Raw genomic sequence first — 72,089 nt, 5'->3', positions numbered from 1 at the left:
TATTTTGACATTCTCCCCAATTCAAAATAATAATTTGTTTATTTTAAAATTCTAGCCATTAAAGTTTAATTGCATTTTAAAACCAATGGTTGAGATTCTCCGAATCGAAAAATAATAATTTGGTTACTTTGAAATTTAATTGAGGTTATTTTCAAATAAATTAATAGTTGAGATTCTCCCAATTTCAAAACAATAATTTGGTTATCTTGATATTCAAACAATTAATATTATTTTGAGATAAAATAGCAAAGAAGTTGAGATTCTTCAATATTGAAAAATAATGATTTTTTATTTTGAAATTCAATTAAGGTTATTTTAATACAAAATCTATCGTTGAGATTCTCCAATTTTGAAAAATAATAATTTTGTTATTTTGAAATTTAATTAAGGTTATTTTGATATAAAATCTATTGTTTCTTTACATCTAGTGAACGAACTTGCATTGGGCTTTATCGATATAAAATCTTTTCAAAATTTTTTTTGTATAAGTTGATTGATGAACAAATATCTCATATACTAAATGCTCAATTTGTAAACCAAGACAACATTTTTTTTTTTTTGAGATCTTTCATCTCAAATTATTTCTTAAGATACTTTAATGCTTTGAAACCTCTTCATAAGTTTCAATTGTATTTAAATCAATCGCATGAATATATTGGATTATTTTGATATCCTTCTCTTAACAAATATTCACTCGGGTGATTGTACCACATCATCTTAATTGTTTCAATCCATATAATTGTCTCCGTAATTTGATTGAATATAGTTCTCAATATCTTATTTATATGTTTCATATATCTAAAATAATTCTTCTCGGACTTTCATATAAATATCATTATCAAGAGATCCATATAAATATGTTGTGACTACATCCATAAAATGCATGCTCAAATTTTCATAGACCAATTAAATTTTTAATGTGATTGCATTCACCATCGACAAATATATTTACTCATAATCAATACCAAGTACTTTTGAAAAAAACATTGGGCAATAAATCTTTGCTTTATATATTGTGATTTCTTTTTCTCACAAATACTCGTTTATATCCCACAGGTTTGACATCTTCTGATGTGGAGACTATTGGTCCAAAAACTTGACGTTTTGAAAGTAAATTTAATTCTACCTCAATTGCTTCTTTTCACAAAGACCAATATTTTCTATGTCGACATTTTTCAAATGATTTTGGTTCAAGATCTTCATTTTCAGATATAATATCAAGAACAATATTATATGCAGAAGATTATAACACCCCAAAACTCTATGGTATTTAATCTTAACAAAATGATGTTATTTATCAAATTTTATTTATAAATTTGGGGGTGTTAATGTAATTTGGTGTTATGTTAAAGATAAGTGGTTTGGTTAGAAAAGAAAAAATAAGTGAGGATTTAATAAAAAATAAAAAGTGATAATAATTATTATTTTAATTTCATTATTATTATTTATTATTATTATTATAAAAAAATAGAAAACACTCCATCTTCTTCTTTGTTTCCTCTTCTCGTACCGCCAGCCCCCCACCTATGGAGGAGAAAGTGAAATTGTAATTACATGATTAAATAGCCTATTTTAGTTTTTGCATGTTTTTCTTTTTTATCTAAAAAAGGTTAATCCAAATCAATTCATAAATAGTCACATTATGATTTTTTTTTTTTTTTTTACATAATTACAATTAAGATGGAGTTTATTTTATTACTTTTTATTTGAAAATATATAACTAAGATGTTCAAATTTGGATTTTTGATATAAAGTGTATATACAAAGCCAGAACTGAAGACAAACATTGAGAAGGGCGTTGCTTTTACACAGAAGCAAGTTGTAGCTGCTTAAAAACTCGCATTTCCATAACATGCTTGGAGAGTATATTGAATCCCAATAATCGATTTGTGGCTTTTCTTTTTGTTTAGTAGTTTGTATGTTTTCATTTTACCTCGTAATTATCAAAATAATGTAATCGTTTCATTAGGAGTTCTTAGTAATTTAAAATTTTGTAATAACACGGTTAGCTTAACCAATCAACTTTTCTCTTCGTTTATAATTTGAGTTGCTTGATTAGCTTTTACAGAAGCTTGTGAGCTCTATTTCTGCACTTACTAGTCAGCTCTCTTTTTCCGCTCAACCATTATACTTACAAAAAATGTAAAATTATAGTAAGAAATAAGCAAAAAAAAAAAAGAGAGAGAGACTTGATTTAAAAATCGAATGGATTGTTTGGTATAAGGAGTGTGTAGACTATTATATAACCATTCCTAGCTACTGTAATGCTATTTAAAATTAAAAATCTTCTCGTAAACACAGTTTGAAAACATTTATAATTTACTATCGTTTCAAACTCAAATTTGCATTATTTATTAATTTGACTAAATATCAATAATTTTTTAGTCATTTTCTGTTTCGGATAACATGTTTTCAATTATTTGGCACATTATTTATGTCTTTAAAAAATAATATCTCTGTCAAATATCATAAGATCGATAATGTTTTTTAAAGGAAAGAAAAATATATAATGTGCGACATACAAAATTTTCTTCGAAGAAAAAAGAGAAAATTAAATTTGTTTCATGCTTTCTTTTTGTAGTTTGTGATCCTAACTAAACTCAGGTTAAAGAGTTCAGTTTATATTTGTATATTTTAATGGAGTTAATTGCAAATACAACGATTAGATACAAAATATTTTTGTAGTTTTGCTATAATTATATTTGTTTAAACATATGAATATATTTGTGATAGATTTATATCGTTAATAAACTCTTATGCCTTATAAGCGAATGACGTATGTGATTTAAAATAACTGCAACAATTAGTTTAAAATGTTGTTATATATCATTATATATCTACGGATTTCTTAATTGTTATATTCATTTGTCATTCGATGTATTTAAAAGGGATGACCAGAAAAACATTAAAACAAGAGGTTTACTTTTGATAAAAGAAAATTTTAAATTTAAATTGCTAAAATAGCAAAATGTCCATGTCTAAGTGAAAAAACTTGCATCCCAAATAAAGTTATTCAACAAATCACGGTCGAACTCAAACTCCCAAAAACAATGATTACATTTATTCCCTAATTTGCTAATTCATTTTGGATTAGGTTTATTTTTGACAACAATAAAAGAATTGAGGTGTGGAACAATGATATTATAAATGCGAGAGAGTAGTTAAGATGCAAAATACAAATTTATATTTGCAATATTAGGTCAAAATTAATGATAATTTAGTTAGATTTTTGTCAAATGAATAAAAATGTGAACCATACCAAAAGCAAATATAGATGCTTTTTTATTATTGAATTTTCATAGAATAAATAATAAAAAAAGTAGAAAATATTTGCCTTTTAACTTTTTCTTTTTTAATTTTCATAGAAAATATTTAATCCAAAAATTAAATGAACTGTTTACAGGCTTCTACTCAACGGTCAATTTTCTTTCCCCTCTTCTTCAATCTCAACATCTCTTTTATTTCAAATTTCTTAGTATTAAATCAAACATTAAATTGATTAAGATTCTCAATAGTTAAGGGCATGCCTTCGTGGCTTCTAACATATACGGAGTGATTTTAACTCTAAAAAATCATTCTCAAACATATCCTATGTTTTTCACCTTCGCGGCTCGTCCATTATGGCTGTTTTTTACTTGGCCATACAACATCCAGTCCACCAAGAAATTTTTATTTTTCGTGATTACGTGAAACTAACACCAATTTGGTTGAATAACTTGGTTAGGTTTATGATGTAATATAGAATGTCATGGCTAAACAACTGTAGTTAGTTAGTAAAACAGCTTTAAACAATTAAACTGTTCAGCTGTTAAGACTGTTTCATAAAAACAGTTATTTCATCTACTTGTAACTACTTACAATCCTCAATAAATACTCCATCTCTTAGCCATTATTGGCAGAGAATTCATTGTGAAAAACTAAGTCCAACTTGAATTAAATCAAGTGGTATCAGAGCAGCCCCGATCCTCAGACGGATGGCTGGCCGGAGAAGAATCCTCGCCGCAGGGGACAACCACGAGCAAGAAGAGGTGGAAGAGACCGCCACCCTCTCTCCAAGGACCACCACTGTACGCTTGCTGGCCGTCGAAGACTCCTTGGGAGATTTACATGACAAAATGAACAAAGTAATGGACAACTTAGACTCACTCACTCGAAGAATGGATGAACTACCGGCACCGGCAAGGAACGAGGATTATGACTGGAAGGCAGGAAACAGAGGTGGCTGACGGGCTCAAAGGAACCTTAGAAACTGGCCCAACCAAAGAAATGATCAAAGAAGGAGACCGGGAGGAATCCCACTACGACACGCCGACGATGATGAGCAAGATGACGACGAGGAGTGGCAAAACGTGCAAGATTATGATTCTTCCAGTGGCGACGACCAAGGAAATATTTGGAACGACAACGGAGAATATCGAATGGCTTATGGCTATAGAGGACATAAAGCATGACGAGAGATTCATCACGACTACAAAATGAAAATTGACCTCCCAGCCTATAATGGTAAACGGGATATCAAATCTTTCTTGGATTGGATAAAAAACACCGAGAACTTATGGCTCTGAAATTGAGAGGAGGATCCTCGGCATGGTGGGACCAATTGAAGATAAATAGACATAGATTCGACAAACCACTCATACAATCATGGCTCACGGCTATAGAGGACATAAAGCATGACGAGAGATTCATCACCACTACAAAATGAAAATTAACCTCCCAACCTATAATGGTAAACGGGATATCGAATCTTTCTTGGATTGAATAAAAAACACCGAGAACTTGTGGCTCTAAAATTGAGAAGAGGAGCCTCGGCATGGTGGGACCAAGTGGAGATGAATAGACAGAGATAGGGCAAACCACCCATACAATCATGGCTCACGGCTATAGAGGACATAAAGCATGACGAGAGATTCATCACGACTACAAAATGAAAATTGACCTCCCAACCTATAATGGTAAACGGGATATAGAATCTTTCTTGGATTGGATAAAAAACACCGAGAACTTGTGGCTCTAAAATTGAGAGGAGGAGCCTTAACATGGTGGGACCAATTGGAGATAAATAGACAGAGATTCGGCAAACCACCCATACAATCATGGCTCATGGCTATAGAGGACATTATAAGTGATAGTGGAAGCAGTGAGAACTTTTTAGCAATAAAGATTGTGACCATTCTCTGCCTAAAAACAGACCCTCACCCTGATCCTTACAAAATAGGATGGGTGAAGAAAGGAGGAGAGACCACAATCAATGAAATTTGCACCGTGCCCCTATCCATCGAAAGTAGCTACAAAGACCAGATTGTGTGCGACGTTTTAGACATGGACGTGTGCCATCTACTCCTAGGCCGACCGTGGCAACATGACACCTGAACCAAACACAGAGGGAGGGAAAACACCTATGAGTTCCAGTGGATGGGAAGGAAAGTAATTCAACTCCCATTAACAAAGAAAAACTCTGAAGGCCTGAAGCAGAAGAAAAAAGGACAACTCTTCATCACAGTGAGCGGGAAGAAGATCTTGAGAGAAAGGGAGCAAGACCTTTTGGGACTTGTAGTGGCTGACAAACCCCTGGAGAAAGAAGGTGAGACTAGATTAGAGAACTTGTTTGCAGATTTCCTCACCTAAAGAAGGACTTGCAAGGATTGCCACCAATTCGTGACATCCAACACCAAATTGATCTTACCCCAGGAGCCTCGCTACCTAATTTACATGACCACATTGAAGACTTGTTGAAAAAGGGTCACATGAAGCCTAGCCTAAGCCCTTGTGTTGTGCCAACACTGCTCACACCTAAGGCCGGAAGTTGAAGTATGTGTGTAGACAGCAGGGCTATCAACCGAATCACTGTAAAATACCGATTTCCTATTACTCGAATTGGAGACTTACTAGATCAACTAGGTAAAGCTACCATCTTCTCAAAAGTTGACTTAAGAAGCGGTTATCACCAAATAAGAATCAGGCCCGGAGACGAGTGGAAGACAACCTTCAAAACTAATGAAGGGTTATTTGAATGGTTGGTGATGGCCTTTGGCTTATCCAATGCACCGAGCACCTTCATGAGGTTGATGAACCAGGTGCTCGTTTCTAAACCAGTTCATAGTGGTTTACTTTGATGACATCCTCTTGTACAACAATAGTACTGAAGACCACATTCAGCACTTAAGAAAATTGTTCCAAGTCCTGGCCGAAACTGAACTGTACATTAATCCAAAGAAACGTACATTCCTCACCAAGGAAATTGTCTTTCTCGGCTTCGTAATCAAAGAAGGAAAAGTAGGTATGGAACCAAAGAAGACAGAAGCCATAAAGTCTTGGCCAATACCAACCTCCATCAAGGAGGTACAAGCCTTCCTTGGCTTGGCATCCTTTTACAGAAGATTCATCAGAAACTTCAGCTCAATAGCAATAGTGGCCCCCTTAACCGACTGCCTAAAGAAAGGGAACTATAAGTGGAACGAAGAGCAACAGCTGAGCTTTGAAGAGATAAAAAGAAGACTAACTTCCAGCCCTATTCTACAATTGTCGAACTTCGCATCACCCTTTGAAGTAGCTGTTGATGCTTGCGGAACCGGAATTGGAGCCGAGTTATCACAGCAAGGCCACCCTATTGAATACTTCAGTAAGAAGTTGAGCACAACAAGACAGTCCTGGAGCACTTATGAACAAGAGCTTTATGCCCTTGTCCGAGCACTCAAACAGTAGGAACATTACCTCCTATGCAGGGAATTTGTACTCCTAACGAACCGATTCTCTTTGAAAGATCTCTAGTCACAAAAGAATATTACTCGGATGCACGCACGATGGATCTCCTTCCTACAAAGGTTCGACTTTGTCATTAGGCACCAAAATGGTAAGGAGAACAAGGTGGCAGATGCACTATCCAGGAAGAGCTCCTTACTCACTATTCTATCCATGGAGATCGAGGCATTCAAACACTTACCTAACCTATATGGGGAAGACGTTGACTTCGCCATGACATGGACCAAATGCAGCAACTACACCAAGGCGGAAGACTTCCATATAATGGAAGGATATCTATTCAAAAGAGATCAGTTGTGTATCCCACACACATCACTTCTAGAAGCATTACTAAAAGAGGCTCATTCAGGAGGATTGGTTGGACACTTCGGGCAGGATAAAACTTTTGAAATAATCTTTAAGAGATACTACTGGCCTTAATTAAGAAGATACTGTAACAACTTTATTAAAAGGTGCCCTATCTGCCAAAGAGCTAAAGGTTCAAGTATAAACGCAGGCCTGTACTCACCATTACCTACCCCAATTTCCATTTGAGAAGATCTATCAATTGATTTCGGGCTCTGATTACCAAAAAACTCAAAGGCAGTATGACTGAGTCATGGTTGTAGTCGACGGATTCAGTAAAATGGCACACTTTGTGGCTTGTAAGAAGTCAAATGATGCCACCTACATAGCTAATTTATTCTGTCGAGAGATAGTTCGGCTGCACGGAGTACCAAAGACCATTGTTTCTAATCGGGATGTCAAGTTCCTAAGCCATTTCTGGAAGACATTATGGAGCAAATTTGACACAACCTTGAATGAAATATAGCACAACATCACACCCTCAAACAGATGGCCAAACAGAAGTTACAAATAGAACTGTCGACAACTTAGTATGCTGTCTTAGTGGATCCAAACCAAAACAGTGGGTCTTGGCTCTTGCACAGTCAGAATTCGCCTTCAACAATATGAAGAATAGATCAACCGGCAAATGTCCATTTGAGGTCGTATACACAAAACAGCCAAGACTAACCTTTGACCTAGCATCACTCCCCACAACTATTGACACTAGCTCAGAAGCAGAAAAGATGGTAGAAAAGATTCAGAATTTACACGAAGAAGTCCATAACCACCTAAAAAAATCAACTCAGTCCTACAAAAAGGCAGCAGACAAAAAGAGAAGACAAGCTACCTTTACTGAGGGAGACTTAGTAATGATTCACCTCAGAAAAATTCGATTTCCAACTGGAACACAAACTGAAAGACAGACAATTAGGACCATTTCGTGTCCTAGAAAAGATTTGAGATAACGCTAACAGAATTGAACTACCACCAGACTTGCACATTCATCCTATTTTTAACGTGGCAGACCTGAAACAGTACTATGCCCCAGATGATTTCCGCCTTGTCAACTAAGTCACTCGGGTCGAGTTCCATGCTAGGGGGTGGAATGATGTAATATAGAATGCCATGGCTAAACAGCTGTAGTTAGTTAGTAAAACAGTTTAAATAATTAAACTGTTTAGCTGTTAAGACTGCAATTAAAACTGTTTCATAAAAACAGTTATTTCAACTACTTGTAACTACTTATAATCCTCAATATATACTCCATCTCTTAGCCACTATTGGTGGAGAATTCATTGTGAAAAACTAAGTCCAACTTGAATTACGTCAGTTTATTAAGTCTGTTGATTTGTGGATGAACTAAAACATATATATCTTTTCTAAAAAGGATAAAAAATCTTGCATAAGTTTTCATTTTCACAACTATGATTTGTGAGCAATGCAGCAAGGAGCAGCTGGCAAACAAATTTCTTTATGCCATAAATGCGGATGCTGGTTTTGATCTAAGCTAATGGTAAGTCGTACCCTGCTCAATATTCCTTCTATTCTCCGCTTCATCCTTCGCCTTGGACATAATTCCCAATCATACATGGAATTTACTTTGGTTGATTATTTTTTTCTTTCTTTTGGATAAGGATATCCTGGTCTTGCCCTTATCATGGAAGATTATTGTATATCTTTCATCCCATACTTTGGTTGAATTTTGGAACATTAATGTATCGCCTGACATTCATAAATACACTGTCATAATTTTAAATCTGCTGTCTTCCTACATTATGCATGTTTTTCTGTTATTGAAGTTGCTGCCCGGTGTGCTAAAAGTTCTCAGTCACATTCTAAATTTTTCTTTAGTTCTCAAGCAGTCATGCTAAAAGATCTCAATCACATTAAGTGATTTTTGACAGGATGTTGTTGTTTTACCCTTCTTCTTGTTGATATACCTTTCTTAACATCCTTTCATCCCTAATCTCATCCTCGACCACAACCACTGCTTTGACCACGATCGTCTCTCCGAAGATTTGTGAGGTATGTTCTTGGATTGGTTTGACATTCTACTTTTCTCCCATTTTCAATAAATACTAATCACCGCTTCATCTCTAATCTCATCCTCAGCCATGCCCTGATTTTGTCTAATTTTGTTTTCTGTTATTTTGTGAAATTCTTATTTTTCTTGTGATCTTTACATGTAGAGATAGGAAGAAATATCATGCTCCAAATACTAGTCCTTATGTTTCAATTGGCGTTAGATTTATTTATGTGTCCCAAGAAAATTGATCACATTGCACGATACCTTGAGCTCCTTCGGCAAAATCTGAATCAAAAGTGCCTCCACTACTCATTGTAAACATTGATCAGTCGATTAAGGATCCTCTAGAATTTGATCTTAATACCGCTTTCAGACAATGGAGGATTTAATTACTGAGAAACAAGTCTCTTTAATGTGGAACTACTTTGGTTTGAGTATAGAATAACTTGATCTTGGTTTTTCAGCCAATTATCTTTTAGGTTTGTTTTAGTGGATCACATGAGGTTCGACGAATGCTTTTATTATTTTGGCCCTCTAAAGTTCTTATGAAATATTCTGGTTCTAGTCACTCACTCAAGATCGAAGGATGACTTGGGAGGGATACTTTTTTCGACAAAGCTGCATTGTTGTTAGCTCTCCCTTGGTGTTTCCTTCCATCTAGTCTGAAGTTTTTAGTCTGCAATTTTCAGCTGATTTTGGGCTTCTTGTTGAAAGGTTTTAAGTTCGCTTTGTTCTCAGTTTTCTACTGTTTTCTCAGGATTTTGATTGTTTTGTTCAATTTGTCTGTACTTTTGTTTTGGTCATTCTTTTCGCTCTTAGTATAATTCTCCTATAGTTTGAGCATTAGTCTCTTTTACTTACATCTTTAATAAAAAGGGTTGTCTCTGTTTCAAAAAAAATATATGAACAATTATTTTTCAGAAAAAGGCGCCTGATTAATATGTTTGTCAAATTTCTAGAAGAGAGATATAAGGACTAATTTTTTATAGCAAAAGTTAATCATAGATTAACAGTTGGGGAGTAATTTAAAGAAAATAAAATAACCTGTCTGAATTCTATACCTCTACATTGTGAAAATTGAGGCTAAATGACGGGGTTCTGACCAAGTATACATTTATATTAAGTTTCTTCTCTCAAAGCTTATAAAATACATGCCAATTGACATAAAAATGAAGAAAACTTAATGATAAAAAGACTTGGTGGGTTGGGTCCAAAAGTTTTCTTACCCCAACCCATGAACCCTAGATAGTTTTATGTCGCAAGTTGGTAAAGATGGAGTTACTGTACAAAATAATTCCTTTGAGGTAGTTTGGGTTTGATTATCACTCACATTGAGGAATGCAACCGTACATGGCTGATCCAAATTGCCACATCAGCTAAAAGTACTACCTTTAGGAACTAGTTCGAAGTTTCATTCTTTCATAATAAGAATCATAACTTTTCATGAATATGTGAAAAGTTACATTGTAATTCCAACCTTCGAAGGACCAAGTATTTAAACAACAACAACTCTCCCAGCATATTTTTGAAGAAATTTTTGGAATTGGTTTCAGAACAAGCTTATCTTTTATTTTTGATTGAATACAACAAATATATTTATGTTTATATGCTGAGGAAGCAAGGCTATTCAAGGTAGCTTCTCATCTAAGATATATTGATGTCTATCCAATGAGAGGAGTTTGGCATCCTAAGAATCCCGGGAAGACTTTAGTCTTTGCTCATTGGGATTTCTAAATGGAAAAGCTCAAAGTATTTCTTCAATTTATTTTTTGTTACCTGTATACAAGTTAGAAAGGACCATTCCTAGAGTAATAAATTAGAGCTTCTTTAGTAGGAAAGAAAAAGATTAATAAACTCTATAAGTATGAATGCGGATTCATACTAAGAAGCTCGGAATTGATGGAATTGGTCAAAAATAGTAAAAAGTCAAAATGTTGACTTTTGACTTTGAAAAGTCAAACTTTGACCGACCTTATATTCAAATGTGATTTGAATTTTGGAAAAATGAATGCGGATTCATGCTCGGGAGGTTGGAGTTAGTCAAGACGGACAAAATGGTAAAAAGTCAAAATATTGACTTTTGACTAAGAAAAGTCAAAGTTTGACTTTTGACTAGAAATATCTAATGACCATTTTACCCTTAGACTAAGTTAGTGTGAAAATCCAACATTTTGTTGGATAATCCCACTAACTCTTAGTGAGATATGTGGCTATATGAGATATAGACACCTAGCCCACTAAGTTCCACTAATTGTTAGTGGAACATTAGGTGTTGAGATTTGGCAAATGAATTGCATGCATTTTTGCATGTAATTAGGTTATAAATAGAGGTGTTTTCAAATGTTGAAGAACTTTTGCCTCTTTTATCATTTTCATCATCTCACACAAAAAAAAAAAAAAAAAAAAACTTCCAATCCCATTTTATCTCCATTACTTTCTACACCAAAATTGGGTCCCACAACCCGGTTCTTTGTCTAGAGGATAACAGTTGAGTACTAGTGGTTGGTCTCGGTTAGAATTGGTAAGAAGATATCAAACCTTTTGAAAGCTTCAAAGGTAATATTTCTTAAAACCTAATTTGATTAGTTTATGGTTACATGTTAGTTGTGGCAATTAGGGTAGAAATTCGATTCTTTTTCCGTTGTGCATGACTTAGTTCTATCATGTGGTATCAGAGCATGCTACATTTTTACCCAATTGCATGTGGTGGGTTCATATTTATTAGATAATTTTTTGTTTGAACTAAAATGGATATATTATGATTTTGGCTCTAGATTAAGTGCTTTTGTTCTAATTATTGTAATTAGCCTTGTTAATGACTTATTTTTATTGTTGCAAAGTGTTTGTAATTTTTTTTAGAAAATAAAAAAGTCATTAGAGTTGAAGTTAGGCTGTAACTGGTTCAACCGGGTGAGAAAATTGAAAAAAATAAGAATAGAAGGTCACAGACCCGAAAACCCGACCTTGACCCGCTTCGCGACCCGCTTGCGTCCGCACGCGCCCTCCTGCGTCCCCTCGCCTGCCTGCGCCCGACCCGTGTGCGCCTGGGCCTGTTTAGTTAATTGGGCCGGTTCAAGCCAATAAATTTGGTTTTTGGGCCGGTTCAAGCGGTTTCGATCGGTTTTTCAACCGATTCGAAGTTTTTGGGAGTGGTTCTATATTACACCAAATTAATTATGTAATAATTTAGTACTCAACTTAATTTAGGAGCCAAAAATCAGTCCATTTTAGGGTGTTTTTTTATTTATGCATGTGATGTATGATTAAATTACTTTAAATTTGTATGTGCATTTTGAATGTCATATAGATTTAAAATCCCACCATAGGTTAACATGTTCATGTATTAAAATGTATTGATATAAAGGTTATATTGTATTGTATGCATGTTAATTGATTAATATGGAAATTAATTAATATGATTAATTAATTATTTAATTAATGAAGTTATTCTTGATTAAATATGATTTAATCAAATTAATTAATCATTGTTTGATTTAATTTAATTAAATTAAAAATTAAATATGATTTAATTAAAGTTAAATAAAATAAAATCCATATTAATTGATTGTTTTTATAAGGTTATATATTGATGAAATGATTGATTAAGTCTAAAAGTTTTTATAAGTGTTATAAAATAAATTAGACTTTTAAAATCAATAACAAAGATTAAATGCATGCTCACTTAGGTTAAACATATCTTCCATTTTTCATAGAAATAGATCGATATCTTGTAAAATTGGTTACAAAAGGCTCACCTGGTTCAATCTTGTCAACAAGTCAGATAAGATGACTAAGGTTGGAGGTTCTTAAGTTGACGGTTAACGGAACACCTCCTACCTGGAGATCGTAATCAGTTCTTGAGTCTAGTTAACCTAGTTTTATGAGCATTCGTGAGAGGTGTGAGGTAATAAAAATGGTTTATCACCTAGACATCATAGGTTAAAATCCTGTATAATGGTTATACTTGGATGTTTTATCTAGACTTAAAGGTTTGTTTAAGTTAGCCTAAATATAAATCTTGAAGCTTGGATTACCCTATTTTTTTCTTTAGAACACTTCAACTAGAGAAAAATAATGTATTTTAGCTCTAGTGTCCCTAAGAGTTCACACCGTGAGATTTCTGGATCAAAATCAAGGTGAATAGGGGAAGTAGTTCATAGTAAGTGGGAGAGGGATTTGTGGCAGCACATCCCACGGTCTCTTCCATTAGGTCGCACCGTGAGATTTCTATAATATGCCTACTTGTCTGCCCTGAAGCGACGTTCCCTTCGAAGGGTTGTATTATAGGATTCGGAACACCACGAACTCCAAATCTGGATAGGTTTTCTTAGATTAGTTTTCATAAATGATTATAATATATGAAATCTGGAAAATGGTGGGTCACACTTACAAGAATTACTAAGTTGTTAGTATATTCTTGACTAAAGTAGCGATAACTAAGTGCTATAAAGAATAAAGCAGTTATTCTAGAGATAGCATCTAGTCAAGATTGTCTTGGTTCAAAGGAGGAATAATCAACTACCCTTCGGAGAAGGTTGTTCTAAACCTTTGAAATATTGTTGCAAAATACAAATAATGAAAGGGTACATTATTAGTAATTGCTAAATTAGATTGGATATTTTTTATGATTATAGTTTTTTCCTAAAAAGAATATGTTTGTTTTTCAGCATGAATAGCTCAATAGTTCAACTTTTAGCTTCCGAAAAAACTTAATGGCGATAATTATGCGGCTTGGAAATCAAATCTTAACACAATACTAGTGGTTGACGATTTAAGATTTGTCTTAACTGAGGAATGTCCTCAAAACCCTGCCTCTAATGCTAACCGAACTAGTCGGGATGCATATGATCGATGGATAAAAGCTAATGAAAAAGCCCGTGTCTACATTCTTGCCAGCATGTCTGATGTATTGGCAAAGAAACATGAATCCTTAGCCACGGCTAAAGAGATTATGGATTCATTAAGGGGAATGTTTGGGCAACCAGAATGGTCCTTAAGACACGAGGCAGTCAAATACATTTACACTAAGCGTATGAAGGAAGGGACCTCTGTTAGAGAACATGTTCTGGACATGATGATGCACTTCAACATCGCTGAAGTGAATGGTGGTCCCATCGAAGAGGTTAATCAAGTTAGTTTTATCTTAGAGTCTCTTCCGAAGAGCTTCATTCCATTCCAAACGAATGCGTCTTTGAACAAGATAGAATTTAACTTGACAACCCTTCTGAATGAACTCCAGCGATTCCAAAACCTAACTATGGGTAAAGGAAAACAAGTGGAAGCAAATGTTGCTACCACAAAAAGAAAATTTATAAGAGGATCGTCCTCTAAAACCAAAGCTGGACCCTCAAAACCTAATGCTCAAATAAAAAAGAAGGGAAAGGGAAAGACTCCCAAACAGAACAAGGGTAAGAAAGCTGCAGAAAAAGGTAAGTGTTACCATTGTGGCCAAAACGGGCACTGGTTAAGAAACTGCCCAAAATACCTTGCAGAAAAAAAGGCAGAGAAGGAAACACAAGGTAAATATGATTTACTAGTTGTAGAAACATGTTTAGTGGAATATGAAAATTCTACCTGGATACTAGATTCAGGAGCCACTAACCATATTTGCTTCTCATTTCAGGAAAATAGTTCTTGGAAAAAGCTTTCAGAAGGCGAGATCACTCTCAAGGTTGGAACAGGAGAGATGGTCTCAGCTTCAGCAGTGGGAGATTTAAAGTTGTTTTTTAGAGATAGATATGTCATACTTAAGAATGTCTTATATGTACCTCAAATGAAAAGAAATTTAATATCTATCTCTTGTATTTTGGAACAAATGTATAGAATATCTTTTGAAATTAATGAAGCGTTCGTTTTCTATAAAGGTATTCTAGTTTGTTCTGCTATACTTGAAGACAACTTATATAAGTTAAGACCAACTAGAGCAAATTTTGTCTTAAATACTGAAATATTCAGAACAGCTGAAACTCAGAATAAAAGACAAAAAGTTTCTTCTAATGCCTATTTATGGCACTTAAGACTTGGTCACATAAATCTCAATAGGATTGGGAGATTGGTTAAAAGTGGGCTTCTAAGTCCGTTAGAAGATAACTCTTTACCTCCTTGTGAATCTTGTCTTGAAGGAAAAATGACCAAGAGATCTTTTACTGGAAAAGGTCTAAGAGCCAAAGGACCCTTAGAGCTCGTACATTCGGACCTTTGTGGACCAATGAATGTCAAAGCTCGAGGTGGATATGAATATTTCATTAGCTTCATTGATGATTATTCAAGGTATGGTCATATTTACCTAATACATCATAAGTCTAATAGTCTTGAAAAGTTCAAAGAATATAAGGCTGAAGTAGAAAACGAATTAGGTAAAACAATAAAAATACTTCGATCAGATCGAGGTGGAGAGTATATGGACTTACGATTCCGAGACTATTTAATAGAAAATGGAATCCAGTCACAACTCTCTGCACCTAGTACACCTCAACAGAACGGTGTATCAGAAAGAAGAAACCGGACCTTGTTAGACATGGTTCGCTCTATGATAAGTTTTTCTCAGATGTCAGATTCTTTTTGGGGATATGCTTTAGAAACAGCTGCTTATATTTTGAATAATGTTCCCTCTAAAAGTGTTTCAGAAACACCTTATGAGCTATGGAAAGGGCGTAAAGGCAGTTTACGTCATTTTAGAATTTGGGGTTGTCCAGCACACGTGTTGGTACAAAATCCAAAGAAATTGGAACATCGTTCAAAATTATGCTTTTTTATAGGTTATCCAAAAGAATCAAGAGGTGGTTTGTTTTATGATCCTCAAGAAAATAAAATATTTGTGTCAACAAATGCCACATTCTTAGAGGAAGACCACATCAGGGATCATCAACCTCGTAGTAAACTAGTATTAAAAGAAATTTCCAAAAGTGCTATAGATAAACCTAGTTCATCCACTAAGGTAGTTGATAAGACTAGGAAATCTGGACAATCACATCCTTCTCAACAGTTGAGAGAGCCTCGACGTAGTGGGAGGGTTGTTCATCAGCCTGATCGCTATTTGGGTTTAATTGAAACTCAAGTCGTCATACCTGACGATGGCATAGAGGATCCATTAACCTATAAACAGGCAATGAAAGATGTAGATCGTGACCAATGGATCAAAGCCATGGACCTCGAAATGGAGTCTATGTACTTTAATTCTGTCTGGACTCTAGTAGATCAACCAAATGACGTAAAACCTATTGGTTGTAAATGGATCTACAAGAGAAAACGAGACCATGCCGGTAAAGTACAGACTTTCAAGGCTCGACTTGTGGCAAAGGGTTATACCCAGAGAGAGGGAGTAGACTATGAGGAAACTTTCTCTCCTGTTGCCATGTTAAAGTCAATTAGAATACTCTTATCCATCGCCACTTTTTATGATTATGAAATTTGGCAGATGGATGTCAAGACAGCTTTTTTGAATGGTAATCTTGAAGAGAGTATCTATATGTCTCAACCAGAGGGGTTTATAGAACAAGATCAAGAACAAAAGGTTTGTAAGCTTAAAAAATCCATTTATGGATTAAAACAAGCTTCTAGATCCTGGAATATAAGATTTGATACTGCGATCAAATCTTATGGCTTTGAACAAAATGTTGACGAGCCTTGTGTTTACAAAAAGGTCGTCAATTCCATTATAGCATTTTTAGTCTTATATGTAGATGATATTCTACTTATTGGAAATGACGTAGGATATCTTACTGATATCAAGAAATGGCTAGCTATGCAATTTCAAATGAAAGATCTGGGAGATGCACAATACGTTCTCGGAATCCAAATTGTTCGAAACCGTAAGAACAAAACACTAGCCATGTCTCAAGCATCTTACATAGACAAAATGTTGTCTAGATATAAAATGCAGAATTCCAAAAAGGGTCTGCTGCCGTACAGATATGGAATTCATTTGTCAAAGGAACAATGTCCTAAGACACCTCAAGAAGTTGAGGATATGAGAAATATTCCCTATGCTTCCGCTGTTGGAAGTTTAATGTATGCAATGTTATGTACTAGACCTGACATTTGCTACTCAGTAGGGATGGTCAGTAGGTATCAATCCAATCCTGGACGTGATCACTGGACAGCCGTTAAAAACATTCTAAAATATCTTCGAAGAACAAAAGACTACATGCTCATGTATGGTACAAAGGATCTGATCCTTACTGGATACACTGATTCAGATTTCCAAACTGATAAAGATGCTAGAAAGTCTACATCAGGATCAGTATTTACTCTAAATGGAGGAGCAGTAGTTTGGAGAAGCATAAAGCAAACTTGTATAGCTGATTCCACAATGGAAGCTGAATACGTAGCGGCTTGTGAAGCAGCAAAAGAAGCAGTATGGCTAAGAAAATTCTTGACAGATTTGGAAGTCGTTCCAAATATGCATCTACCAATCACTTTATACTGTGACAACAGTGGTGCAGTTGCAAATTCAAGAGAACCTAGAAGCCATAAAAGAGGAAAGCATATTGAACGCAAGTACCATCTTATCAGGGAAATTGTACATCGTGGTGACGTTGTAGTAACCCAGATTTCTTCTCAGCAAAACATTGCTGATCCTTTTACAAAAGCCCTCACGGCTAAAGTGTTTGAGGGTCACCTACAAAGTTTAGGTCTACGATGTTTGTAAACTAGGACAAGTGGGAGACTTATTGGCCATGTGCCCTAGTTTCATATATATTCTCTCACACCACATCTCTCATACCGCTAGGAATTTTAGTTCAAGTGGGAGTTTGTTGGAATTTTTTGTCCTAAAACTCGTAGTTTGTAAATCATATTCTGTTCAATAAAGTTGTTATTGAGAAATTAAATATTATAATCTTAAATCCAATAAATCAAGTTTCAATGCTATTTTTTGAATAAACTTGAACTTTATGTGTAAACATAAACGTGGATCAAGTTCGAGTATATAGCCTAAATAGTCTATAGTATATGAAATAAAGGTTGGGCGCCTTATTTAGAGAAACTATGGATGTGGCCCACTTTGTAGTACAAACGAGGTGATCCTAATCGTTCATGTAGAGACATGAAAGTGGGGGGTATCCTATGTAAAATGTTTACATAAGACTGAACCATGAATTAGTCTTTTTTACGTTATAACACCGTTTACTGTTTAAAACTGACTATCTCAATTATTGATGACCTAGGTAACTTAGTCTTAATCCTGAGTTAACTATGAACTCCTGTTCACACGAGATTATCCTTAGATCTGCATAGGTGAGGGCAGCTCATCAACGTTGGCCCAATAAGCATCCCATTTCAGGGGTAAGATCGAGTGGATAGCTGGGAACATAGGGTACAAGATGGAATTCATTCCTACCCGCTTTAGGGTTAGTAGATAGGTTGTTCTCTTAAGCACTGAATCCAAGTCTTGAACAACGGGCCTCACCCTCTCATTGGCCCGAGAGAGATTAAGTTTATAGGTTGAACCTTAAACCAATTGTTCAATAGTGGATTAGTGGGACTTAAGGAGCAAGATGTAATCTTGGGGGTAAAACGGTATTTTGACCCAGCCAAGGTTACGAGCAACCTGTGAAGGATTAACTTACTGATTATGGTTTTATCAAATGGACACAAATATATCTATAGTGAGGGGAGTGCAACTACGAGACTTTAGTAGAATGACCCGTTAGTTACGAATGTTAATTAACTCAGTTTAAAAGAGTTTAGCTAGTTAATCTTGAATCGTTGGAGCCCATGATCTATAGGTCCATTAGGTTCCTCTGCTAGCTCATATGGATTAAACTTGGAACAGTGTGATGAAATAAGTCGAATTGTTCGAATTGGGAGAAGAAAGGGAAACCGACAAATATAGTGATATAGTCGTCGGTCTTCTAATTAGAAATAGAGCTTTATGTTTTACATACTATAAGTATGAATGCGGATTCATACTAAGAAGCTCGGAATTGATGGAATTGGTCAAAAATAGTAAAAAGTCAAAATGTTGACTTTTGACTTTGAAAAGTCAAACTTTGACCGACCTTATATTCAAATGTGATTTGAATTTTGGAAAAATGAATGCGGATTCATGCTCGGGAGGTTGGAGTTAGTCAAGACGGACAAAATGGTAAAAAGTCAAAATATTGACTTTTGACTAAGAAAAGTCAAAGTTTGACTTTTGACTAGAAATATCTAATGACCATTTTACCCTTAGACTAAGTTAGTGTGAAAATCCAACATTTTGTTGGATAATCCCACTAACTCTTAGTGAGATATGTGGCTATATGAGATATAGACACCTAGCCCACTAAGTTCCACTAATTGTTAGTGGAACATTAGGTGTTGAGATTTGGCAAATGAATTGCATGCATTTTTGCATGTAATTAGGTTATAAATAGAGGTGTTTTCAAATGTTGAAGAACTTTTGCCTCTTTTATCATTTTCATCATCTCAACAAAAAAAAAAAAAAAAAAAACTTCCAATCCCATTTTATCTCCATTACTTTCTACACCAAAATTGGGTCCCACAACCCGGTTCTTTGTCTAGAGGATAACAGTTGAGTACTAGTGGTGGTCTCGGTTAGAATTGGTAAGAATATATCAAACCTTTTGAAAGCTTCAAAGGTAATATTTCTTAAAACCTAATTTGATTAGTTTATGGTTACATGTTAATTGTGGCAATTAGGGTAGAAATTCGATTCTTTTTCCGTTGTGCATGACTTAGTTCTATCAGGTGTCACAATCTTAATTCTTCAAACACGATGTGAGCGATTGTGCGGCACTTGTTCTAGCTCGACGAACAAGTCAGCCGATCAAAATCCACAAATCGCGGACAACTTTAACACATGCTTCTTATCTGCCCACTTCTTCATCCGCTTCGAGGCTTTCTCTAAAGAGGCTCGAGCGATGTCTATCGTCTGCATCCATTCCCTGGTAAAATTATGAGCTTGAGAGTTCTTCCCCGCATAGGGGTGATCAACAAGGTGTGGCAGAACTGGTTGCCTTTCGCAAACAATTTCAAAAGGGCTCTTTCAAGTTGACGAGCTTGTTTGAGTGTTAAAACAAAATTGGGCAACATCCAACAACTGAGCCCAATTTCTTTGCCTTGCAGTAACAAAATGGCGCAAGTATTCTTCGAGCATACAGTTGAACCGCTCAGTCTGACCGTCCGTCTGGGGATGGTAACTTGAGGACACATTCAGGCTTGTCCCTAAGAAAGTGAATAACTCTGTCCAAAAGGTGCCAATGAACCGTCCATCTCGATCACTCACAATGCTTGTCGGTACACCCCACAACTTCTCAATACGTCTAAAGAGTAATTGAGCTGTTAACTCCGCCAAACACTGCTTCGTAGTGGGAACGAAAGTGGCATATTTTGAGAATCGATCTATGATGACTAATATAGTCTCATAGTCGCCTACTTTTGGAAGATGGGTGATGAAGTCCATAGAAACACTCTCTCACGGTCTCGTTGGCACATGCAGAGGTTCGAGAAGCCCAGCAACCTTTGCCTTCTCGACTTTGTCCTGTTGACAGACAAGACACGTCTTCGTGTATTACATGACGTCGTCTCTCATACGGGGCCAAAAGTATCCCTTCTTCAGCAAGGCGTATGTCCTCTGCCATCCGGGGTGACCGGCCCACAGAGTGTCGTGACACTTGTGTAGCAACTTCTTCCTCTGGTCTCCAGCCCAGGGACATACAACCGTCTCCCCTTCGTCACTAACAACCCATCTTCAACCCAAAACTGCCTTGTTTTACCTGCCTCAGCTAAACTCATGACACTCCGAGCTGCAGAATCCTTCTGCAAGAACTCCCTTAAGACATCGCGCATAGGACCATCAATCTTGCTTGCGTAGAGATGTGCTAACATGCACAAAGCAACGTGGTCGCCTCTTCGACTAAGCGCATCAGCGGCCTGATTGCTCACCTCCTTCTTGTGTTTAAACTCAAAATCAAACTCAGCTAGGAATTCCTGCCATCTAGGTTGTTTTGAAGTCAACTTTGGTTGCGTAAAGAAGTGACAAGTAGCACTATTGTCCGTCTTCACAACAAAAGTTGACCCCAATAAGTATTGTCTCCAGGCCCTTAAGCAATGTACTACGACAAGCATTTCTTTCTTGGACACGGTGTACCTTCTCTCCGTGGCATTCAGCTTCCGACTCTCATAAGCGATGGAATGTCCATTCTGCAGGAGTACACCACCCAATGCATAATCAGACGCATTGGTCTCTACTTCAAAAGGTTGGGTCACATCTGCGATCCCAAAACTGGCCCCTTGACCATAGCTTGCTTCAGTTCATCGAAGGCGGCCTGACATTCCAGTGTCCAATTCCACTTGTTGTCTTTCTTCAGCAAGTCAGTCAACGGACTTGCTCTTTTAGAGAATCCTTCCACGAATCGCCTGTAATAATTGGCTAACCCGAGGAAGGAGCGCAAGTCGGTGACTGACCTTGGTACTTTCCAATCACGAATCGCAACGATCTTCCCTTCCTCCATACTGATTCGACCACACTCAATCACATGACCCAGAAAATTGATCCGCTCTTAAGCAAAGGAACACTTTTCCCTCTTGACATACAGTTGGTTCTCCTTTAACTTCTGAAAAACCCTTTTGAGGTGGTCCTTGTGTTCTTCTAGCGTGGAGTTATATACCACTATATCGTCCAGATAGACCACCACAAACTTGTCAAGGTATTCATGGAAGACCTGGTTCATTAGCGTACAGAACGTTGCAGGCGCATTGGTACGACCAAATGGCATGACAAGGAACTCGAACGCCCCATACCTTGTAACGCAGGTGGTTTTGGGCTCATCCTCTTCGGCAATTCTTACTTGATAATAGCCCGATCGCAGATCTAGCTTCGAGAAATACTTTGCTCCATGAAGGCGATCAAACAGGTCATTGATTATTGGTAGCGGATATTTGTTGCGGACCGTGATCTCGTTTAGGGCGTGGTAGTCGATGCACAACCGCATACTTCCATCGTTCTTCTTCTGGAAAAGAACTGGAGCTCCATATGGAGCTTTTGCAGGCCTCACAAATCCTGCGTTCAGCAGTTCGTCCAGTTGTTTCCGAAGTTCGGCCAACTCCGGCGGCGTCATACGATAAGCATTCTTCGCAGGCGGCTTTGCCCCTGGTAGCAATTTGATCTCATGGTCGATCATTCTCCGCGGAGGCAATGATTTCGGCAGGTTGTCTGGCATCACATCCTTGTACTTCTCTAAGACACTCAAGATGTCTTTGGGGACTGTTTCCCTTGAGCTTTCCAACGACTCCAGTGGGATAGCCATAAAGGTTAGATCGTCACGAGCAAGGCCTTTCTTCAACTGCATAGCCGAGATCATTTATATCCCATCTGGCTGACGAATCTCCGTTTGAATAACAGTAGGCGTTGTTCCAGTAATCACTAGACATTTGGCTAGCGGCATTGGTATGACTTGATGCTCAAGTAGAAACTCCATACCTAGTACCACGTCGAAGTCATCCATCTTTGCAACCACCAAATCTATGGGACCGCTCCACTCTCTCATCCTCATGGTCGTTCGTTTTACCAACCCGACGATAGGTAGGGCAGCTGAGTTCACGGCCTTCATTTTTCTGCGTCTTTCTTCCAACAGAGATTCAGCCGTCTGGCTTCCGCTTCTGCAATGAAGTTATGAGTGGCACTAGAATCCACCATAGTGCTCTTGGGTGGCTTCTGGTTGACCCAACAGTCTACGTACATGAGACCATTCTTTGCCTGTCCACTGGTCTCCCCCATCTTCTTCTGGAGCGATGACAGAAACTTTAAGGCCCCCATCCGAGGATTCTCACCCTCTTCTATCGTCCAACATCTCCTTCAGTCTGACTCAATTTATCATCTGAGTCGAGGCTAGGGTAGCTTGAAAAGCGTTGAAGGTGGTACGGTTGGGGCACTCTCTGGCAAGATGGGGCCCTTTACATATGAAACAACTGATGGAACGACCGGAGTTGTTCTGATTGTTTGGTCCTTGCCAGTTGTTTCCTGTATTCGCTTGGAAGGGCTTGCGATCTCCACCTTGTCGCTTGTCTCCCCCTACAGTCTTCGGGAAATTTGGGCGGTTGTTTCTGTTTCCTCTAGAGGAGGAAGCTTAATGTCGTCTTGCATCTTGAGATTCGCTAGATAAGTCAAACAACCTTTCAACCACTGCGTATGCTGACATGAGGTCTTGAATTCGTTGCTCATACAACTTGGTCCTAGCCCACGGCTTCAAGCCCTCGACAAAACAGAAAACTTTGTCTTTCTCGGTCATGTCGCGTATGTCCAACATCACCCTCGCAAACTGTTTCACGTAGTCTTGAATGTTTCCCGTGTGCTTCAATTCACGCAGCTTCCGTCGGGCTAGAATTTCGACATTCTCAGGGAAAAATTGCGAACAAAGTTCTCCTTTTAGGGCATCCCACGTGTCGATTGTGCAACGCCCTTCTTGAATGTCCATGTATCGGGACCTCCACCATAACTTCGCATCTTCTGACAGATGCATGGTTGCCAACGTCACCTTGACCTCTTCAGTAATTGTGTTCGTGGCTTTGAAATACTGCTCGACATCAAAGATGAAGTTTTCCAATGCCTTGGCATCTCTCGCCCCACAGAAGGGCTTGGGCTCAGGAACCTTGATTCTGCCCACAAGAATGGCTCCTCCAGCTGGAGCCTGGTTTGCTAGTGCTCGCATAGTAAGGTTCACCATCGTGTTTACCTACGCGAGCTCATTCCTCACGACATCGAGGGTTGCTCGAAAATCCTCTGTCATGCCGTTGATCATCTTCAACATGTTCTTTTGCGAGTTATCAAGCTCCATAACTCGTTCTTCCAACTGGGCAATAGAGCCCGATGAACTGTCCCCAAGCTCGTAGGCGACATTTCCCGTTCTCATAACTCGGGACTCTAGAGTGTCGACTCTAGTCAGTAACTCTTGGATGGGTAGTCCGTCAAGTCGACCGGACACGGCTTCAATGCCATCAGCTTTCTTGGCAATATCCTCAAGCCGCTGTTCCAAGAACCGGATGGAATCAGGAACTTCCACCAGGTAGAGCATCTGCTCTTCGATTCCCACAAGTCGCTCATTATGGGTCTTGCTAGACTGTTTCGCCACCGACATCTTTCTGTCATGCCCTATCAACTAGCCAACCTGGCTCTGATACCACTTGTCACAATCGTAATTCTTCAAACACGATGTGAACGATTGTGCGACACTTGTTCTAGCTCGACGAACAAGTCAGCCGATCAAAATCCACAAATCGCGGACAACTTTAACACATGCTTCAACCTCCCCTCACGTTCTTGGAAATTTTTTTTAGAAAACGTGAAAGATGATTAAATTGATTGAAAACATTGTTAAAACAAGCATTGAAGACTGTCAATTGCAATAAGAAAGCATAGATTGCAAAGACTACGACAAGGCTTGGGCGGGGATTCAACAGGTATGCCTCCCCTATAGTACATTTTTAACATTTTCATCTCTGGTAGGCTTGCATATGAAAATGCCGAAACATCACACCCAAGCATATCGACTTGAAATTTAAAGCAACTACCTAAACTACATACAAGACATAAAGACAAGATAAATTGGGGCTAATCGGAGCATACGGCCATAGGTAAACACATCTTGGACAAGTATGTCTGTTACACTAGGCCTCCAATCACCCAAGTTTACCAAAGGAGGGGTAAAAAGAAAATTTTCACCTAGACAACATGGTTGTTAGGATGACCAGTGGTCCTAACAACACGTGGCAGCAGCAGAAAGGGAATATATATATAGGCGTTTTTTGCTAGGGTTGATTATCTTGGTTATTATGTATTTTGAATGAACGTTGTTCATTGGGGAGAGAGCAGCCCTCTTACTTGGTTGAAGCTTATGATTCCATATTGAATATATATACACACATATATCAGCTTCTCTCCATTGTACTGTGTTTGTGAGTGTGCTGGAAATATTCTGTGTATTTGTGTGGGTGTGGGTTGAATCTTTTGCAGGTGAAACAAGAACCTACCAGGGGGGACCACTTTGGTAGGGCCGGGAGTTAGAGGAAAGAGATAAAAGAAAGGAAGCTACAGAGGGAGGGGGTATGGAACTTTGAGGAAGGAAATCTGCATTACTCCTTGAGAGAGGGAAAGCAGAGGGTCCAAGTTCATCTTTGAATTGTTCTTGAGTCTTTTATTTGGTTACTATTAGTTTGAGTAATTTTTGCTTTGAATTTGTAGTCGCGATCAGTACTCTATTGATCCACGAAGAGTCTCAATAATTCGTGTAAGTTTTCATATTATATCAACATATACGAACACTGTTGTGGTGTTCTATCATAATTCTGAGATACTGAGCTTCGTTTAAGATCCTTCACTGTGGCAAACCGAGTTTGTGAGTTGAACCTTTCATGTATTTGTGAGATATGTTTCTCTATCTATTTGAAGTCTGTTTGATGGAACATTTGGTTCGGAAGAGATGGGTGGCAAGTTTTTCTTTTTCTTGATATTTGTGAGTGTCTAGGCCAGCTCACACACCCTCGACTAATCTCACGGGATAATCCGCTTGACCCTACAACATTTGGGTGTTAAGGAAACTCATAGGAAATTAATTTACACCTGCCACACACACACACTCACAAAGAGGAAGTTCCAAAATCCTTTCGTTCATCTCTCTTTTTTTTTCTCTCTCTAGCTTATTTTGACTTTTTGAGGCAGAAGCATGATTCTGAGCATATCTAAAATAATGTCAGTATAGAATATATTTTGTTCTGAGTATGATTTTGCCGACCTGTGTTATGTTTAACGCCTTTCTTTTTGCTTCTAGGCTGTGCTGGAGCTTGTCATAATCTTCCCACGTTGGCTCATGAGGAGGGAGACCTTGCCATTTAATCAAAACCTCACAGCTCCCTCTTTTATTCTTCGAGCACCCAAATATTTCCTCCGATATAGATTTCCACTCGTGAGTTTCAGTAACGTAAGGCAGCATGTCTGTCTGTACAAGTTGATGATCACCAACCATTTTTTTGAGTTGGGACACATGAAACACTGGATGGATGGAAGCGGATGCTGGCAACTCTAGCTTATACGCAACCAGTATGATGCGTTCCACAATCGTATAAGGCCCAAAGAACTTGGGGGATAGTTTCTCATTTTTCTTTTGCCGTAATGAGATCTGTCTATAGGGCCTAATCTTCAGGAAGACCATATCGCCAACTGCATACTCCACATCATGACGCTTCAAGTCTGCGTTATTTTTCATCTTGTCCTGTGCGACGAATTAGTGTTCTTTTAGGACTCCCAGAATTTCAACTCATGCCTTGAGCTATTCGTTTAAGGTAGTGTTTGGAGTGTCCCGGTCACCATAAAACATCAATGGTGGTGGCATACGTCCATAGATAGCCTGAAATGGAGTGACCCCTACGGATCTCTAAAAAGTAGTGTTGTACCAATATTCAGCCCAATGTATCCATTTTGACCATTCCTTAGGCCGTTCTCCACAAAAACATCGCAGATACGTCTCCACTCCCCTATTAACCACCTTAGTTTTCCCATCCAACTGAGGGTGATAAGCGGTGCTTCGATTTAATCGGGTGCCTGCCATTTTGAACATTTCTTGCCAAAAGTTGCTCAAGAATACCTTATCTCGGTCGGACACTATCGATTTGGGAAAGCCATGAAGTCGGACAATCTCCTTAACAAATATATTTGCTGAATCTGTCCACCACTACAAAGATGACTTCGAAACATTCGATCTTGGTAAGCCCTCGATAAAGTCCATAGATATATCGCTCCAAATATTGTTTGGACTGTCCAGGGACAGCAGCAGTCCGGTGGGGGATAGTGCTAGGGAGTTGTTCTTCTGACATATTACACATTCCTCACAATACTTCTTAACATCCGCCTTCATTCCTTCCCAATATAGCTCACCAGTTGGTCGTTTGTATGTGCGTAAAAATCCAGAATGGTCTCGAAGTACCGAATCATGGTAAGTATGTTGGATTGTGGGTATCAATGTAGATGTTTTGGACAGCACAAACTTATCCTTATATCTTAACATACCTTGTCGGATGGAGAATTTACCCTTTGTTCCTTCTTCCATTGCTTGTAGTTCTTCCATTATTTTGCTCAACTTTTCATCCGCTTCGACTTCCTTTTTAATCACCAAAATGTCAACCAATGTAGGAGCTGTTATGCTACCGAGGTTAACTGTAGGAGGCATCCAAGATCAGGCGTCTGCTGCTTTATTCTCCAAGTCAGGTTTGTAGACCACCTCAAATGAGTATCCCGTTAGCTTCGCTACCCATTTCTGATACTGAAGTTGTATCACTCTTTGTTGTAATAAGAACTTCAAGGATTTCTGATCCGTCTTCACAATAAATTTTCTTTCCAACAGATATGGTCGCCATCGTTGCACAGGCAAGATTACTGCCACTAATTCTCTTAAGGCTAACGTATGGCTAAAGTATGCTATGGGGCACTTGGCTTGGACGAGTACGACTCCTACCCTATATCTCGATGCATCTGTTTCCATTTCAAAGGTGGCACTGAAATCAGGCATCACCAAAACGGGCAGGGTCATCATGGCATTCTGTAGTTGTTGGAATGCCTCCTTAGACTCCTCAGTCCACTGGAATCCCCCTTTCCTAAGTAGTTGAGTCAATGGTGCGACAATGAAGCCATAGTGTTGAACGAACTTTCTTTAGTAACAGGTGAGGCCTAGTAATCCTCGTACCTCTCTTATATTACAGGGTATAGGTCATTCCCTGATTGCTCTGATTTTCTCGGGGTTCACTTCAACTTCTTGTCCTGAAATGATATGACCCAAATAATCAATACGTTCTTGCGCGAAGCTGCACTTCTTCTGGTTTGCATATAACTCATTCTTTCTCAGGATTTCCAATGCTAACCCAATGTGCTTCAGATGATTTTCCAAGTTCTCACTGTAGATTAGTATGTCGTCGAAAAATACTAATATGAACTTCTGCAAAACTGGTTTAAATATTGAGTTCATTAGAGCTTGGAAAGTGGATGTGGCATTAGTTAAGCCGAATGCCATAACCATAAATTCATAGTGTCCATCATGTGTTCGAAATGCTGTTTTTTCAATGTCTTATCCAGACATTTTGATATGATGGAACCCCACCTTTAAATCAATCTTTGAAAACCAGTTTGCTCCATTTAATTCATCGAAAAGCTCCTCAACCACCAGAATAGGGAATTTTTCTGGAATGGTTACGTTGTTCAGTGCTTGGTAGTCTACGCAAAAACGCCAGTTGCCATCTTTTTTCCTTACCAATAGGACTGGACTAGATATGGATTGTTGCTGGGATGGATAATTCCCATTGTCAACATCTCATCCACAAGTTTGTCCATCTCAGCTTTTTGTTGATAAGCGTATCTATAGGGTTGAACATTTACCAGATCAGTGCCTTGTTTCAAATGAATGTGATGTTCAATATTTCTTTGTGGGGGTAGTGTCTCCGACCAATTAGAAACATCTTCAAAATTCTTCAACACGACCTATACTGCTTCATCAGTAGTTAATACTTCTTCAATCCTGTTATCTTCCTGTGGCTCATAGACTCTCTCCATTGCTCGACACTCGATCACGAATCCTTCCACGTTTTGATCATGTTCTTGAGACTCACTTTGGATTTGGTCAAACTTGGGTCTCCTCTGATCACTACCTTTTCTCCTTGTTGCAGAAAAGTCATTGTGAGGTTCCTCCAATCTACTTCTGTCATGCCCAATGAATACAACTGCTGCATTCCTAACACATCTACCCCTCCCAATTCTAAGGGTAACAAATTTTCCACCACCTTCCACCCGTTCAACTTGATTTCCACGTCCTCACATACTCCGTTAGCTTTTATCGCCTCCCCCGAGCCCAAGATTACACCATAGTGCGACGTTGCTTTCGTGGCCAGTTGTAACTCCTTTACTATCTTTTCGGAGATGAAGTTGTGTGTCGCTCCACAATCAATGAGAATGACAACTTCTCGCTCACTGATATTCCCCCTCACCTTCATTGTCCTCGGATTGTTCAGCCCCACCACCGAATTAATTGACAGTTCGATGACAACATGATCTTCTTATGTGATTTCCACACAATTTAGCTCCGCATCATTTTCTTCCACTTCTTCTATGATTTCAAATTCTTCATAATTCGCCCTGACCACGTACATTCTCAACTCTCTCTACCCTCTGTTTTTGCATCGATGATCATGAGAATATTTCTCATTACAACGGAAACAGACCTTTTTCCTTCCTGACTTGAAACTTCGCGTCTGACAATCGCTTTACTTGCCCCTCTCTTAACTTCTCCGGATGTCGTTCTTAGAGTAATCGTTCTCATCGGAAATAATGTATTTCCCTTATTGTAGCTATCGTTCACCGTCGCGACACTCATATTTTGCCTAGAACCTTGAGGCGGATATTTTCCTCGGGCGTACCCCTCAAGGTTGGCCTGATTGTGAATTATCTCTCGGTTTTCTACGAGTTGAGCTGCGTGCACCATTTGAGCCAAGCCGACCGAACGACAAAAATCCACTTCTGCTTTAATCCACGGCAGTAAACCGTTCATGAATGTTTCCTCCACCACCCTGTCCTGTAGATCGAATAACGGCGCCATCAGCTTATATAACTGGTTTCGATATTCTTCTACCATTGTATGTTATCTGATTCTCAGAAATTGTCCGCATATGGACCCCTCTCTTGCTCATTGAAAACGGATGAGTATTCTCTCCTTGAGGTTCGATCAACCAGTAAACTTGCCACATTCTTCTTGTGCCCTATACTAGTTCAGCATCGGGCCTTCAAAATTAATGGTCGCAACCAGCACCTTCTCAGCATCGGTCAATTTGTGTATCTGAAAATATCTATCTGCTCGGAATGGCCAAGAACCTTCTTGAACTTATTCTGCTCGTTCGCTTCGTCTTCTCCTCCTATCTTTCCGTCCTTTGTGTCGTGCTCATGATCCTTGTCGATCAGGCCTTCCTTCTTATTCGTTGTTGTTGATAGTCTCTCGTACACTCGACTCGACCATTTTCACACTCATAACGGTACGCTTTCTGGTAATAGATTCCATGAACATTATCAACATTTTGTGAGTCTTCTTTGTCTGTACGCTGATCGTGGCTAATATTTCTTCCATTGCCGAAATTTTGCTTATCTCGTTTCTCATCAATTTCATCTCCTGGTCGTGCGCCTCCTGATAGAACTAAGACATGCACAGCAGAAAAAGAATCGAATTTCTACCCTAATTGCCACAATTAACAAGTAACCCTAAACTAATCAAATTAGGGTTTTAGGAAATATTACCTTTGAAGCTTTCAAAAACTTGATACCTCCTTAGCAATTCAAACCGAGACGACCACTAGTGCTCAACTACTATCCTCTGGACAAAGAACCGAGTTGTGGGACCCAATTTAATGTAGAAAGTAATGGAGATAAAAGGAAATTGGAAGGTAGAAGTTTTTTTTTTTTCTTGGTTGAGATATTGGAGTATATTAAAAAAGGCAAAAGTTTTCAACCATTTGAAAACTTCCCTATTTATAACCTAATTACATGCAAAAATGCATGTAATTAATTTGCCAAATCTCAATAACAACTTAGTGGGCTAGGTGTCTACATCTCATATAGCCACATATCCCACTAACTTAGTCCAAGGGTAAAATGGTAATTAGATATTTTAAGTCAAAAGTCAAACTTTGACTTTTTTTAGTCAAAAGTCAATATTTTGACTTTTTACCATTTTGTCCGTCTTGACTAATTCCAACCTCCCGAGCATGAATCCGCATTCATTTTTCCAAAATTCAAATCACATTTGAATATAAGGTCGGTCAAAGTTTGACTTTTCAAAGTCAAAAGTCAACATTTGACTTTTGACTATTTTTTTACCAATTCCATCAATTCCGAGCTTCTTAGTATGAATCTGCATTCATACTTATAGTATGTAAAACATAAAGCTCTATTTCTAATTCGAAGACCAACGACTATATCACTATATTTGTCGGTTTCTCTTTCTTCTCACAATTCGAACAATTCGACTTATTTCATCACATTGTTCTAAGTTTAATCCATATGAGCTAGCAGAGGAACCTAATGGACCTATAGATCATGGGCTCCAACGATTCAAGATTAAACTAGCTAAACTCTTTTAAACCGAGTTAATCAACATTCGTTAACTAACGGGTCATTCCACTAAAGTCCCGTAGTTGCACTCCCCTTACTATAGATATATTTGTGTCCATTTGATAAAACCATAATCAGTAAGTTAATCTTTCACAGGTTGCTCGTAACCTTGGCTGGGTCAAAATACCATTTTACCCCCAAGATTACATCTTGCTCCTTAAGTCCCACTAATCTACTATTGAACAATTGGTTTAAGGTTCAACCTATAAACTTAATCCCTCTCGAGCCAATGAGAGGGTGGGGCCCCTTGTTCAAGACTTGGATTCAGTGCTTAAGAGAACAACCTATCTACTAACCCTAAAGCGGGTAGGAGTGAATTCCATCTTGTACCCTATGTTTCCAGCTATCCACCCAATCTTATCCCTGAAATGGGAGGCTTATTGGGTCAACGCTGATGAGCTGCCCTCACCTATGCAGATCTAAGGATAATCTCGTGTGAACAGGAGTTCATAGTTAACTCAGAAGTTCATAGTTAACTCAGGATTAAGATTAAGTTACCTAGGTCATCAATAATCGAGATAGCCAGTTTTAAACAGTAAACGGTGTTATAATGTAAAAAAAAAGACTAATTCATGGTTCAGTCTTATGTAAACACTTTACATACGATGCCCCAACTTTCATGTCTCTACATGAACGATTCAGGATCACCTTGTTTGTACTACAAAGTGGGTCGCATCCATAGTTTCTCTAAATAAGGCGTCCAACCTTTATTCATATACTATAGACTATTAAGGCTATATATACTCGAACTTGATCCACGTTTATGTTTACGGATAAAGTTCAAGTTTATTCAAAAAATAGCTTTGGAACTTGATTTATTGGATTTAATTTCTCAATAACAACTTTATTGAACAGAATATGATTACAAACTACGAGTTTTAGGACAAAAAATTCCAACACCTCCATTCTCTCCTCCATTCGTGTTTGGACCATCGTTTTCCTCTTGCTCAAAAAAAATTGTCTTTGATACCAATTTGATAGAACTCTTTTGGAAATCCAATTAGAACTTTTACTGCTTCAATCAAAGAATGAATTACAAGGAAAATCAAAATATCAGAACACTCAAATTTAGGAGGACTCAATTTGAAAAACAATCTAATTCCCTCTCTGCTATCATATCTCTCAAGGAAGAGCATGAGTCAATTTTCTTCTAAACTCAGCATACCCTCCTCTTTCCTCCCTATCCTTATTTATTCTAATCGACACCTAACGACCCTACTAAATCTCCTCCAATCTAACCGACGCCCAACAATCTTTTTAAATCTTTTCTTCTAACAGTCTTTTAAATCTTTTCTTCTTCGCGCGTGAGTTCCCCTGTGATCTCTCTCTTTTTCTTTCAACTATATTGACGTATGATAGGGGGATCTATCAGAGCCCTTCTTTGACCTCCTTTCTTGGTTGCACCTTTTAAAGTCTTTTTGGATTCTTTTAGAATTTCAAAAAGAAAGTTTGTTTTTTTATTTTTATCCTTTTTTCTTTTTTGTTGTTCTTCACACTGAGGAAACAATCATTTCGTAATCATTCATTTACTTCGAATATTGGATACCCTTATAGCAAGTCCCATAATCATTATTTTTTCAGTAAGAAGCAAGTTCTATATTCGAACTTGGTGCATATGGGCTTAGTTCCCACTAACCTGAACATTTCCTTCTATTCATTTTAGTTCCCACTAACCTGAACATTTCCTTCTATTCATTTTAGTTCCCACTAACCTGAACATTTCCTTTCAAAAATGACTAATAAAGATTTTGTCTCGATCCGATATAATTGACTAGGGATACCCGTGCAATCTCACCACTTCTTTAACAAAAACTTCTGCTACGAAGCTGCCCATGTAAGGATGATTTATAGCTATAAAATGTGCATACTTACTCAGACGATCTACAACCACAACAATCACTTCTTTTCCAGCTGATTTCGGAAGTCCATCTATAAAATCCATGGAAATATCCGACCACACTGTGTTAGGAATCTCAAGTGGCAGCAGCAATCCGGCAGGTGATAATGCAAGTGTTTTATTCCTTTGGCATACAAGACATTCTTCATAGTATTTCTTTATGTCTTTCTTCATTCCTTCCTAGTAAATCTCTCCGGTCATCCTCTTGTACGTTCTTAGGAACCCTGAATGTCCTCCAAGGAAAAAATCATGATAGGTATGCATGATAGTGGGTAGTAGAACATATGTTTTTGACAGCACCAACCTTCCTTTGTATTTTAATACCCCTTACTGTACTGAAAAGTTTGGAACTCCCAATTTTTTATCTATCTATTTTCTTCTGGATTTCCTGTAGGTATTGATCCCTTTTTACCTCTTCTTGAATCACCACTAAATCGAGTAGTGCTGAGGCTGATATTTGATTTAAGTGCATAGTAGGAGGTGTTCTAGATAGAGCATCGACTGCCTTATTCTCCAATCCGGGATTGTAGATTACCTCAAATGAATATCCCAAAAGCTTGGCTATCCATTTCTGGTATTAGGGTTGAATCACCCTTTGTTCCAGCAGAAATTTGCGCGACTTCTGATCAGTTTTCACTATAAATTTCTTCTCTAACAAATATGGTCTCCACCTTTGCACCGCAAACACTACTACTATCAATTCTCCTTCATAATAAGTTCCTGTCTTCAAAAGCTGTGTGAAAGGGCTTTCGATACTGCCATAATTCTGCACAAACTTCCTATAGTATCAATTGAGTCCTAAGAAACATCGAACTTCTCGCACACTAGTGGGAATCGGTCATTCCCTAATTGCCCTTATTTTTTCCGGATCAACTTCAGTTCCCTTTTCGAATATGAAATGCCCCAAATAACCTATTATACCTTTGGCAAAGCAACATTTGGCTAAATTCACATACAATTCATTCTCCCGAAGGATCTCCAAGACTACTTCCAGATGTTGTCCATGTTCTTCTACTCCCTTGCTGTGCACCAAAATGTCATCGAAAAACACTGATACGAATCTTCTCATATAAGGCTTAAAGATGTGGTTCATTAATGCTTGGAACGTAGAGGGGGCATTGGTTAGCCCAAACGGCATGACCAAGAACTCATAGTGTCCCTCATGTGTTCGAAAGGTCGTCTTCTCTACACCTCTCGGATGCATCCTGATCTGGTGATAACCCACCTTTAAATCAATCTTCGAAAACATGTTGGCCCCGTTCAGCTCATTGAATAACTCATCTATGACCAGAATTGGGAACTTATCTGGGATAGTGACATTGTTCAACTCCCGATAATCTATACAAAATCGCCAGCTATCGTCTTTCTTTTTCACGAGAAGGACTAGGCTGGAATACGGACTGGTACCCGGTCTTATGATGCTTGTCTTCAACATTTCATCAACTAGTCTTTCCATTTCCTCCTTTTGCTGATGTGCGTGACGATAAGGTCTGACATTAACTGGATCCACCCCCTTCTTAAGGGGTATATGGTGTTCAATGTTCCTCTTCGGAGGCAGCTCTTCCAGCCAATCAAAAACATCATTAAATTTGCTCAACAGAGGAGAGATCATGTTGTCAACAGTGGCTGGCACTTCTTCATCCTCTAAGCCTTCCTCAGCTAGCCTTCCCTCCATGGCCCAGACATTCTACCAAATAACTGTGACTATCAGCTCCCCATGTCTTCATCATAGACTTTAGGATCACTTGGGTTTAGGTGACACTAGGGTCCCCCTTTATCTCTATCTTCCTTCCTTCATGTCAGAATGTCATCACTAAATTTTTCCAATCAAATTCAGTCGTGCCCAATGAGTGCAACCACTGCATACCCAAAATTAATTAACCCCTCCTAACTCCAAGGGTAAAAAGTTGTTTGTAATTTTCCACTCTCCTACCGTGACTTCAACATTACTGCAAATTCCTTTTCCTTTGACCGCAACCCCTGATCCCAAAATCACTCCACAGTTGGATGTTTATGTCATTGGTAGGCTATGGGTGGTTACCAAATTTTCTTCAATAAAATTGTGGGTGGCTCCACAGTCGATGAGTATTACCACTTTGGTCTTTTATCTTCCCTTTCACTTTCATGGTTCCAGGGTTGGATAACCCCACAACTTAGTTAATGGACAACTCTATATTCATATTCTCCACTTTTTCAATTTCAATGGTCTGGGCCTCCATTTCTACATCAAAGTATTCCTCCTCAATGATTTCCAATTCTTCTCCCATTTCCTTTGCTACTAACATCCATAATTCCTTATGTTCCTTCACCTTACACATGTGTCCAGCGTGATACTTCTCCTCACACTGAAAACACAGACCCTTTTCCCTCCATGCTTGAACTTCAGAGTTGGAAAGACGCTTGGTCGGATCTTCCCTCCTCTTTTCATCTGTTGTCACTCTTTTTAACGTAATCGTTCTCATCGGCCAGCACCCTTCCGTGGGTTTCTGATTGGGTGTTACTGTCAAGGTTTGCTTCACGTTATTATGTTTGAATTGTTGATTCATTCCAGAAACACCACTAAGCCCACATTCTCGACGAACCATCTCTCTATTTTCAATTTTCAGGGCTAGTTTCATCATCTGGGCTAAACCTATGGGTTCCAGCGTTTCAACTTCGGATTTATGCCATGGGCTTAGCCCATTCATAAAGGTTTCTTCTAACACTATGTCTGGAGGAAGGCTACTGGAGCTAAATATTTATTTTTTTTTATAAGAGACAAGTATATTCATATAGCAAAACAGAACAACCTAAGGGCGAGGGACAAAAGGGCCCTCCCCGGGAGAAGCTAGGGAATTAAGACATAATGGCCTTCCAATTGTTGAAAATCATAGAAAGGCTATAATTACAAAAGTGTTTGGTGTAGTTCGTACTCCACCAAGAGGCTGTATGTTGAACCACAGTCCAAAAAGAATCAAAAGAATTAAATCTATCTTCAAAATTATGTTATTCCTTTCTTTCCAGATGCTCCACAAAAGGGAACGCGTCGTACATTTCCATAAGATATTTCCTTTAGGGCTGTAACCTCTAATATTAAGACCTTCAATCATCCAACTATCAATCTTGCTAGGAAGGCAGAGCTCCAAGTCAAAAATACCAAACAGAGTGTTCCAAGCTTTTTTTGTGAAGGGACAATGTAGAAATAGATGATCCAAGGTTTCCTCATCTTTAGCGCATAGGCAGCACATCGAGGGGCTAATGGGTGTTAACTAATCAATGTGTTCTGAATTTTTTTTTGAAGTTTCTCATGGGTGTTGAGGCTTCTGTAAGCAAGCGACCATAAGAAAAACTTCACCTTCTTCGGAATTTTATTCTTCCAAATATGACGAATCAAGGTAACAGCAATGTTGGGGGATCTCTTAGTTAAGTTAAGAAAAGTAGATTTTGTAGTGAAGTTGCCATTCATATTAGGAATCCAGTTAAGACTATCATTCCTAGCAATGGGGGCCCAAGAATGAAGAATTTCTAGAGCTGAAGCCGCATTGGCAATCTCGTTGTCAAGCATGTTTCTTCTAAGGCCCAAGTTCCAAGAATGAGTAGCACAGCATTCTGCCACATAAGCATCCTTATTCAGCGCCAAAGAGAATAAATTAGGGAATTTTTCTGCAAGTGTTTCTGCGACACACCATTTATCCTTCCAAAACTTGATTTTTGTTCCTTCTCCCAAAACAAAAGCAGAAAGATTAAAGAATATCTCCTTATGCTTTAAAATACCAGCCCATAATCTATGAGATTTTCCCCTGTTTGGATCTTTGGTAGACCACCCATTCTCCTCTAAACCATAGATGGCCACAATTAGACGCCTCCATAAAGAGGTTTCTTCTTTACTAAACCTCCAAAACCATTTAGTGAGAAGAGCAATATTCTTTTGCCTAAAAGAGCCAATCCCAAGACCACCATAACAAAATGGGGTGGACGTGCATTCCCAATTGACGAGATGAGCAATTGGATTCTTAGATCCACCTGTCCAAACAAACTTCCTGACCATCTGTTCCAATCTATTAATAACGCCAACTGGAGCTTGAGCAAGGGAGAAGAGATAACAAGGAAGGCTGTTGAGAACTGATTGCACCAGAGTTAGTCTACCCCCTTTGGAGAGGGATACATTCCTCCACCTATCAAGCTTGTGTCTGAATCTCTCTTCAAGATTGTTCCACATCTCTTTTCTATTATGACCCCTTCCAATAGAGAAGCCCAGATATTTAAAGGGAAGATTATCAACCGAGCATCCCATAGATGCACTAAAAGGAGCTAAGTCATGATTGCTAAGGTTAATACCGATCAGGGAGGTTTTAGCTCTATTAAGGGAGAGACCGGCTCCCATAAGGAAGATATTTACCATTTTCCACCGGTTCTCCAGATTTCCATCCTCCCAAGAAGCAAAAAGAAGTGTGTCGTCTGCGTACTGAAGATGGGTTATCTCCTCTGACAGGTTCTCAAAATGAAAGCCTTTTAAACTCCTTTTAAACTCCTTTTCTCATTACAGTAGTGGATAAGGCAGCTTAGAGCATCTCCCACAATCGTAAAAAGAAAAGGAGCAAGAGGATCACCTTGACGAATGCCCCTTTTAGCAATGATCTTCCCTCTAGGCCTCCCGTTGACAATGATGGAGAAATTAGTTGTCGACAAGCATCCCCAAATCCATTTCCTCCATCTCTTACCAAAGCCTTTAAGATTCATAATCATATCAAGAAAAGACCAATCCACCTTATCATAAGCTTTCTCCAAGTCGAGCTTCAAAAGCACTCCTTTTCTGCCTCTTAGAGACCATTCGTCGACAGCCTCAGAAGCAGTTAAAATAGCATCAAGGATTTGCCTTCCCTCCACAAAAGCCATTTGAGAGTCATTGATTATCGATGGAAGGACTTTTTTAAGCCTTGAAGCAAGCACCTTGGAGATGATTTTATACAAGGAGGTAATCAAGCTAATTGGTCTGAAGTCACTGACACGGCCCGCCTCTTTCTTTTTGGGGATGAGGCAAATATAAGTCTCGTTACATCTTTTATTAATAACTTCGTTTTTAAAAAAATCTTGGAACACCCTTACAAGATTGGGCTTCAGAATGTTCCATGATTTTTTATAAAACTCTCCAGTCATGCCATCAGGGCCAGGGGATTTGAGACAACCCAAATCAAAGACAGCATCTCTAATTTCTTTTTCGGTAAAGGGAGCCTCAAGTGAATTCGAATCCTGTAAGCTAAGGCCTCTCCAATTAAGACCGTCACAGATAAACGGCGAGGAAATCCTTGTGCCATATAACATTGAAAAGAAGCTGAGGATCTCATCCACAATCTCCTTCTCAGTGACAAGAGTCTTCCCATCTGTACTGACCAAGGAAGAAATAATACTTTTACTTTTACGAGCCGAAACCCATCTGTGGAAAGAAGCTTGAGTTTTCCTCTCCCTCTCTAAGCCAGTGAAGCTTCGACTTCTGCATCCACAGCTTCTGTTCTTTCACAATCAAATCAAGCAGAGCCCCTCTACTGTTTTCTCTTTCCTTCACATTTTCCTCGTTGAGGCAGCTCGACTCTTCAAGTGAGTCAAAAGAGTTAATCTTATCAATCAGCGCCTGTTTTTGGGAGAAAATGTTACCAAAAGTCTCCTTATTCCAGCTTTTTAGGATGGCTTTCAGACCTTTTAGCTTTTCCATGAAAGAGAATATGGGCCAGCCATCAGCCTCCAAACTGCCCCACCAGTTCTCAATATTTTTAAGGAAAAGATGATGGTCCAACCAAGCATTTTCAAATCTAAACGGTGTGGGACCCCAGGAATGAGCCCCCATTTTTAAAAGTATCGGAAAGTGATCCGATGTGGTACGAGGAAGTCTCTCCACACTTACTTCTCTAAAGAACTCCATCCAAGGCTTGGATAGAAGGAATCTGTCGATCTTTGAAGCAGAGGGCCTAACCCCTGACCGGGACCAAGAGAACCTTCCGTTTCGGAAGGGAATATCCACCAGATCCATCTCCTCAATCAGGTTGTTAAATCGAAGCATACTTCTAGTCGGGCGAGTGCCAGAGCTCTTCTCATTTAACCATCTGACTACATTGAAGTCACCCCCTACGCACCAGTTATCGTTGCATAAGCCGTATAAGCTAGAAAGCTCCATCCAGAATTGTTCTCTACGTCTATAAGCCGAGGGGCCGTAAACCCCTGTTATCCATCCGCAGAAACCAGCCTTAAGTTTACAGTGAATAGAAACAGAGAACTCCCCTTGAATTGAGTCATCTACCGTGATTGAATCCTCTTTCCACAAGATAAGAATACCCCCCGACGAACCATAAGCCTCTAAGGAAGCCCAGCCAACAAACCGACTACTCCAAACGGACTTCACCAATTGCCGATCAACACTACTTACTTTAGTTTCTTGTAAAATTACCACATCTGGGTTGAATTTCGCAAGCAACTCTTTCACAATCGCTCTTTTGGGGCGAGCGTTAATACCCCTTACATTCCAGGAGATAATTAACATGGATCACCCACATAGCCCGGCTTATTATTGTCTTTTTCCGCTTGGGCTTCCCTTTCCCAACTTCCTAACAGTGCTTTGACTTCTCTAGTAAGCTTTTTGTTGTTGTTCGAAGAGGCCCCTCCCTTCCTATGTTGTTTCCCTTTTCTGGTTACAGCCCAAATGCATAAATCATATTCAAGTAGGGCCGTTATCACCTCCTTGCTCAATGGAAAAGGATTCTGTATAGAAGCTGTTGGTTCTAAATCGGTTACGCTTTCAATTTCAACTAACTTTTCATTGGATAAAGGAAGCTCACTGGTATCCTCAACAGCTATTAGCTGAAGACCCTCTTCCCTACCTCTTTCTGTGATGCTTACCTCGTGGAAGAGTCTTTGGATGTCGGAAGAAAAATCTGAGATGTGTTGCACGTCTTCGGCTTCAAGAGGAGCAAATTTGTTTTCAGAGATGAGGCTTCCCGGGCTAGAAATAGAAACGTCCGAAGTTGGATCTATTTCTCCGTGAATGTGGTCTGATATGACCGTTGGATTTGAAGAGTCTCCAGGTTGATTTGTGGAGCAGATCACACTATTTTTAAAGAAAGGTCGAATTTCTTCCTTTTCTGCAAACTTGATTTTGGTGGGCTTGGGTAATTTTAGTAAACGGGATTGGTTAGCACGGGTAGCTTGGGAATTTTCTCTAATAAAGAGCCCAGTTTGCTTTTTAATATTGGTGGGCTGTTGAGTAATTACTTCATCCATTGCTATACCTTTTCCTTTTAAATCAGGGAAGCCCACATCTGTAATGAAGCCCAATTTTTTAGTCAAATCCATTCGGGTTTGCTTGGGCGGTAAATTTGAATTAATTCCCCTAATATCTTCGTCAGTATGCAGAGAAGGACAGATGTTCTCAGCTTCTTCTGTCGCCGTACTCTCCAACTCAGAATTCTGAAAAGCGAAAACTGCCAGCCTTGAGTTCGACTTCTCCACACGCCATATATCAATCGGGTTCGGGTCCGGACCGCCCGGGCCTTTGAAGAAATTTTCAGCTTGTTCCGGCGAGAAGGATCCATGGATTCCGGTGACTTTATCAATAAGAAGACTGGGATCTTGGAAGGAAGTCACATGCACAAGATAAGAATTGGGTCCTTCTATCAACTCAAAATCCGCCGGAATGAAGCCGCAGTAATTCCCTCTAACTTTGATATTCACTTCCAAACAGCTAATGAGGCTCGAGTTTTCTTCCGCAAACTCAATGAAACCTCCCAACTTATCACCAACCCTTTTAAACACCTCCTCGTTCCACAGATGCAGGGGAAAATTTCTTAGTTTAATCCATCCTCCATACGATGGAACAAGCGCCATTCTCCCATGTTTTTTTGGATCCCACCATTCCATTTTCAATGTTAAAGGGCCATACGTAGCCCAGCCCTTGTTCATCGTGAGAAGTCTAGCTATCGTCTGATCAAGGCATTTGAGGAAAGTTTTGTCCGCGTGGAACGGATTAATAATGAAGGTTTTTTGCGTTTGATTCTGAAGGGCATCCAAAATCCTCTGCCAATCATTGTGGAAATCGCGCTTAGTGACCACCAGTGTATCCTCCCAGCAGATCTTTCTAACTCTTTTTTCACCTTTGCTTCTGCCTTCCTCTTGACTAAGAGTTACCCTTGGATACCCTCCATGGTTAGAGATTCGCGCAGGGTGATGAAGCTGGTTATGGATTTCCAATCTGTTTCCAGGAGAAAGCTTATGGTTTAATTTCTTCTCCGAGTGAAGGGCCCTAGAGTCGACTTCATCATTCAAAAAGTCCATCAGTAATCGCCTAAAACTTTCCCATCCTTTTAAGTCAACACCAGCTGGGACCACTATGTTTCCTTTTTTCCCCCCGACTTCAGCACCTTCGAAATCTCCAAAAAGCTTCCTCTCTTGTTTGTCGTTTTTTGAATCCAGGTGAAACCTCCATTACAGAATGTCTTTCTGAAAAAATTTTGGGGCTTCGGGGTCTGCAGAACTTCCTCCAATGATTCAACCAGCCAGCCAAAAAGAGTTTCCTCTCCTAAAAGGGCATAAGACTTATTCAAGTGAGCTTCGGTTAGGCGAATCACCCTTCCTCTACTATTCGAATCGAACTCACAAGAAAAGGAGTTATTTTCGATTTTTGTCGAAGTCCGTTTTGATGTCCCCATAGTCGTTCGAGCTAAATATTTATTGAAACGGTTTCTATATTCCCGTACTTTCGTTTCCTGCTTAATCGTTAAGAACTGGCCTACGAGTGTTCCATCCCGAATCGTCTGAAATCGACAACAACCTTTGCTTCAAATCTTCCCAACTCTTGAACCGTTCCAATTCGTCATTTGATCTATACCAATCCAAAGTTGGTCCTAATAACTGATTATCGCTACCATTAACTTCTCTGAGTCAGTCAACTCGTGTATCTTGAAATAACGATTGGCGCGAAATAACCATGAATCAGGGTCTATTCCATTAAAGACCTGCATCTCTACCTTCTTGAACTTGCTCCGGTCTGTTGTTTTTTCCTCGTCTTTCCTTCCATCTTTCTTCGATCCTTCCAATATTTTCGAACATTCGTTTCGATCCCTATTGTGTGGCTCACATCCTAAACACATCCTTTGTTTTACTGCTAAACCAATGACAGAGTGGCTAACATGTGTCGAACATGGACTCTGGCCAACTAAAGTGTGTACTTCTTAACTAGTCCCTATTCGATGCTTAATTATGAAATTATATTTTCCAATTCAAATTATAGCATCAGTCTCTTTACATTTACTTAGTGAGAAGTCTCCTTTCCTATTAATGAAAAAATTGTATTCCAAATAAATGGCATACTATAATCAATTATTTGACAATTATTTTTAGGAAGTTTAAGAATTCTTCTAAATAATGATGAAAAGAGGATGACTTCTTATTTATTATTAAGTTGTGTTCACACTGCTCAAAGCCCTAACCCATGTATATGATTGTTGTTCGGTAGTGGCATTTATTTGTAGCTTCTCTAAACTTTTTACTGAGAAATTCTATAGGGGACACCCAAAATTTGTCACGGACATATTTTTCCCAAAATTTGCTCAAAATTTCCCAAAACACCAAACATCCCAAATATTGTGTCATGACAATACTGGCTGCACGACATGGGCGCAGGCAGCATGTGTCACGGACATATTTTTCCAAAGTGTGTTTACCTTTGGTTATATGCTCTGATTACCCCTAGTTTATCTCATCTTTAGTTTCCATAACTAGTTTGGGTGTTTGCTTTTCATTCTAGGTCATAAAGCTTGGGTGTGACGTTTCAGCATTTTCATATGCAAGCCTGCCAGAGAAGAAAATGTTCAAAATGTACTATAGGGGAGGCATACCAGTTGAATCTCCGCCCAAGCATTAGTTGTACTCTTTGCAAGCAACCTTTTTTCCTTGCAACTGACAGTCTTTAATGCTTATCGTAACGTCTATTTCAATGTATTTCTTTCTTTCCCGCGTTTTATAAATAAAATTTTCCCTAAAACGCAAACGAAGGTTACGACATACATCGACGTTACCCACAACTCTTAGATTTTGATCGGCTGACTTGTTCATCGAGTTAGAACAAGTGCCACACAATCGTCTGTCTCGAGGTTGAAACGCTACGATTGTGACAAGTGGTATCAGACCAAAGTTGGCTGACTGACAGTTTGGGCGGAAAAATGTCGAGTGCAAAACGAGCGAGTAAGACCCATGAGGAACGAGTGGTGGGGATCGAAGAGCAGATGCTCCACCTGATGGAAGTTCCTGATTTCATCCGATTTATTAAGGAACGGCTTGAGGAAGTTGCCAAGAGAGCCAATGCTGTTGATGCGGTGTCTGCTCGTCTGGACGGATTACCCGTACATGATTTGTTGGCTAGAGTTGACACGCTAACCAATATGCAGTGTTTTCCATAAACATATCCAACAACCAAAAGACAAAATCATCATCAACTGAACGGTTTACTACAAACATCAAAGAACCAAAGACAAAATAACCTACTAATATATCCATCACAAACATCAAACAACTATAAACAGAAACAAGAGAGATGAGTCAAAGAATAAACAAATTAGGCCATTGGAATTCCATCCATATATGGACAAAAGCTTAACTGATTTCTATTGGAAAAAGATTGATTTATGTGCCTTAAATTTTAAGCTTTGGTTTCAATTTTGGCTTTTTAAAATAGATAAGATTGTTCTCATTAACATCCAAATTCCAAAGTAAAAATACTTCGATAAACTATACACAGATTGACAGTGTAGATCCACATCATTGTCTCAATCTTTGAACACTCATACCTATAAATTTCACTAAACATAACTAAGAAAACACCAAAAAAGCCAGAATTTCACACCATAAACTTAAAAAATAAACTACAAACAACAAATCTGATCGCAAGTTCAAACTAAACGCCAAAAATTAAACGCACTTAGCAAAATTAACATATATCGAGTAGAGAAACACAAAAAGGGAAAGAAAACAAGAACAGAAGCAAATAAAAATCAAACAATGATCTCAGATCAAGTTTAGCAAATGAACCAAACCGAAAAGGCTAAATGGAATGCTTTATAGTCATAGAGTTCCCTAGAACTCCAGTGACAAGGGTGCGAACTGGTTCTTGAGCCACAGCTGAGGAGGATCAAGAGAAAGATGAAGAATTGGAAGATAAAGAAAGAAGGATTATGAATGGAAGAGTGGAGAGAAGAGTGAGGAAGATGAAGTGATGGCCATATGTAGTCATTATAAAAGTTTCAAAAGAACCAAAATATTAGAATAAACCTACCCAAAAGTGAAAGGAAGAGAAAAGGAAGAAAATAAAGGTAAAATCATGAAGAAGAGAAAACGAAGTTAGCAGTTCCGGTGACTAGTTTGGCGAGCAAGGAAGTTGTTCGGCGAGTCAGCGACGATGTTTGATGGTAGCAGCGTTAGGGAGGAATCTGCGAGAAGAGGAAAATCGGTGGAGGGGATCAGACTATGAGAAGGGGAAATTGGGAAAGTAGAAAAATGAAAAAGAGGATTTTGGGTAACAAAAGGGTTTTCTTTCCCGCTTTTTATTTCTTTCTTTTTTTTAATAATAACGTTTTCAATTCACCCGCTTTTCTTTCCATTTTTTAGTTCTTGTGCGTGCTTTAATTTTCTTTTTTCTTTAATAACGTTTTATAATATATATGTTATTAAAAAAAGTATAAGACAATGCACAAATCACTTCAGAAAATGAAAATCCATCCAATTACACACAAACACACATAAAAGCAAAAAATATTCATAAACCAAAGTTTGAATAATCTACATTTAGATTGTCAAAAAAAATGAATGGTAAAAGTTTGGTTTGTAGATTTATCACTTATAAAAGTTAGTATGTAAGATAAAAAGTGAGCTCAAGAAGTTATGTAACTTGGGGGATTAGAAAAATTGTTGCCGCAATAAGCACTCGTTTATCAAACATCGTCTCTACTTCTTAGGATGAGAGATAAACCTTCTAAATAAGCTACAAGAGAGCTTGACTGTCACAATGAGTACTCTAGTTCAATCAATTTCTTCTTGCTTTGTCCTGAAGAGGTGCTAAATGTTGGAATTCTTTCCTTTTTTTTTTTTCTAGGCTTTTTCCTTGTTAGAATCCTAGAATAATTATGGAAAGATTATGGGAATGTATTCCTTATTTTCCTAAATCTTTTCCTTTTTTATTCCATTGTGTACTCTATTTATTCTCCCTTGTACCTATTGCTTTATTCATTAGAAAATAATAACACAAACAATCGTGGTTTTTCTCCCGGTACTCGGGTTTCCACGTAAATTGGTGTGAACTCGTTGTCTCTCTTTTCAATACTAAATATCACTATACAGTTCGGTTGAAATTTATAAAACTCTTCAAATGTATCAGATATATCTCTTGGAACTAATTAAATTGACTTGAACATGAAATAGTCACATAAACAGTGCTCTCATCAAGGAGAGCAGAACTTGTCTAAGCTCTCATTGTCTCTTTTATGTGTGTGTGAAACACTCTTTGGGATTCAATCTTTTACTATAATATCCTTCACCCAAGGCTTATGTTAGGATTTACCACCTGAAACTTAATAAAATCTAACAAGGATAGCAACAGATGTAGCACTCTATGAAAATATATTGATAATCAAAGATAATGTTCACAAATAGGCCAAGAGTAATAAAAGAATAGAAGAAAAAATAAGCAAGAAGACGATGGAAAGAACAAGTATGAAGAAAGCTAACAAAGAAAAAAAAAGTGATAATCAAGTGCAATAGAGTCAACATATCCTAAATATGAATTTAAAGCAAAGCAAACAAGAACCCAAAATTCAAAACATGGATAGTATTAAAGCCACAAAGGCACTTGGAAAAACAGTTGAAGGAAGGGGTATAATAGAAAAGCATGAGCCCGACCAATGAATAAGATAGGTCAAACAAAGAGAATATGAATGAAAATATTTGTTGGGTTGTTGTGACAAGCGTCAAAGAATGCAAAATGCCTCTCGAGATCGAACAATTCACGCCTACCCATTGAAATCAGTAAAGAATCGAGTCGAATGGAAGGTGAAATTCAGAAGGAAATGGTTGCAATAAAGAAAGGGAAGAACATGTGGGTTTAAACTTTAGAGATATGTTCGGTCAAAAGAAATAATAATATAGTTGTTATTAAGTTTGTAATCCGGAAAAACTTCAACATAATCAACAACAAATATTCATGGTGTCTATTAATCTTGTGTTAGGGCTAAACACTAACTAACTAAAAATAATAATACTTTGAGAAACATGAATTTTCAATATCATTGTTAAATAAGATTGATAAAAATTTAAAGTTTAGATTTCAAGCAGACACCCAATAGACAATTCCATCCAGCAGAGTTCATTATAGTTCAGGTTGTGAAGTCATTAGTTTCTTCACAATCAAAGTTTGTAAAGGTTCCTTTGTACAATTCACACAACCAACAACCTAAGTTTTGTTTCGTTTTATCTTTGGTAAGAAACTGCAGTTTCATGGAGAGATAAAAGTATATTGGAACATTAAAAGAAAAAGGAACTCACCCAAAAACTAATTATCAAGCTCATAATTACAAAAATGTTATGTTACAAACACCCATGGATGCAGTAAAACTAGCAACCTACCCAAGCCTCAAACCTTTTTCTCATGATCTCAACCTCCCTAAATAATCTACCATTTTTTTCAAGACTTTATACACACTAAACAAAAAAACAAACCCAAGTACATAACAAGAAGAGACTCTTCCAAAGCTTGTAAGCCATTATTTTCACCATTTTCAAAGTTTTTGTGCTGCTCAATGGCCATGGAAACCTCTCACTAAAGAACTTAAGAACAAAGAACAATATAATTCAGCAAAGGGTAATGTGAAGAGTAAGCAACTACAAAGATTGTACCTTAAATGGAAAATTAATGAAAATGAAAAGTAGATATATATATTTATCCACTTGTGAAGAAAAATTAGACATTTTCCAGGAGGACAGATCTGGATTTGTACATATATGGACAAAGTTGTCATCGATGTGGAGATTATTACATAGCTAGTTAAGTTGCTACTGTTTTTGTTCTTGAAATAAGAAAGACATCACTTGCAAAACACAACTCCCATACAAATCGCTCATTAAAAAAAATCCCCCAAACATTCATCGTTATTGACAAAGAAACAAAACCAATAACAACCGACGAAGCCAAAACCTCAAAAAGGGTAAAAAAATCAACAGACCCATATATCAAAATCGAAATAACCCATTACCTGGCGAAGAAAGAGCAATAGCACCACCAAGAGAGACCTAGATGAAGCCAAGAGATTTGTGGCTGAGAGATTGAAGCTAGAAAATAGAAGTTTGAACAACAGAGAGACGACGAACAGAGAACAACGAGACGATTATTAGTCCTTTAGCTTTGAAGATTGAAATAACCCAGATTAGTTTCTAATACACCAACTAACAAGAGAGAAATTTTCTGACCTTGGGCGTGAATGAAATCGAAGAGAGGTTTGAGACCTACAACGAGATCAAAGTGAATAGGTGTTAACGAACAAACTCGAAAGTGAGTGAACGGAAACAAAATTAAAGAGAGGCATTTTGGGTGTGGACGAACGAAAATGAAAATGAGTATTTGGGGAAAGCATAACACGGGCAATCCCAAAGAAAAGAAATGAAAATTTTCCCGCTTTTAATATTTTGCTTTTCTGCTTTTTTTTATCTTAGTTTTTATAACGTGTTAATGAAAAAAACTATGGTTGGATGCTATTAAAAGGCACATTTGTTGTAGTAGTGATATAATTAATTTCAAGTTAATAACATACCGATACCGAACCCTATCATGACAAATTTAAAAAATATTAATAACCTTGTTCATTTTTTTATTTCAAAAAATCATATTATTAATTTTTATTGTCTAAATCTCAACCTTTTTATTTAAAAATATGATGAATCTTTCCTCAATTTTTAATAACTTTCAATTAAAATTAGTTTTCGTATCATATCTTAATTTATTTTTAAATTTTGAACTGTGAATTTTGAATTTGAAAATTAAAATTAGATTTTGCATTAACATTTCAACTTTTTTTTTTATTTGAAAATTAAATCTCAACCTTTTTTATTTAGAAATTAAATCTTAACTTTTTTTATTTCAAAATAAGTTGAATGTTTGGACTCTTAATATTTAAGAAATTAAATTCGTATTAAATATTAATTTATTTTTTAAAATTGAATTTACTTTTCCAATAAAATAGGCTAAGATATTATGTTTTTGGATGAAATCTCCCAAATTTCATCCCCATTATTAAATAATTAATATAAAATATTTATAAAAAAATCAGCTAAAATTTTCCTAAAAGAAGATAACTTTTGTATCTTTTTGTTTTGAGCGAAGAGATTTGTTCTTCCACTCCAAGGGTTGTAAACTTGAAAATCAAAAATAGAAGATGGAAAATGAAGATAGTGTTTGCATGCTTCAAATGTGTATATTCTTCTTCTTGAAAATGCACGACAAAATTTCTTCTTGAAAATGTTTGATGAAGTTGAAGACGTAGAGAATGGAGTTTGGGTGGTAGAAGGATTTTGCTATTTTTAAAAATGACTAACTTTAAAATTGCTATTACCCATTTGGATTCAATAGGAAATATTAGTAAAGCCCATGTCAACAAACTGTTTAAGGCCGAAAAGTAGGGTCTTTGCTTCAGGATGTGCAACAGCCTTCACATTGGCCCATTGACAATCCCGACTCCTCCGGCAAAGCACAAGAGGCATATCCACATTTTGTTTGATTCCTCCGTCCACTGCTGCACTCAATTTGGTATCTCAATCAACTAATATACTTCATATTAATCAATCTACTTTATTTAAACCATATCAATATCAATTGTTTGTATACCAAATTTGAAATATGACATTTAGAATTATACTTACTATACTAATATTTAAATAACCATCTTTCTACAAAATCTTGTATCAATTATAAATGATCTTGTATCAAATTTAAATGATTTTGTATCAAATTTAAATGATTTTGGTACATGATCTTGTAGTGAAAAAAGTGAAAAATAAATAAAAAAGATGACAAAGAAGGAAGAAATTCTGGAAGAGGAAATGAAGAAACAGCAAGTAAAAAGAAGTGAATATGTAGAAGGAGAGAAGTAATAAAATAAGAAGAGTTTTTTTTTACTTTTTGTTACAAAGGCTATAAATATTTTTGAGTTTCTCTCTATACATCAATTAACTAGTAAATAACTTATGATGATCTAAATTCATTTTACGTAGAAAAAATCTTTTGGTCGGGGGTTTAGTTTCTATTTGGCCACGTATGTTTCAAAATTTAACATAATGGAATTTTAATTTTGATAGAACAAATCTTCTAAATAATAATAATAAAAGTTTAAAAAAAATCAAAAAACACTTGGCATTTTCAAAAGATTATGATATTTTATTTTATTTTAAATTTAGGGACGTTTGCAAAAATAACAAAAGAAATTAGATAATAGGACTTATGTCACTACATTTTTTAAATTACAAAAGTAACAAATTTAAAAGCATATAACCCTCTGACAGTCTTAGTTTTCTGATAGTCATTTGATATCATTGATTACTTGTCATATTTGTCATATTCACAACATGAAGAAAAAAAAAGTGCTATGAGTTATTTTTTTCTAAATCTTTTTGTCGATGAAATTTCCCTCGAGTCTATTCCTATTTTGAGAACTGCCCCTCAAATATTATAGATGTCTTTAGATAATTGATACTCCACCGTTGGGGCATTAAAGTTTTTCAAGAACTTTAGATCTTTACTAACTTTAAAATTTAAAACAAATAAATATACAATTATTGAAATGACACATCAGTTTATTATTCCACCTAACACTTCCATTCTAATGAAGATGCAACACAAAGTTTCAAAATTTCTCTCTCTCTTTCTCTTTACTATATTTTATTTAACCCTATATCTTTTCAATTACCCATTTTCCAAGTAGTTCTCAACCCTCAAAACCTTTCTAAACACCCTGCTTTGCGATCATACCAAAGGTAATGTAATTATAATAAAATTCTATTGAAGGATGAGTCTTTATCTAATCTGTCTTAATAACAAATATAATTAGATTAATTTTATTTATCACGTTTATTTTTATAACATGCAAATCTAGTTTGTTATTACCATTATCGTTTATGGTCAATCAATAATGGTGACATTTCTATAAATATTTGATCGGTTTTCATAATTCTTATATTGTAATAGGATAACTATATCCACAACGATAATGACAAAGACGTTCTTGCATAATTTTCAATGTAATTGGATTAAGCATTCTCGATTGTTGTTCTTTTTTATTTTGAAGTGGACTACCCCATATATCAATACGATTACAATATATTAATAAACAACATCAAATGTAATCAAATAGGGTAGACTTCATATGACGTTTCTAATAGAATAAACCGGATCAAATTTTTTATAATATTGTTTTGCAAGAGTTCATTACATGTTAGCTTTTTTAAAGAGTAATTATAATTGATAACCTTTTTAGAAATAATAATTAAGGATATAGCAACATTTAAGAAAATTTGTAAATATAGCAAAACTATCGCTGATAAACTTGTATCACTAATACATTTGTATGATCTATCAATGATAGACCAATATTTACAACATGATCTATCGATGATAAACTTATATCATTGATAGAATTTGACAAATTTTGCTATGTTTGCACTTTTTTAAAAATATTGATATATACCTCATTCTTTGGCATCTAATAGCTAAATTTGCAACTACTTTTTTTTTTTTAAATTTAAATATTATCTCTCGAAGGTATTTATTAAGTCAAAATATGCATGAGATTTTAGATGGGTCTATTTTGCTGTTAAAAAGCTTTTTAAAAACATTTTTAACCTCTAAATTTTAAAATTAAAATGCTAGACATAGAAGTTAGAAGTTTAGGAAGTTATTGAATTGGCAAAATTATACTTTCTTTTTTTTACATTGTATTGGATGGCACAATGAAAATATAATTTAGCTATAACAACATTAATACTTTTAATTTTGTAAGTATAGCAACTTTTTAAATTTTAGTTGATATTTTCTATTTTAAACTTTATATTATTCCAAAATTACGATTTTGGTATTCTCTGAAGATATTATCTTCCTCCTAGGTTTCGTTCTTTTAGCTTTCTCCTCTTTCTCTTTTTCTCATCTTCTCTCTTCTTTTTCTTCTCCCTCTTCACCACCGTTCTACTATTCTCTCTTTTGTTTCTTTCTTTTAAACTTCTCCTCTTCATTTGCTTCTCTTTTTTATCTTCTTCTCCTAAACCCTAAACTCTTATGGTGGTTTAGTTTGTTCGATTGGTAACCATACTTATTGGAGTGTTGTTGGGGTGAATGATCGACAATGTATTTCCTTCGGTATTTAGATTTTGAGCAGGATGACTTCAAAAAGAAAGATTCATTCTATTGGTGAAGTTTCAAAGAGCTCAAAATGTAGTTGTTGTAAGAGAGTTGGTCATAATATTTGAACTTGTACATTTGAACCTATTTGAACAATTTAATTGTTTTGAAATTTAGCAATTATCAATGTTGAACAATTTACTTGTTTCAAAATTTAGCAATTATCAATGATGTATTAACAATTTTATTTGAGAATATTTTCTACTCTACTTTATTTTTTAATTATTCTTTTTTGTCCTTAATAATTGATACAGTTTATATAAGGTCTTTAAAGTTCAAATATACCGATGTGATATACTCAAGATAAGGTCTATCAACACATAGAAGCATTATGTTTTTAATTGATATAATTAAATGCAAAGATACCAAAACAAGATAAGATATATCACATACAAAAGCTACTTATGTGATTCAAGATAAGGTATATCACACACATATGAAGAAATAAGTGAAATCCTGGGGCTAACCTCGGTGCTTTCCTGGCCCATATGCAGGAAGAAATGAAGTCATGGGACAAATCTTGGTGCTTCCTGATCGAGATGAAGGAAGAAGCTAGTGAAATCTCGAGGTTAATCCTGTCTTAAGTTTGGTCTTTGTTTGAAGCTTGATCTTCGTCTTAAGTTTGGTGAGCCCTTGAGGAAGACGACGTGAAACCCTAAACTTTTGGAAGAAGATTAAACGTGGAAACGTGAAAAGATGAAAGAAAAACGTGAAATTATTAAAAATGTAGCTTTGTAATTTTGCAATTTTCAAATATGGGTTGGAGCTTGAACTTTTCCATTTGATGTGTACTACGAGCCTAACTTATGAAACTACATTTGTCATATTTGCAAGAACTCCTATAATTGTAATAGGATATAAAAATTTTAAATAATAATTAAGTGTATAGTAACATTTAAAAAAATAGAAAATATAGTAAAGTTTATCGAAGATAGACTTTTATTGTCGGTCTATCAGTGATAAATCAATATTTGCAACATGGTCTATCAATGATACTGTAATGCTAAAAAGGTTTAGATAATTTTGGAGTTAATTATTTTAGTTTTGTTTAATTAGGGTTTAATTTATTGGGTGTTATTAATTTTGAGTTTATTTGATGATAATTATTTGGTTTTGTAGAAATTGAAATTAATTAAATACTGTTGGATGAATATTTAATTAATTGGAAGATTTGATTTTTTGATTGATTGAGAATTAGATTAAATTGTATGTTATATGGTTTTAAATTGAAGGATTTTAAGAGTTATAGTTAATTATAGGTTAACTTTCATAAATAAAACAAACGATCAAAATATTTACGACACATGTCACAAATTGAAAAAGTCCATGGAATTTACCATTTTTTTTAAATCCAGATTTGTCATTCCTTATCATCGTCATTCTTCTCTTCTCTTCTGCCATATTTTTTTCATTGTTTTTTTCTCTTCTTCAATTTTTTTTTAAATATTTCCATTTGCCCTTTCTTTTCATATTCTTTCTTTTCCAATTTTTCTTTTCATTCCCATCATCTTTTTCACTTCTTCTGTAATTTTTTTTCCTTTCCATCGTCTTTTTCTTTTTTTGGTAATTTTTAATATTTTTTCAAATTGTTAGTTGGTTCAAGATCGTGTTCTAAATAATAAAAAAATGATCGTTAAAAAATTATTGGGATCTTGGATTGCTAAATATAAACGATTGTGTTCCGAATATAAACGATTGTGTACCAAATCTAAACGATCGTGTCAAAAAATCTTGAAAAAAATCGTTGAGATTTAGCTACCCTAATTTAAATGATCAAATCTAAACGATCGTGTGGTTCCTCACCTAGAGATGTTTAGTCGCCAGACAAGCTTCTTATCTGTGCACACAATACAAGAAATTGGAATTCTGTCGATGCAAAAAATGATGTCTGGGTAAAATACGTCATAAAAAGGGGTTTTTGTTGACGTAGCAAGGAAACTGTCGGCATTGGTCTTCAATGTCAACATTAGGAGATGACGTCATGAAAGAATGGGGAAACGACGACACCATGCATGACGACATCGTGGAAGCTTTTTATTTTAAAAAAATTATTTAGTTTCCCACGACGCCATTAAAATGTAGATATCTCCCGACGTCTACATCAATTGGGTCGTCATTGGCCTATCTAAGACGACGCATGTTAACCACAAATCATTGTGACAAACCCTTTTGCCAACATAATAGTCGTTAATGTCGCAAAAAATTCGACGATTTGATTTATTTGAAAAAGGTAATGCCAACACCATAAGTGATAGTATCGTTAGTGTTGGGATTTATGCCCTAAAACTCGTAGATTGTAATTTAATCCATTGACCGTTGTTAATATAGTGTTACTATTGTAATAATTGTTATTGATTATATTATTAGTTTTGTCTTAATAACTCAAATCCAATAAACTAATATCCTAAGTTGTTTAATGAGTCTTGAACAGTATGTAGAGACATACATGGATTAATGTTCGAGATCAGCTTAAAGAGTCTATAGTATCGGGATAAAGCTGTGTATCTTATCCTGGCAACACTATGGATACAACTCACTTTGTATTTGATACTTGTATTTGATACAAACGCAATGATCCAACACGTTTGTGTAGTTGACATGTGAGTGAGGGTATCATGTTCAATGAGTTTGCATAAGATCGGACCGCAAAATATTAACCACTAGATGTAACTCCGTGAACTAGTTAGGTTTCTATTTCATTAGGATGACCTAGGTAACTTAGTCTTAATCCTAAATGTATTATGAACTCCTCTTCGCAAGAGATTGTCCTTTGATTTGTACAGGTGAGAGTGACTAAATCATCGACTCAATAAGCTTATCATTTTAGGGACAAGACCGAATGGGGAGTTGGAAACATAATTGCACAAGTTGGAATTCACGTCTTCCTTACTTTATCAAACTTTATTGTGTAAATTTAATTTTGAATATGATTCAAAATTAATTCATGAGAGATAAAATATTTGAATGAGTTCAAATATTAATTTAAAGTGAATTGGATTCATATTAAAATTATTGGTTAGGAGAGAAACTTATATTTGAATATGATTCAAATTTAATTTAAGTTAAATATAATATATTTAATTCAGCTATTAGAAGAATTCGTTAATAATTTTATTTTATTTAATTAATATAAAACTATAAGATATTGGAGATATTCATTAAATAAGATTTAAATAAAATATTAATTAAATAATTTAGGTGTTATTTATAATTATAATTATAATTACTATGGACAAGAAAAAAATAATTACATTTGTTAAAATATAATTATTTAAGGAAAAAATATTGTAGTTTGGAAAGAAGAAGATAAAAATAAATAATTGTGAAAGATAATTATTTGAAAGAAAGATATTTATTGAGAAAAAGGAAAATAATTATATTGTGGAAAATATAATTATTTGTAAAAGTACATTTATTTTTTGGGAAAAATAAATATTGATCGAGGAGATGGCTTCATATGACTGAGTAAATGGGGAAAGAGAATCAATCATATTTATTTAAAAGTAAAATTGATAATTATATACTAGAATATAATTGTTAGAAAAAATGTAACCTCATAACTTTGTATGGAGCTTTTATTGGTTATCTTAAATTATTTGAGAGTTGTGTTTGAGTTAAAATTAAATGATTGAATTAAGATAAAGGAAAAGTTGGTTTGGAATTGGAATTTATTAATTATATATATATGGGTATTTTTAAAAATAACAAAATAAATTTAAATATTTACAAGTTATAGCAAATTTTTTTTTATTGTTTCACTGATAGTCTTGTATCACTATAGCATATCAATGAATCTCACTTATAGAATTTGTTATAGGTTGTAAATAATTTGTAAAATCTACTATTTTAAAAAATTCTCATTTAATTAATTATTAACTAATTAACTAATGGTTAATTAATTAGTAGATTTGAAATTTCTATTAATTTAATCTTTTTTAAATTAATAAAATCTCATAATTCTTTCATACACTCTTTCCTACTCTATGGAGGAAAGAGAGTTATAAATATATAGAAGAAAACAGTTTTGGTCTCTGAACAAAAAAAGAATATTTCTCTCTAAACACATTTCTATTTAATTGGTTTCTACAAACCAATCTCGGATATGAAGGTCTCTAATTGATGGTGTCCCAATTTGGAGATTATTTTCTTTCTCTTATCTGTAATTAGATAGCATGTTTAGTCTTTAAGTCTTAATAAAAAAAACTAATTTCTTAATTATTTTTATCAATGTAATGTTATTTTGTGATTCTACAAAATCTTTCGATGCCATGAACTTTTATCCCTTTAATTAGAAGATGTGTTATCGCGCAACGTGTTTGTGGTACGTCGCAATAACTCATGTTATTTTAGTTATGTGTTGACAGAACACAATGTGAAAACAAAAAGAAGAAAGAAGAGAGGATGACCGGCGGCCGTTGCCACCCACCAATCATTATAAAACTCTTGTTCTTGTCACCAACCCCACTTGAGAGAGGAGAAAGATTGAGTTAAGGATCTCTAGCAAGGGAGTGGAGAATGCTTTGGACCAGGTCATTCTGTTAGGTTAATTTTGAGGTTTTGTAGGTGATATTTTATGGTGTAAAGGGAGGTCATTTTTTGTTCTCCTTTGTTTTATTTCATAATTTCAACAATAAAAAAAATTACATTTCTATGCACAAAGTATACTTCTCAAGTGCTATTGTGACTTCGTACTAACTAATCTCCATAAATAGTTTGCAATTATTTTAATAAATGTTATCAATTTCTTCTTTTAATACAAATGTGTTCACTTATTTGCAATTGAATTTGATAGCCATTTCTAGATCATTCAAGTGTAAAGGGAGTTACTTTTTCCTTACGTACTTTTTTTGCTTTCTTTTTAAGTTAATAGGTTTATTTCTTGGAAAATTGCATTAGATAACAAAAAAAGATTAAAAAAAAATAGTCTATAGCACTTTTTTTTTTTTTTTTTTGCATATTCCGTATAGAGATATTGCATCAAATGACAAAAATATTTAGAAAAGAAGTTTATGACACATATTTTTTTGCATATTGTTATTATGACAAAATTAGTGATATTAGACAGCTATCAAACGTCATAGGGTTATCGACTTTTAGATTTGCTGCTTTTACAATTTCGAAAATGTAGTGACATGCATGTGGGTTCTATTATTATAATTTTTTTTTTGTTATTTTTGCAAGAGCTCCTTGCGAATATGACAACTATGACAAATAATTAATTAGATCAGACGATTATCAGACGGATATCAGAAGACTATTAGAGAGCTATCATAGAGTTATCGCTTTTAAAATTGCTACTTTTACAAATTTATAAAATATTGTGACATAGGCTCAATTATCATAAATTTCTTTTGCTATTTCTGCAAAAGCCCCTTCTTTCTTTCCTTTTTTTTATTTGAATAAAATAAATTAATGATTTCTATTTGTTTTGTTATATATATTTTTTTATATATGTGTGTATTACTTTTGGACCTTGTAATTTTAAAAAATAAAAAAAAGTATGGTAAATGGGTTTTTCCGACGCAGACGCTGCGTCGCGAATGGTTGCATCTAACGACACAACGTTGTACAAAGTTATGCCAACACATTGTTGGCAAACATCTTTTGTCTACGCTCTGACCCAATGTCGGCATTATAGTATTGCCAATGTGTTGACCTTGTAAGCAAATCATACATTGGCACAAAATTGTACACCAACGTCTTCTCATTCCTGCATCGTCGTTCCTACATCATCTTATTTTAAATTATTTCATTTTTTTTGGATAAATCTCAAATTTAATTTATTTTTAGATATTTAAAATATTTAAATATTTCAACATAAAAATAATATTCCCAATTTTAAAATTAAAATTTGGTTTCAAAATTCAAGTCAAATTAACTTACATATATGACCTTCTTTTTATCTTAAATTTAAATCGGAGCCATAAATCCAACTTTACCTCAAGATTGAGGAGCTCATTTTTTTATCTCAAATTAAAATTCGTCATTCCAAATTCTTATGCATTCTCAAGCCAAATTAAGGTATGGTAGAAACCTTATCCTTATTTCAAAATTAAAATTTTAGTTAGGTTCCAAATTTTACCTTTTAAAAAAAAAAATTATCAGACTAGTTTTTTTTCCTCAAATAAAATTAAATTGCGGATAAAACTTTGAACTTGTTAAGGTTTGATCATATTACAACCCTTATTTTAAATTTAAATCAAACTCATGTGCTAAGTTCATAACTTAATTAATTTGATATATTAAATTGAGCAAAAAAATGCTTGTATTTTTACATCAAATTTATCTTTTTCGAGATTCATTCATCCATATACATATATGTGCATAAATCTCGAAAATGGACATTTGTTGAATAAGAAATTTTGAGACCAATCATCAATTGCCACATCATTTATTAAATTAATGATGAAAATGACAAATAATTGAATTTGAGACTAATTAAAATTGACATGTGCCCCAAATTAAAAATTGAAAACATAAATTGGCCAATTATAATAATGTCACATGTTTTCATCTGAACCGTTGGATCAAGTTAATTATTTTAATTTAATTAAATATTATTTACTTTGACCTAGTTCAATTAAGCCAAAAAAATAAGCTTAATTGAGCCTAAAGACTAAATATAACCCAAATCCATGTGGTTGAGCCCATGAGTCTGGTACATGGACCAATCAGGCTCAAGCCCATAAAGCCTATCAGATAATTCTATAAATAAAGGAGTTCTCCTAATTTGTAAGGGGTCGAAGATTTTTGACTCCAGAAGGTCAACAAAGAATTCTTCTCAAAACTAGAAGACTCATGAAGTCGACCATCCTCGAAGATTGAAACTCCTTTGAAGATACAAACTTTCTTCCAAGACTCCAACTTCAAGAACATCACGTGCTCCACTTCCTCCAAATCAAGCGTAATCATCCAATCGAGAGAGAATCAAATGATCAAATTCTATAAATTGAACCACATCGCATCAAATCAACAAAAATACAACATCAACACTAGTTCACCTCCACGAATCAAATTTCTTCGAAAATCTTGTGCAAATAAATGTATATTTTTATTTTTCAATATGTTTATCAACACAAAAAATAAATCATGATATATTTTCGAAAAACTATAAAATTTGTTGAACAAAAAATAAAAATGGAAGAAACGTACATACAATCAAGCAACATAGAATCAGAGAAATGGAAACAAAGAAAAAATCATATAACAATGATAATAAGAAATGAAAATAAATAGAATTTATAGACAAAATAAAAAAACAAACCAATTATTTATAATTAAAAAAATAAATACGTATTATAAATAAATCAAATTAAATCTCACAAAATTTAAAACTATATATAAATGTATTAACTTACTTTAACTGTTCCAAAGTAAAATGAATAATAAATACACAATTTAAAATTAACTCAATAAAAAAAAAACTTTTTTTTTTATTTTTGTTTATATATGTGTTATTATAATTTTTTTATTTTTAAAATAATATTAATCATAATAATGGATAGTGACTATTATTTAGACCTTAATTTGAAACTCAATGCGTCTTCCTTGAAGAAAAATAAATAATAATAATTTGAAGCTTCTTATATAATTGAGCTATATAAAAAAACAATTTAAAGTTTTTTATATAGTTGAGTCAATATTTAGATTATATGAGTTAAAATTGAAAAAAAAAAAAAAGTGATATGGTAGAGGTAGAGTATGTCTGCTCCATAAATTTTCTTGTTAGTAACGGGGCCTACCTTTGCTAAAGAGAAATGACGAATACAACATTGATCGATTGAAAAAGGACAATAAGGGAGAAGTGAATATGAGAAAAGTCATTAATGTACTGAAATAATTGCTTACAATTCTACTAAAATAATAAATACATTATTTCATTTCAATCAATTAAGTGTGCAACATTAACCTAAATCAATTATTTATATAAACTATTATCTTAGGGATCCACAGATTTGATACTCAACAAAATTTAAAAAAATATAAGAAAAAAACACTAATTGTTAAGTGTTTCGATCATCATGAAGTATAATATTAGAAAGTATGCAAAAAAAAAAAAAAAAATATTAAGAACAGTGGGTTTTTTCAATGACTGGGAAATACCAAAATAATTTTTTTTTAAAAAAAAACTGTTTGCTTTTCCTAAATTTGTTTGTAATAAATACAACAGTATTTTATATTGACATGTCACGGTCTCGATTTAACAAAAGCGTTGATGGAACATACTCTATCATAAATATTTCTCCAATAATTATATATGTAAAAAAATTGATAAATAAACCTTTTATACTTTCTAAACAATTTAATGAAAATGGTTGATGGGTCGCAAATTAATAATATGATATTTAAATTGTACCGGACTCTTTTTATTATTTTATAAATATGATACATTTTTTAGTGTAATACCAAGAAGGAGGTAAAGTATATATATTAATAGTATCTTTAGTGTATTAAATACTGAGAAGGAGGTCAAGTGTATATATTAATAGTATATCAAAGATATCAAGTATATTGTGTATTTAAAGTGTATCTATGTTTTTTACATCTTATGATTATTTTTTTTTCTTTTTTCATGTTCGTAGATGTGATAAGTATAGACAATTGACTTAATTTTTAAAACTTATTTTACTACATATACAAAAAGCTTTATTTTTTATGTTTAGTGGCCTTTTTTTACGTTTTAATAGAAAGGTTAATTTGGTTGAAGCAATGAAAATGTAGATGAAAATGTCGATATCATGTGTTCCGAATTCACCGTCCAAGTGTAAGTATAAATAAAACGGATGCACAACTTTTGAAAAGCAAAAACAAAAAGCTAAAAAAATTTCCAAACCCTCCAATATGGATATGGATGGTGAAGTCATTAGATTAATGAAGGTGTTGCTTATATGCATGGCATCTCTAATGTACTGCTATTACATAGCTTCAAAACTTCCCAAAGGTAAACCCAGGCTTCTTTCTCTCCTCCCAATCTTCTCTCTCTTTGCAGTCCTCCCTCTCGACCTTTCCTACGTCGTCCTCACGAGTGGTATCACCATATTCGTCACCTGGCTTACGACCTTTAAGCTCATTCAATTTTCGTTCGATTTAGGTCCTCTAGCTTCCGACCCACCATTGTCATTCCCTCTTTTTGCCTCCATTGCTTTCTTACCAACTAGAATCAAGGATATCAAAACAACCCCATATGTTCAAAATCATAAAAAAGATTCAAATGCACCTCAAGAACTTGACCAAGAAACACCACCCAAGTTGCCTCTAAACTTGCCGGCTAAAGCTTTCATATTTGCATTATTGGTCATATGCAAAAACCATGTTCATCTTGTCCATCCCATTCTAAAGTTAATCCTCAATTGTGGAATATTGTATTTCTACTTAGACATGATTATGAGTATATCCAACGAGTTTGTTCGATTGAGTTTCGGTATCGAGGTCAGACGTTCGTTTGACGAGCCGTATCTTGCAACGTCGCTTCAAAATTTCTGGGGCCGGAGATGGAATCGATTGGTATCTGAAACTTTGCACAACATGATCTATAAGCCAATTCGTTACGACGTTGGGAGCCCTCGATGGATGGCGGTGTTTGTGGTGTTCGTGGTGTCAGGTTTGATGCATGAGCTTTTGTTCTACTACATCATCAGAGTGGTTCCAACTTGGGAAGTCACTTGGTTCTTTGTTATTCATGGAGTATTTGTGGCTTTGGAGATTGAATTGAAGAGTGCATTAGGGAAAAAATGGCAGTTCCATTGGGCAGTGACGGGACCCCTCACGATGGCATTTATGGCGGTAACCGCTCATTGGTTGTTCTTTCCACAACTATTAAGGATGAAGTACTCTCCGTTGTGGCAAGCGTGATGGATAATTTTCTACTACTCTCCTAGTACACATATTCCTTCCATTTACACTATAAATCTTTACTTTGTTACTTAGACTATAATGCTTTAATCTTGCTAGAGACCACACATCATTACTAAATGGTGATGACATGGTTTATAATAAATGGGAGTAGTATCGTACTATTGTAGTCTAGGAAAATTTCTATTGAGCAACCAGAATCATTCTTCTTTTTACCTAAATTATTTTAGGATTTTCATGGATCTACTTAAGTTAGTTTATGTTCTTCTTAGAGTTAGAACAATATGCAGAGTTTATGAATCAAAATTTGAGTGTGAGATAACGTAGACTCATTTGTTCTGAGTTTTAGGAACAAGAAAGCTGGATTAACCACTAAAATATGTCAAACACTCGGGTGAATGATTTTTTTTTTCTGTACTATGTTCCGTTTGATACCATTTGTTTTTAGTTTTCTGTTTTCTACTTCTTAATTTTGATACCATATATGTGAATTTGGAAAATGACATTTTTTATATTTACGAAAATATAGTTTTACATATGAAACTAAATTTTCAATTGCACTTCTAAAGTAAGTATCATATTACAAAAGTTTGCTAGATTAAGTTACAAGTTGAGTGTGGAGTCTATTCGAATTAATTTGTGTTTATTAGGTTTTGTATATGTATTTATAATCCCTAACTTTTAAAAGTGTACTCTGATAAGTTCTTACTTTCAATTTTGTGGCCCAAAAAAAAATTGGAGGTTTTATTATTTTCAAATATTGTGTGGTGCTACCTTTAAACTATCCTTAAAACTTTCGAGTGTAATTCATCATTAATGCTAAGGTTGCTTTATAGGTTGTGGACCTAACGTTTGGCAAAACTATATAAATTTACTTAATTCCCTAGATATAATGATGATCATATGGCATATTTAGATAAATATAATATTAATTAGACAAGTTTTACATCATATGTAGATCTTCAAATTTCATGATCATGATCTTTTGGTATGTAGAAGTGAGGGGTTGGTTGGGAATTGAACTTCCCAACATGGATATCTATTAATCATGTCTTGGAGAGTGGTGTCATAATTACATAGTTGGTAGTTGGTTCCCTTTGATTCTTTTAATACTTATTCCACTATTTATCAACCAAACGAAAAGAAAATACATTTATTACAACCTGTAAATTTTAGCAAGTTGTATCATAAATGGTTATAGGAGGAGTACTGTCCACTTATAAAACTACTCCAAATACTAATTGCATTCATTTAATCACTAACCATTTTGGATAATCTCTACCCATGAGATTCTATTCTCTTTATTATCTAAATAGGACTAAACATTAATATCAGTACGGCACCGCCTTAATTAATTTAGCATCTTCATTGTCTAGTGTGCATTCAACTTCAGCTAACCTTCATGAGTACCCAATAATAGGGATAAGAAATGTTATGGAAAAACATCAAATATATATATATATATTTCATTTCTCTACATCCATTCTGATTAATGTTTAGATTTGAACTGAATACACCAGTTTTAACAATTTTTACAAAAAATATCAAGACCAAAATAATCTTTTTTTTTTCAAAAATTCAAAAATCAAAATAGACACAAGATACACAAATTAAAAATCTAGAAAATAAGATATAATGGAAGACAACATTTAAAACTCCCAGGTATAGAAAAACGTGCACCACATTTGGGTACTATAAATGAAAGGGATAGGATTAATACCCATCAATTTTTAAATGGCCAATGGACCAACGTTTATTCTTGGGTATCATAACATACAACTCTATCAAAAACTCTTTTTCAAAATGATGGATGCATTACATATTCAATCCACTTACGATGTGTTTAGTTGAGATTTCAAAGTGTTTAATTTTATAAAAGAATTATTTTGAAAAAATTGGTAGTGTTTAGCAAATTAAAATAATGTATTTTCTAAAAATTCATTTATAAAATAATCTATTTTGTAGAAATCTTTAAAAACCAAATTTAAATATAAACACTTATAAAAAAGTCTAACAAAATATTAAGTGTTTAAATTTTAAACTCATTTTTAAAAAATGTTTAAAATAAAATGTATTATTAAAAAACATTTTATTTTTAATTCAATGTTTGGACCCTTAATCTCTAGGTAAACTACTTAAACATTCTATCACAATTTAACGAAATTCCAAGGAAAACCATCTTGTATGGAGTAGTTACAACTTAATTATAATAACATCTTCAAATTTTCAATAACAACTAAATTTTAAAAGTGTCAAAATTGAACCAAACTTATATAACACATGCATTTATACAATTATACAAGTTTGTGAACTCAATATTGAAATATTGAGTAAATTTAAGACATTCATTTTTAATTTTTAAAGTTTAATTAAGGTATAATTATAGCTACTCTCCTATGTTGAAGGTGGCTTTTGCAATTTACTATTTTAAAAAATGAGATATTTGTTTTGATAACTTCTTTAATTTTCATTTTTTTATTAATGTAGGATATGTATGGGTTGGACTGCATTCGGACCACACTCATATATTATTTATTAAAAAAAAGGTGGTTCATAAAAATAGGAGTATAACACTAACCCTAATGGATGGGCCAAACCGAATGGAATTGGTATAGATTGAGTCGAACTGGTTTTAGCAAATAAGGATAATTTACCAAATTCGAACCATACCAATTTGGGTCGGCTAGGTTCATTCAACTGTGGTTGAAATTGTTAGGGAGAAATGCCAAGATGACAGTACGCATCAGCCAACCACAAATCATTCATATCATCTGATTCCATAAAGGTTCAACTTATTGAAGAAATATTTCTTTCTTCCAATTATATTGATACACCTCTGGATATAAATTAAACTATACAAATATTCTTTATTCCTTTCTTTCCACATTTTGGGGAACCCTCTGTATAAATAGGAAATTACTATTGCATCGCTTTTGTAGTAAAAAAGAGAAAATTTCTCCCAGACTTGAAAACCCACGATTTCCTTCTTGGTATCAAAGCTTTGAAATGACCAATGGCGTCTCCCTCATCGGATCTTCAACCACAAACTTCAGTAACCCTCCTTTAAACCAAATACTAAATCAACTAGCCTCTGTGAAACTTGATCGTGGAAATTATTTGTTGTGGCAAACCCTAGCCCTTCCCATTCTGAAGAGTTACAAACTCCAAGGCCATTTGACGGAAGAAAATCAATGTCCTCCAAAATTCATCATAAATCCAACCTGTGGAGCATCATCAAGATCCACTACAACAAAAACGGTTAATCCGAAATTTGATCAATGGGTTACTTTTGATTTATTACTTTTGGGCTGGATGTACAACTCAATGACACCAGAAGTGGCACTCCAACTGATGGGGTTTAACACAGCAAAGGACCTCTGGGAAGCCATACAAGATTTATTCGGAGTACAATTAAGGGCAGAGGAAGATTTTCTTAGGCACACATTTCAGACTACTCAAAAAGGTAATTCTAAGATGGAAGATTATTTGCACCATATGAAAACTAATGTTGATAACCTCGACCAAGCTGGGAGTCATGTTCCTCTTCATTCCTTAATTTCTCAGGTCATATTGGGGTTAGATGAAATTTACAACCCTGTAACCGCTGTTATTTAGGGAAAACCCACCACCTCTTAGCTAGATATGCAGTCAAAATTACTAATATTTGAGAAACGCCTTGAGCATCAAAACTCCCAAAAAATCCAGGTAATATTGTCCAAAACACCACTGTGAATATGGTTCAAAACCATGAGAATAATGATGCTCGACAACCTGGAAACTCATATCCACACAATAGTAATGGCTCAAATGGAAATAGTCACAGCATGGAGGTAGCAACTTCGGCAGTCACGATCGTGGCTGAGGAAAAGGAAACAAACCAACATGCCAAGTATGTGGAAAATATGGGCACTCTACACTGGTATGTTATAACAGCTTTAATAAGAAATTTTCTAGAAATTTCATTCTAAACAGAGGACACAATATTAACGCGGAAATTACTATTGCACCTCTTTTGTAATAAAAAACAGAAAATTTCTCTCAGACTTGAAAACCCAAGATTTCCTTCTTGAGCTTACCATAAAAAATTAGGGTTTTACATTTTTCTTTTGTTGTCACAACTCGGTAACTAGCACCTATCTCCTTCAAACCTCCATGATCCATATGTTCCTCAACTTCCATAACTCAATCCTAACCCTAGCCATAACCTTCTCCCAATATTGCCAATTCCAAAGACTTCGATTCTGAATTCATCTCATGGATGCCTCCTTCATCAGCGATCTCTTCTACATCTCTGATTTAGGGGGTGTTTGGCCCCATGGCTTAGTATCAGATGGGTTTAACATTTGATGCCAAGCCCATGTTTGGCCTAAAACTATAGACTTAACATAAAAAGTAAATGGCGAGTTGACGGAATAGTTGCAAATTTAGCAATTAAATTTAAAATAATTAAGTATATAGCAACATTTTAAAAAAATTGTAAATATAGCAAAATTTGTCAAATTCTATCAATGATAGAGTCTATCACTGATAGATCATACGAGTGATGCAAGTCTATCGGCGATAGTTTTGCTATATTTACAATTTTTTTTAAATGTTGGTATATCCTTAATTATTATTTCTCAAATGGTCATCCATTATAATTATTTTTTTTTTATTTTTTATTTTTGTATTTTTAATTTTAGTTCTCAAATTTAAACCAATACTTTCATTTCCATTTAAAAATTAATACTATAATTTTTGGATGATAAGTCAAATAAATTAAAGGTTAAAATAGTTTGAGTTGGTTTAACTAAAAACGATTAATTTTTTATATATAATTTTTGTGTTAAATAATTTTTTTAGTCAAAATAGTTAGTGTAATACTCCAACTGCTTTTCTTATTAAATAATTTCTTTATTTTTTATATATGTAAAATAAAAAGAATTTTTTTATTACTCTAACAAAAAATAGAAAAAGGTACATTTTGGTTGAAAGAATAAAAATAATGAACACATTATAACTTTCCCTTTCCTTTTTATTTTATATCATTTTTTATATGAAACATATGAATCCCCTTTCCAGTAAAACTTGAAGAAAATAAATGGTAAAAGCTTAAATATTTTTAATATATTTGACTCATAATTAAATTTTAAAACACATAATTATACGTAATTTTAAAATTTAAGAGTATGTTATACCTAGCGTACAAAATTTAAGATTTAAATATACATTTTTTATTTTTATTCTTTGGTTACTTTAACTAGAAAGCTTATGACTTATTTGGATTTTAAACTCTTTTAATAAAAACAGTCTAAGTTTAAATATTACATTGCATGTGCATCATAATAGGAAGACAACTATAACTATCACTAAATTCTACTTCACTTTTCCTTTTGCATGACCATTTTGCTATGATTATTTTGAAATCTAGCTATTAGACGTTTTTTAATGTGTTGCTTAACTGAAATTTTTGTAAACTCTATCTGATTACGTAACTTGTTATATTTTGTGAATAGTTTATAATATTCTTAATTAGACCATTTTTTTGTTTTACATTATTGTCATCAAAATCAACAAGACAAGAAATTGAATTATATGTACAAAATATTAAAAAAATCAATTAAATATTTTGTACATGGTAAATTTAGATTGTACAATTGACAAAAAGAAAGAAAGAAAGAAAGAAAGAATTAGCTAAGCCTATAAATTCAAAACCAACACTGTAAACACAAGCATTAAAAAATTCAGTTTACTAATTCATGCCAAACACAGAGGCATCTGTAATTCCTAAGCATTAGAACCTCATCAAATAAGTCCTCTGTCATTCAATTTCCAGACATTTGATTCTAAACCTGCGTGCCAAATGCCTCCTTACAACCTACATAAAGAGGTAAAACCCAAAGTTGCTTTGCTTTAATTAGTCCGCCCCAATCAGCAATAATATGTACTACAATATTATTTTTTTACTGTTTTGGACGTGTTCAACAATCTTTAGCGAGATTTTTTTGCTTTAACTTTATTTTTCGATTTTTTAGGCACATCGCTGTTTTTGTAAAGTTTTATATTTTCAAATGAATACTTAGTATCCAACCAACTTATTTACACCTCTATCTAGAACTAATTTTACACCTCTATCTAGAACTAATTTTAGTTTTCATCCAACACACTACTCACCACAACTTATTCACATTTTTGTTGGTATATTTTGTATGTTCATGATTTTTTTAAAGAAATAAGTCAATTGATGGTTGCTAAACTTTCATGTCAATATATCAATTATTGTATGTAAATGTAAAAACATTAACAAAAATGTTAGACATGTTAATGGAAATTTATTATCATAACCTATACACTTTAAATTATGTAATATTATTATAATAGTGATTGTCATTATTAATGAAACAATGATGTGTATTGGTATTATTATAATGATTGCGTTGTTATTCAGGGCCATAATGTGAATTAATAATGGTAGTTTTTATTAACTATGTACATAAAACCCATTATGACCTACCATAACTCAATTGGTATATACATCATGAGCAGGTGACAAAAACTCCTATCATTCAAATTTTTCATCCTCATTATTATACTTTTAAAAAAACTAATGATATTTTTCTTTCATTTTTTAGTACTTTTTTTAAAAAGATTTTACGGTATAAATTAAATTAGGTTTTATTGGTTTTTAAGAGTTAAATTTTGGTTGTATAATTTTAAAAATCAAACCCCTAGCTTTGAATTTATATATATCTATCTTACTCGAGCTATTCCAATTTATATATTCTGGTTAAGCCATTAGGCTTTATGGTTCAAACTTGATATATTTATATTTTATTCTTATTCAAACAAATATTATATATATTATATATCGTAATATAGTCATAAACATATCAATCATGTCGGTATAACATATAAGTCATTCATATCACTCATCAATATCAATTACATTATGCATCTTAGCTATATCAATGCATAACAAAAAGTATGTAAGTTTTCAAATTTAATTCGAAGGTCAAGTAGTAGAATTTCTTACCTGAAATTAGTAGTGACAATAAAGTTCTTGAATTAATCAAATTCTAATCATAAAAAAAAATTTAAGTATCTTAATTAATAAAATTAACATTTGACTTTCATCTAAATTTTTTTTCAAATTATCTTACCAAAAAATTGTGGTTGAAACAAATTCAACCTTGAAGAAAAATCATCATTTAAAACTTCAAGATTTGTTAATGGGACTTTGGGAAGGTATTCAACCAAAATCAATTCTAAAATGAATAGGTTTTTTTTTTTCTTTTTCTACTTCTCTTTTCAAACTGAGTATTCCAATACTATTTATATAGACATAAATAATAATATTTTTCATTATTATTTTATTTTTCTTTTTAATACCAATATAAATATATATTTTTATTCTCATTATCTTTTCTCAATAAAATTTTCCATCAAATCAATTTTTATTTTTCAAAATACCTAGTTCCTTATGAAAATTCATCCCTTGATATGTTGACCAAAGTTGAGCTTTTGGAACTCAATTGCTTGAAGATATTTAAGGAATTTCATCCGAGTAACAACTTTGGTTAACAAATCAACTCCATTCTCACTGGATGTTATAAACTTAATTTATGACTAGATTAGAGCTCTTCACAGCGGAAGAGTTTAACCTACCCTTCTTCTCCATTAATTAGGAATTCACCTGTTGAAAACCTTTCTATTTTGTGAGAAAGTGAGATGAATAAATGGCCTGGGGAACCAAAATTGAAATTGGGAGGAAGAGATAAATTTTCCATTTTTTTTTCTTCGAAAAGATTATGCAGAACTCCTTCCAAAATCACAGACAGAGGGATGCAATACCAATTAGTTAACGAGAGATATCGGAATACGTGGGAAATCATTTCACCTTCCCTAAATAAATCCCACTTAAAGAGAGTTATTTATTTAATTAATATTAAATTAATTAAATCATATTTCATTTATATTTCATTTAAAACATATTTAAATGAAAATCTCTCACCTAACTTACAGTTCTAATTTAATTAAATCAAACTGAATTAAATTAAATTATTAATTAATTCTTCAATTAATTAATTACTCAACTACACATCTTATATTTAATATAATCTAGAGAAATTATCAAAAATAGCAAATTTGACAAAATATTTACAACATACAACAAAATTTCAGATTTTATCAATAATAAACATTGATAGACGATTTTGATATGCTTCTATCAGTGACATTGATAGTCAGTAATAGACACTACTATGATTAGATAAAAAGTAATTGGTATCAGACTCGTTCAATAACGTTCAATTTAATTTCACTTGATTTCAAATCATTTATGGGGAGAAAAGTTTGATATAATTTTAGTTCTCTTCAAATAAATTTTATTTCTTCAAGATTTTTATTATTTCAAGTGATTGAATTTCGAAGATCCAGGCTTTACGTCCACCTGTACGTCGTGTCTAAGTTTGTGGTTACAGTAGTAAGATGCAAAGAAGCACGATGAGACCGTTAGTCACCTGTAATCTTTCTTCGCACATACAGGTATAGATTCCCGGTCCAAAAAAACCTATTTATAGAATTAATATAATTTTTTAAAACTAAACATTGATAGGGTAAGAATTTAAAATTTTTCAAACGTTTAATTTTCTAAAAAAAAAATTGTCTTCTAAACCTACTTCAAAAGAGTTTTCTCAAAAAACAAAAAAAATTGAGGAGCAACGTATTGCTTCCAGCAAAACAAATGATAATACAAATGAATTAAATACGAATAACAATTATTTATTTTGTTGATTTGTTTTTCTTCTTGGTTTGTAAGACCCATTTTTTATTTGAGTATAGGAAGTAAAATTCAGCTAAGTATTAAAGAAGTTGGCATTTGAATAAATTCGTGGAAAAGGATTAAGAGATAAAATCTTTTATGGTCAAGTATAAGTTTTGCGATCAAGAAGTTAATTCGCGAGAAAATTTTGAAAAGAAGGATTTGCAGTAGAATTTATAAGTCTAAACGCTCTCAAGAGAAAATCTTCGCGTATGTTAAGAAGTGGAGTTTTGACTAAAACGACTAGACGTTTGGGTAGTCTTTGCGATAAGAACCAAGGGTTTCACGATGAAGAAGTCTGTGACAAAGCCTTGAAGTTTAAGTACACGATAAGTGTTCTAAACGAGTGAAAGTTGGTTAGTTCGTGAGGAAGGTTTCTTGTAGTAAAAATATAACCACACAATAAAGTTATTTGCGAGAAGTGTTAAGTGGTTAAAATTATTTGCGATATGGAGTTAGATGAGAAGCAAGGTCTGACGAAGAAAATGTCAAATCTGATTTGACAGGGGTTAAAGTGTAAGATTAAGAAGTTAAAGCATGACTGGGTTGAGTATTAAATTTATACGTGTAAAGCTTTAAGTTGGAACTGGCAAATTAAACTGAGAAGAGTTTAAGCATGACTAAGATAGTTTAAGGGCTCTATAAATAGAGGACTTGGTCATTAAGTAAGCACGAAAGATTTTATTAAAAAAAAAAAAGCTAAAATGTTGTTGTTTTGCTTTGTCGAGAAGAAGAAAAACAAAGTGTTAAGTACAAAGATTTGTTCCGCAAGAAGGTTCCACGAGAAGAGAAGGAAGAGGAGGGTTTTTGTTTAAGTGTGGGGAGTGCTTTTCTTCTTAAAAGTTTTGTGGTTTCACTTTACTATTTTGAAAGAAGAATTCAAATGGAAAGTGTTTCAAAAGAGATTTCTATGAAAAGTTTATATGTTTTGAAGCATGATTTATAATATTAAAGCTTGATTTGATGATTATGATTTCCATACTATTAAATGGTTTTCAAATAATTAGTTGTTTAATTGAGATGATGCTAACTTTTATGTGCACATAAAGAGTCAAGGCCACCATGGGGTGTACGGGCTACATGGTGATTAGTAGCTAGCTTATGCATTGAAAGGCATGCATAAAGCTTAGTGACCCGAGCAACAAGGATGAATCTATATTTTCTCGAATGTTGTTAATACAGTAGTCTAAACACAAGGTAATGAGATCAAGCGTAGAGAACGATTTGGGATCCTTGGTGAAAAGAATAACTAACTCATGTGTGTTTGTTTGAGATGATTTATGTTATGCAAAAAAGACATGTTATGCGAATTGGTGTTTATGCGAAATGTATATTGATATGATTTACGAGATGATTAAAGTCTATTGTGAAAATGATTACATGTGTTTTGACATGTTTTGCGAAATAAAATGTTTAGTTGATAAACTGATTTGTGTTGGTATTTATGATTTGACGAAAAGGATTGATCAAAGGGCTTTGCGAAAAGGATTTCGTAAAACCTCACTAAGTCATTTAGACTTATGTTTTAAAATTCTCATCTTCCAGGATCAGGCGTTTAGACCAAGTAGAGAAGAAGGTTGAAGGATTTGTTACGAGATGACTCCAACGTTTTAGAAATAGCTAAGCATTAGTTATTTGGTCAAAGTGTTGTAATTATGTATCAAACTCGTGTTATTAATAATGTACACGTTTTGGTATGTATTTATTATACTTGACATTTAGGTTGACCACCGTTGCATTTTGAGTTTTGTTGATAGTATAAAAGAAGTTGAGACAAAGATTTTGCGATAAGAAAATTTCAAGGTTGTAACAAACTCACATCCTATTCCTACTACTTTG

At 34.9% G+C, this 72,089-nt stretch overlaps 2 protein-coding genes and 1 long non-coding RNA gene across 3 annotated transcripts; 2 read left to right on the top strand and 1 right to left on the bottom strand.

Annotated features, from left to right (window-relative positions):
• Positions 1–47,072: 47,072 nt before the first annotated feature.
• Positions 47,073–47,827, bottom strand: LOC116404975. Its single transcript, XR_004218002.1, has 2 exons — positions 47,626–47,827; positions 47,073–47,487 (listed from the first exon to the last, which is right to left on the bottom strand). It is a non-coding gene; the product is annotated as an uncharacterized LOC116404975 (long non-coding RNA).
• Positions 47,828–60,349: 12,522 nt separating this feature from the next.
• Positions 60,350–61,880, top strand: LOC101217464 (probable long-chain-alcohol O-fatty-acyltransferase 5). Its single transcript, XM_004150975.3, has one exon. The coding sequence runs from the start codon at positions 60,440–60,442 to the stop codon at positions 61,448–61,450; it is 1,011 nt and encodes a 336-aa protein (XP_004151023.1). The 5' UTR covers positions 60,350–60,439; the 3' UTR covers positions 61,451–61,880.
• A 2,407-nt stretch (positions 61,881–64,287) lies between these two features.
• LOC116405217 lies at positions 64,288–65,491 on the top strand. Its single transcript, XM_031889152.1, has 2 exons — positions 64,288–64,913; positions 65,015–65,491. The coding sequence occupies exons 1-2, from the start codon at positions 64,457–64,459 to the stop codon at positions 65,032–65,034; spliced, it is 477 nt and encodes a 158-aa protein (XP_031745012.1). The 5' UTR covers positions 64,288–64,456; the 3' UTR covers positions 65,035–65,491.
• The last annotated feature ends 6,598 nt before the right edge of the window (positions 65,492–72,089 follow it).

The sequence above is a fragment of the Cucumis sativus genome, chromosome 7, assembly GCF_000004075.3.
Source record: "Cucumis sativus cultivar 9930 chromosome 7, Cucumber_9930_V3, whole genome shotgun sequence".
NCBI lineage: Eukaryota > Viridiplantae > Streptophyta > Magnoliopsida > Cucurbitales > Cucurbitaceae > Cucumis > Cucumis sativus.
Note: the sequence above shows the minus strand (reverse complement) of the source record. Positions and strands in the feature narration are given on the sequence as shown.

What these genes read in the sequence shown, in the direction of transcription:
- LOC116405217 (XM_031889152.1), top strand. Translation starts at nt 64,457, where the DNA reads ATGACCAATGGCGTCTCCCTCATCGGATCTTCAACCACAAACTTCAGT. An exon ending in ATTTCAGACTACTCAAAAAG is followed by an intron (nt 64,914 to 65,014) that starts GTAATTCTAAGA and finishes TTAATTTCTCAG; the next exon opens with GTCATATTGGGGTTAGATGA.
- LOC101217464 (XM_004150975.3), top strand. Translation starts at nt 60,440, where the DNA reads ATGGATATGGATGGTGAAGTCATTAGATTAATGAAGGTGTTGCTTATA.